Genomic DNA, 57128 nt, shown 5'->3' on the forward strand with positions numbered 1-57128 from the left:
GCCTTCTGTAATGGCAGATTTCATTTAAGCATACAAACTTCACACACAAAACAAAACAAGAAAACAGGAAAAATAAGCTTGTAGGGGAAAAAAAAGAGTGTGAGGGTCCATATTTGTGGCTTCAGTTTTTACCAGGAAATCTTCATGAGTGCCAGGTCTGCAACCATTCGGCCTCTGCTCTTTTCTGGCTCATGCATAGTCACCAGAAATAAAAAATCCTGCAACTGGAACTTAATAATTCCACTGCGAGGCATGAATCAGAAAGGAATCCAGAGTTCTCTCCTACAGCTCCATTAGCTCTGCAGTGCTAGTAAAAATTATTTGTTGCTAGCAATTTTTTTGAGCAGAAAAGAGCTTTGCAAGACTTCTCAGAAAGGGAGCTGCTCTAGGTATTTAAGACTTCATTTGCACACTTATTTTGCTGTTTGTTATTGCACTTTACGGTAGTTATTGATGGTGTGAAATATGTGAAGGTGTTACATGTAGAGCACAGCAAGTGGCATTTCGTGACTCTATTTAATGAGTATTTCTGTCTGTTCTCGTGGGAGCATGTGTCGGTAATGCACAATGCAAGTCAAAAAGACTCTGTGGTGCTCAACTCTTAAAGTGCATTACAAGAGCATTTTCCCTGATTTATATAACAACATGTAAATACCTTGATCTCAGAAAGTGGGCATTGTTTTTCCTGCAAATTAAACCAGAATCATTCTGGGTTGCAGGATATGAAGTGATGCCCAAAGTGATTGGGAGGTAAGATAATGAGCTGAGAACCTCAGTTATACACGGGGAGCAGAGCAGATGAGCTTCAATGCATTCTGTCAACACTATGACTGACAACTGCTGAGCAGATTTTAGGCTCCTGAAGCTAAAGTCCCATTAACACCAGCAGAACTTTTGCCTGAGTGTGGAATGCAGAGTAGGACTCTTTATTTGTTCACTAAGGGAGGAAGTAATGCCACAGTAAGAAAACTGTTCTTGTAAGTTATTTATTGCTGAGTTTGGGGTTGGTTAGGACTTGTGCCAGGTACTAAATCACTGCAGGTCATGGAAATTTTATTTTTAAGCATTGCTCTTTTGGATGCCCCAAAAATTGCTTTAGCTGTGAATTATTCTGAAAGACCATGACCAATAAAAATGTGCGAACCATAAATCAGAGCCAACACATCCCTGCTGGAGAACCTGAGTATAAAATAGGAAACCAGAATCAGGACTACTAGGAAATAGATTCCTTTTTCTTCTGCGAGTACAGGTAAGTGTAAATACCAAGCCTAAGTTTTCAAAGGGGCTGCCTCAATTATTCCGCAAAATCTATAGGTAACTGCACAAAAATCACGTTTATGTGCCCAAGCAACACCTCTGCATCCTCTATGTATTTTGCTTTCTTTTCCCCTCTATTCTGTCCTCTCAGTTTATTGTGCATCCACAGAAAACCTGGTTCCAGCTTATTTGTTCCACATTTAGCACTGCTGTAATGCACCAATTTTGCAGAGTTCCTTCCAAGCTGCACTAGAGAGGACAAGATTGAGATGCTCAAGAACTCTGTAGAACCTCTGCTTTCTCCGGGTAAAAGCCTCAACAGAAAAAAAAATAAGGAGACCCTGCCAGAAAAAAAGTCCAAACACAGAAGGCAGTGGATGTTATACCCTTTCCAAGTTATTACTTCACTCAAGTGCACCCCATTGATCTGAGAGGCCTTGAGCCCATGGAAACCTGTCCAGGCAGGGAAGCACGCTACTGCCGAGAGGTCTGGATCTGTCTGCCAAAAATTGACTTTTGTGTGAGTAAAGCATTTGCTAGGATTTTTACAGGGTGAGGGTTAGGAGAATCTCGCTCCTCCATTAAGCACCTGGATTTTAGGTGGTGGATGGAAATATTAAGTAATGCAAAAATAATTCTGTTCACATGATGTGTGTCTGTGGGTGGCACTGTTCACACCTCCACTTACAGCTTCCCTTGATGTCTCTCTTACGACATGCTGGATTGTCCTCCCGAAGCACCTACCTTTTTCCACTGACTCACATGTTGAACTGACTGATCCTAGGAACACCCCCAAGTGAAAGCTCCAAAGTAGACTGTTGAAGATAATAATAAAATGTCCCTTGTTGTATGACTGCTCTAGCCAGAAGCGATGAGAAAGAAAATACTCAGCTTGGCTTGTTCCATTTGGCACTTCTTTTTCCCTACATAAAAGCTACTGAGCTGAGGTGGATGCTCCTGGGAAGACTGTGGCTCTCTGTCTGTGAAGCTGTGTTGACAGTGTCTCCAAACAAGTCGTACTTTGGCATTTTCTTACCAACAGTCCCAGCCAGCACTGGTCCAGAGCGGATCCCAACTCTCAACAGTCAGCATGAGTCAAAAAGGAAATGTGATACATAATACCAGCTTCTCATTGTCACTACCTAGAGTAGTTAGCCATCCTTCTTGAACAAGCATGCCATGCACAACCTTGAACAGGCTGTTCCCCACCTCCCATTCTAGGGACTAAATAACAGCTTACTCTTCCGCAGGAACCTGTGCACTTGCTTGCAGAAACAAGGACGTAGCCTTGGGCTGATGACAGGAAGTGCATTGTTTGTAAGGAGAAGAGAGTGAGGCTGTATAGCAGTTTAGCTACTTCCTTATGACTGTCACAATGGTGATGGCGATTGGCAGAAGAGAAGAAGGGATTACAGCTCCGTTGTACCTATGGCAAACATCACCTTGGACACATCCGCAATGGACTGTTCTTCTCATTACCCAGCACCCTAAATTCGGCGTTCTGTGTATGTACAATTAATGCTATGCTTTTGTAGCTAGCTAATAGAGTCGTAAAATTCCATATTTTCCAGGAACAATTTAATACATGCACTTGTATAAGCAGCTCTTACAAGCAAGGAGCAAGTGCAAAATAAATCATTACACCAATTATTTTGTGTCAGTGCACGAGTTACTAAATGACTTTCTAGTTATCCCTAAACAGAAACACCAATAAAGATAGAGTTTGTTTCTGAGTACTCGTTTCTCTAAATTGTCAGAAAATGAACTAATTGGCTATTGTTAAATGCATGTTTTGGTGCATTACTGGATTCTGGACTGCAAAGTTCTTCCTGTTGCAAAATTAAAGTCTCCCAGTCTGAATTCAGCATAACATTTAACATGAATATTAACCTGAAGGGCAAGTAGTTTGACCTTCACTGAAACTTGAGGTCTTGCTTAAATATCTACCAATAGATAACATCTATTTCAAAGCAAGAATTCAGTCATTCCCACTGAATAGGCTCCTTAGTCATGGGGTTCATGATCTCTTGGGTGTCAAATCTCATACTCTTAGTGCATGGCTAGCAATGGGGACTGTGACACCTCCAACCACCAGGTATTCATCTCCTATTGTTTCATCCTGACAGCAGGAAATTCTACAGTCATGAAATGCCCAATGTCTGCAACTCAGGGAAGTCAATGGAAAAGCTCCCATAGATGTGGAATGGCCCAGCTTGATGAGGTGCTAAGTGCTTCCATTCCCATTGAAGGAGCAGATGTTCACCTATTGAAAGGATAGTGACCATTATCATGGATAAGCAAATATTTTTTTTATAATTTCAAAGATTGCCCAGTGACAAATTTTTAGTCTGGATTTGTTCACATGGACGCATGAAAGGGAAATTGAACAGATCTCTAAATTCTTACCTCAAAGCATTGGAAAGAGTGAGAGAGTGTCACTTTACAATAACTGATGGTTGAAGCTCTGAAGGAGCTCTGTCCACTCCAAATTTTCAGCCAGTTTCACTCCCTATAATCACCACAGGTTCTGTTTGGTTAGACAGAAGAAAGCTCATCATAAAAAGAAAACCAACCAACCAACCAAACCAAACCCCACAAAAAAGAAAACCCAAACACCAAAGAAACCAGTAATAGAAATACTTACTTTATAAACTTCATGGACATTGCCTGGTCAATCAAACTTAGAATACACTGAATTCAGTATGTTCACCATTTGGATGGGCTTGCAGGCAGAGCAGATATTTGTGAATGTAACAACATCATCGAGGAATACTGCACAGGAATCAAATTCTTCTGAGGAAGAAGTCAGCTCTTAGATGTACATTTCTTCATAAAGGTTTCTATTCTTATTTGATTAAGTCAGTAATAGACTTTGACAACACATTTCTGTAACTTGCCAAAATCCTATTAATTGGTTTAATAGCTGAAGAAAAGCTCCCTGTAAGCATAGGAAAGATTCCCATCTTTCTCTGTTTGGTAGCTGAATCACATGGACATGTGGTGTGGACACCTCACGTCCGAGTTTCTTTTGACTTCCAAACCTGAGTATGCTTAATGTCCTCAGCCACGTTGGGCAGAATTTGAGTGCTTTCTATTTTGCATCTTTTTACAAAGTAATTTCTTCAGACAGGATTCTTCTGGAGTGCAAGTGCCCAGAGGCACAGAGCAGACCTCATGATAAACAGCAGGATGGGACCAAAGAAACATATATCCTGTGTTGTGGAGGATGGACTGACAAGTTGGTGACCTGCTAACAAAATACCTCAGCTCCTTTCCCACTCAGTGATTTTTCCTGCCTGTGGAAAGCAGTGAGCTGGGGTAGGGTGGGGAGCCAAGGGAGATGGTGCATTGGGAGTTGGGAAGGGTGAGGATATAGATCTGCATCTAGGAATTTAACAGTGCTCTTGTGCCTCCCAGTTTAGCTGTAATCAGACAATCTCTCTGAACCCCTATTTTCAGTGAAGAATTAAACATGTAAATTTGTAGAAGTAACACCAAATTCATGGCGACCATCTTGTGCAGCCAGGTTTTGAAGCTCAGAGTCCTAATAAAAATAAACACATGCAAAGTGGGCAGCATATTATGTGTACTAAGTAAGGAAACCTCTGAGTGGAGTAGCTAACAAGCTTTTGGCTATCAAGTGTTGGATGGGACTTTGCTGAGTTGGTATATTCCAGACTGAAAACAAAGCAATACACGTGCCACAAATGCCCTCCTTTCCTGCTGTGAACTACTTCTACTTCCACCTCTTTGTAACAGGGTTCTCCTTTGAAAAGCTTTGTAACAGCGGTACTCAGGCATGAATTTATGATGCAACTCTCATAGCTGGAGTTCCCAGGCAAGGCTTCGTGTGCAGCCATCTGTTCCCCATCATCATAGCAGTAAGGGTCCCTGATGATGCCTGTATGCTCTGGGTGTTGTAATTCATCACACAGAGAAAAAGGATACCTTGGGACTGCTCTGGTAAATACACTGTTTCAAAAGGAGCTGCAAAGTTTAAGATCAGATACACTAGAAACACCATAAGCAGAGGAAAAGAAAGGAACTTGCAGTAGTGCATCCACCTTTTTCCCTTCCATAAGCTGATGTGTTTCAGCGGCATAGCATACAGCAAGTTCTCTGTCTTTTCTGTCTCCAAATTCTCGGAAAAGATCCTGAGTTCTTCCATTTACCTCTCCAGCTAGTCTGAAAGCTATGTCTCTGCCAGGTGCCACTGGTTCATCAGGATAAGGTTCCTTGTTGTGTCATGAGGTGCAATGTCAGGGAGTTCCATCTTTAGCTCCCCTAGTTACACCAAGGTGTGGAGCTTGGTGGAGCACAAGTACATCATGGATTGCATGGACTCTGTCCAGATCATCCATCCTTTAAAAAAAAGCATGGGCCAGTGACACTGCCAATGCACATGTTTGTCTCCTTTACACCTTCCCAACCCATGGATTAGTCTGTGATAGAAACAACACAATCTAACAACACTTAATATTTTTTAGACACATCTAGTAGTACTTGTCCCAACATATTGAGACACTCGGGAAGGAAAGCTGCAATAATAGGCTGAGTAAAGCCTCCTGCACAGGGTGAGATACAACCATGTCTTCTTCTCACCACAGTACCCCAGAGAGAGAGCTATACCTCATTCATCGGCCACACTATGCTCTCTCCTTGTTTCCATGCACTAGATGCAGCCAATAATCTTGCTTATGAATTTGGCTGTCGCATCTGGCCGTGGAATAGAAGACCACAACTAGCCATCTAGAAAGAGTTCTGTACACTGAAAGGGCTTGCTAGGAAACATATCCCACCCTTGCTGCAACCCACCCATCTCCGGTCCTTACCCTATGACACAACAAATGCAGGACTTGTTTCATGAACCAGAACTGAAAACACTTGGAAGGTTTTCCTGATGTTTTAATAAAAAGCTGTCATCTTCACGGAGAGATGGACAAAGTGTTTCAAAAGAAACTGTTAGGAACAAGGACAGAGCTAACATCATTGTAATAATGCATTAATGACAAGATTTTTGAATGTGTTCATTGGTAACCCATCTCTGTTCCCACTGAAGTCAGCACTAAAGCTCTCACTGGAAGCAACTATGACAACACAAAGAGAATCTGATCATACCAGAAAATGACATTTAGGAACTAGGTTGCTTGGGAATGGAGCGCATGAACAAGAAAAAAATCTCTAGAAGACCTAATATTCTGTATCACATTTCTTTTTCTATAAAGCACTTATTCACAAAAGCTTAAGTTCCTCAATTTTTGTTTGTTAGTTTTTGGTTTGTTGGTTTGTTTATTTATCTTCTCCTCTCCCTGCTTTCATTCCACACAGAGAGAAGCAAAATGATACCTCTGAGATTCAGCATGGACTGGTTTCTCCATGATTTAGATGAATTTTCTCCTTTTGCTTTGAGAAAGAAAGTTGATGATGCATTTTATCCTGCTGAAAATGAGGAAGGTAACTGGTAGATGGATGATGGCAAAATATTTATCTAAACAGTTCCCTGGGTTCCATATTCCTAATATGAACTTCTGAATATTCATATCTGCTTGCTTGATCCACAGCGGAAGGAAGGAAAGTTATGAATAAAGATAATAAAAGCCCTCTTTCAAAAGAAATGTCAGATAATGCCCACAATTTGTGTCTGCAGATGTCTGTGGATGCGGGAGACAAGGAAAGACTGATATCCTGGTGCGAGAGGAAAAGAATATATGAAAAGAAGACACACTGGATGATGTACAACTCTGTTTCTCATCCCCACTTTGGGAGGAGTTCCTGCTGCTACTATTGTCTTGAGGAAAGATCTCAGAGGGGCAATGTTTATATCAGAACTGTTCATGCCATATTAAGGCACTCAATGTAGGGACATCATCACACTTAATGTAAGGACACCGTCACACTTAATGTAAGGACGCCATCACTCTAAGTTCCTTTTGCAGTGAAGGGATAAAGACAGGCTCTCTAAGAACCTGATGTTTGCTCTGAATACTGAACCTCTGAAGAGGGTATTCTGCAGATGCCCCCCTCCCCACCAACTATAGAAGGGTTCTCAGTTGACCAAACTTTTAACTTCTCTGCTTTGGTTTCGGACAGATATGTGACTCTGCAGATGTCAGACTTCTGTTCCAATCTCAGCACCTTCCCTTGGGAAAGACTAATGATGAAGATCACAAAGCTCCAGCCTTGCAGTCCTAAAGTACATCTCACTGTGGGGATGCTGACTGAGCTCGTTTTCCTTTCCCAGGTATATTAACACAAGCATCAAGTCAACAATGTGGCCTTGATTTCCAACATCAGGTAAGAAAAAGTCTGAAAAAAAAAATAAATAATCAGTCTACCTGCATCTTTTTCACAGTAGGCTGGGGCAATTTGTGCCAGGTAAGAAGCCAGCCTATAGACTTATTTCTCTGAAATAAAGGTTTAGTTCCATGTTCAAACCAAGTATACTATCTTACTGCTTCATCAAACACCGCATGAGAAGGAAACACACAGCAGAATCTTGTCTTAAGCCCAAATCTTCTCTGTATAAACAGGATCAAAAATAAGTTACAAGTTCTCTGTAAAAGAACATAACAGGACAAAATAGAGACACTAAGACCAAAGAGAGGATTTTGAGAAGTATAAGTGGTGCCAATACAAAAAAAGTCTTGCTGAAGATGTTGGATGCCTTTCTGGTCTTTGGACCTGCAGAAACCTTTTTTATCTGTAATAAACTTGTCCCAGAGCATCAGTCAATCGAAAAATTATTTTCATTTTCCACAAAACAAAATATCTTAACAAAACTGATCTGTAGAAACTTGTCAAACTTTTCCATGGGGTGATTTTTATGGGAAAATAGAAAACAGTTTTGTTTTCAGATTTTCAAGAAAATCTGAAAGCAAAATTTTCAAGAAAATCTGAAGTATTTCAGTGAACCTTCATTTTACTTTGCCTGCACAAATGTTTTCGTTACACCTTCCACCAAAAGAATTAATTGAAATTTTTTATTCTGCTAAGAAAAGAAACGTAAGCTAATGAAGTCATTTGAAATACTTCAATAAAGCAGGCTGGAAGTAATTTTTTTTCAGTTCTTGTGACAATGTGCACTACATTGTCCTATTCTTGGTGAAAGCAACCTTACCAAAGTAAAAGCAACAGGTTTATACTGATGTGCCAAGGGAGAGCCATAAAGCCACACAGGGAAGATGAAACCTGCCTCCCTGAACCCAGGTATTGTCACACGCAAATTAGCAATGATCAAATTCATTCTAATTTCCCAAAGTAAATATTAAAGCAAAACATCAGAAAATCTGAGTTATCATGTTGAAACTGCTCTCCAATGCCAAATTTCTGCCCACAACATGTTTTTATGGAGACTGTTGTAAGTCCAGAAAAAAAGCTTTGTGGAAAATGCAGCCAGAAAAAGACCCTGCACATAATAATGCAAATATATTTTTTATTGCTACACCCTCAGTGACTTGTGAGACGATGTTTTCTTCATTACAAATATTCCCATGAACCGAGAAAAGCAATAATTGCAGTTCATGTGGCTTGGTAGAAATGGCAGTAACTTGGCTGCCTCAGCCGATTGAAATTCTGTGGCTGACCAAAGTGCAGTTATTTTCTAATTGCCGGTGGAAGAGTTCAAAAAGAAGCCAAAGACAGTCCCCAGAAAACCACTGAACTGCAGCACATCTGGGAATGTGTGTGAATACATACTGTATAGGAATTCTGTTATGTTCTAGATCCATGACCCTTAAAACTGAGATCCTCTCTTAGCCAGTGTACGTGTGTGTGTGTGTGTGTACGTACAAACACTAGTGGTGGTAGTAGACAGCCATCAGCAGTTCATATCTAAAATCTGAGGAGTTATCATTCAGACAAAAAATGAACTGTTTCTTCCTCTTCATCATCCTCCCAAACATCAATGTCCCATCTGACACCATCTATCAAAGATGTGTTGCCTTTTTTTTTGCTTCAGACACTTCTCTGGAAAGCTAACCGAAAACAATTCTTGCCTCCTCCTCTGGTTGTATAATCAACTGCAGCAATTATATAACTGCTGAAACCAACCTCCTTTCAGGACAAAATGTACACAAAATAATTGAAAGAAACAAAAGGAGACCCAGAACACATATTTTTCCTGAGCAGAAAACCCAACGCACCCCACCGTGCAAATGAAAGTTAAGCAAAAGCTCTACTGCAATCAGAAGAAAAGAAACTCACTGGATATCATGGTCTGGCTGCATTTAGACAAGAAAACCTCTCCCACCAAATCCAAACTCTGCAATCCTTGCATAAATCAATGACATCATCTTTAGTGACTCACTGCCTACAATATTTATATTCAGCCGGCTTTCTCCCTCGTGGGAAAGTGTCTGTACTGCTGAGATCCATAGCTCATTCTGGTCCTTTTACAGGAGGTAAAGAGGATGTTCTCCCACCTTGCCTTAATTTCACACACTTTGCACAATATCCCAGTAGGATTTCTTTTCTCAATTTCATGTCAAGATTGAACAGTTCTTTGTCTCCTGAGAAGCTTCATCTTGTGCTGTTTAGGGAATAGCATAGAGAAGAACACATGTGAGTGTGCTCATGTTCCTGTGTATGACATGAATCATCTTGGTAGACTGTTTTAACATGATACACTCAGATAACACGAAGGCTGAAAGATAAGCACTTACTAAACATGAGATGGCAGTGGTGCATGCAACATGCATTTTGCTTCAGTCTGTGAAAGAGTGATGATGCATTCTTTCATTACATGCTCATACACTCTTTCTCAAATACTCTCTTACACATTTTTGTTATGTTTTCCCATTATCTGAGCTGGTGACCCCAGGCTCCCTTTATAGTCAATGAGAAGAAATAGGCATTTCTGCAGTGCAATTCATCTCATCTGAAAATAGATATCTAAAATATGACAGCTGAATCACACTTGAGAAGTACCCTTCAGTCATTTACACCTGTATAAAGTACAGCCACTTGGCTTGATTTAGCTCACCGGCAACTGCCCTGCCTGAATGGCAAGATAAAGGACAACCCAACTCATCCATCTCTTTAAACTTCAAGGCTGTAATGTGTGTTATCTCTAAAATATTTCTGGTAGATGAAAAAAACCTCTAAACTGACAGAGAAAATTGTAAGCAATTTTCCTCATTTCTGTAAATCATTGAATGCACCTCATTATCTTTACGAAAGGCTCAATTTTCTGGATTTGTGTCCATTCTTGTTTTCCTCTCTGGGCCATTAAACTTGTGCAGCACAAACAATACTACATGTTTCTTTCCCCCCTTACACTCTTTTTCTTGATTAAAAATTTCCATTGTCACTTCACTGTTGGAGAATTCTGGCAACAGACTCTAAGTTGCCTGATTTAAAAGCAGTCACAGCTTCATATTGTGGCCTAATGGTTAAGTAAATTATTCTACATCAAATCTTCAATTTTTTAAGGTTTATTCATGAAACATCTTTTCTCTTCTGCCTCTGGCTCAACCTGCATTTCTGCTGTTAACTAGCTCGTAAACAGGCCTATTTGATATAAAATATGCCATATAAGGGACAATTATAACCAGATTTAATAATGACTTATGTTCCTGCAACTTTGTAAATCTCAAAGAACTTTTAGTCAAGGCATAACAATTCCAGATTTACACCAGAAGAACTGAATTCAACATCTGTCTCAGGATTTCATCCAGAGTAAGAATGGTTCAAACTGTGAAGGTTCTGTATGCGTGTGCGGGTGAGGGGTGGAAAGTGCAAGAAAATGGGTGTCTTTCTGAAATGGAAACACCGGGCAATTTTATAATTATATTACTAAAAGCTGGGAAAGCAAGTTGCGTCTCCCACACCCAACATAAAATTATAAACCCAAAAATATGATGTTCATCTGACAATTTAAATGCTACCTCAATTATTTTCAGTCTATGGTATTTATAGAGTATCTGTCACTGCATACAGGAACCAGCTGCATAACCACAGATATTTGGGTATGATCAAGTTAAAGCCATAGGACTAAGACTAGCAACCATTAATTTCTATTATGATTCCCACTTCCCACAACAATGTGATGCTCACAGTGATACATACACCTGTACAGAAAATAAATCCTGATCTTCAAATCACAGAATCACAGAACGGTCAGGGTTTGAAGGGTCCTCTGGAGATCATCTAGTCCAAAGCCCCGCCAGAGCAGGGTCACCTACAGCAAATTACACAGGATGGCGTCCAAGCGGGTTTTGAATGTCTCCAGAGTGGGAGACTCCACAACCTCTCTGGGCAGCCTGTTCCAGTGCTCTGCCACGCTCAAAGGAAAGAAGTTCCTCCTCATGTTAAGATGGAACTTCCTATGTTCAAGTTTGTGCCCATTACCTCTTGTCCTATCACTGGGCACCAATGAAAAAAGACTGTTCCCATCCCCCTGGCACTCTCCCTTTAAGTATTTAGAAGCATTAATAAGATCATTCCCCTCAATCTGCTTTTCTCCAGACTAAAAAGACCCAAGTCCCTCAGCCTTTCCTCATAAGAGAGATGTTCTAATCCCCTGATCGTCTTTGCAGCCCTTTGCTGGACCCTATCCAGGAGATCCCTGTCTTTCTTGAACTGGGAAGCCCAGAACTGGACACAATACTCCAGATGCGGCCTCACCAGGGCAGAGTAGAGGGGAAGGATGAGCTCCCCTGACCTGTTGGCCACACTCTTCTTGATGCACCCCAGGATGCCATTTGCCTTCTTGGCCACCAGGGCACATTGCTGGCTCATGGTCATCCTGTTGTCCACCAGGACTCCCAGGTCCCTTCCCACAGAGCTGCTCTCCAGGGAGGTCAGCCCCCAACCTGTACTGATGCATGGGGTTATTCCTCCCCAGGTGCAGTACCCTGCACTTGCCCTTGTTGAATTTCATAAGGTTTCTCTCTGCCCAACTCTCCAGCCTGTCCAGGTCACACTGTATGGCAGCACAGCCTTCCGGCGTGTCAGCCACTCCTCCCAGTTTTGTGTCATCAGCAAACTTGCTGATGGTACACTCTATCCCTTCATCCATGTCATTGATAAATATATTGAACAGGACTGGACCCAGGACTGACCCCTGAGGGACACCACTCATTACTGACCTCCAACCAGACTCTGCACCACTAACCACAACCCTCTGAGCTCTATCTGTCAACCAGTTCTCAATCTACCCCACTGTCCATTCATCTAACCCACACTTCCTAAGCTTGCCTATGAGGATGATGTGGAGACAGTGTCGAAAGCCTTGCCAAAGTCAAGGTAGGCAACATCCACTGCCCTCCCCTCATGCACCCATCCACTCACGCCATCATAGAAGGCTATCAGATTAGTCAGACATGACTTTCCCTTGGTGAATCCATGTTGAGTACTTCTGATAACCTTCTTTTCTTCCAGGTGCTTTGGGATGACACCCAGAACAAGCTGTTCCATCATCTTTCAGGGGATGGAGGTGAGGCTGACCAGCCTGTGGTTTCCCAGGTCATCCTTCTTGCCCTTTTTGAAAACTGGAGTGACATTGGCTTTTCTCCAGTCGTGAGGCACCTCACCTGTTCTCCAGCACTTTCAAAGATGATGGAGAGCAGCCCAGCAATGACTTCCTCCAGCACTTGAGGGTGCATCCCATTGGGCCCCATGGACTTGTGGATATCCAGTTTACTTAACTGATCTCTAACTTGTTCCTCATCAACCAAAGGAAAGTCTTGCTTCCTCCAGACTTTCTCTGTTACCCACAAACTCTGGGTCTCCCAAGGACTGGCCCGAGCAGTGAAGATAGAAGCAAAGAAGGCATTCAGCAACTCCACCTTCTCTGCATCATCTGTCACCACAGCACCTGTCTCATGCAACAGAGGGCCAACATTTTCCCTGGTTTTCCTTTTGTCTCCTATATACTTAAAGAAACCCTTCCTATTGGCCTTGACATCCCTTGCCAGGTTCAGTTCCAAGGCTGCCTTGGCTTTCCTTGTTTCCTCCCTACATACCCTGACAGCATTCTTATACTCTTCCCAAGTGGTCAGCCCCTTCTTCCACCTATTGTAAACTGCCTTCTTCTATCTGAGCTTTTTCAGAAGGTCCCTACTCATCCATGCAGGTCTCCTTCTTTCCTTGCCTGATTTCTTGCTCTTTGGGATGCACCGATCCTGAGCTTGGAGAAAGTGATGCTTAAATAGCAGCCATCTCTCTTGAGCCCCCTTACCCTCTAGAGCCCTCTCCCATGGGATTTGTCCAAGCAATTCCTTGAAGCAATCAAAGTTAGACCTCCTGAAGTTTAAGTTTTCAACCCTATTTGTCATTTTGTGTATACTGCACTTAATCCTGAACTCAGTCTTCTCATGGTCACTGCAGCCCAGTCTGCCCCCAACCTTAACATCCTCCACCAGTCCTTCTTTGTTTGTCACTTTGTACTAGGTCCAGTAGTACACCTCTCCTGGAGGGCTCCTCCACCACCTGAGTCAAAAACAAAAAGTTATCATCAATGCATTGGAGGAACCTCCTGGACTGTACATGCCCAGCTGTGTGGCCTTCCCAGTATATATCAGGGTAGTTGAAGTCCCCCATGAGAATCAAGGCCTGCGATTGTGAGGCGGTTCTTAGAAGGCCTCATCAACTTCCCCATCCTGATCAGGTGGCCTGTAACAGACACCCACAACAGTGTCTCTCATATTACCCTGCCCCTTAATCCTTACCCACAAGCTCTCAACTTGCTCTTCGTCTGGTCCCAGGGAGAGGTCGATACATTCCAGTTGCTCTCTCACATAATGAGCAACTCCACCACCTCGCCTCGCTGGCCTATCTTTCCTAAAGAGAACATAGCCCTCCATGACAGTGTTCCAGCTATCCCACCACGTCTCAGTAATTGCAATGAGATCATGGTCTTGTGACCGCACGCAGATCTCTAACTCCTCTTATTTATTCCTCATGCTGCATGCATTAGTGTATAGGCATTTCAGAAAAGCCAATGAGTGTATAGTTTTTGCCCTTGAGGGGTGGTGGGCCTTCCAATCCTCAAAAATACTAGCACTCTGCCCCCCAAGTGTGACAGGGTATGACACCCTGCTTCCCCCAGCCTGATGCCTGGGTGGCAACGTGTTCACACGGGAGCTCTGTCTGCAAAGCAGTATCAGAGCTGGTGCGTGCACAGTTGATTGGGGCCCTGGTTTTCTGCTGGGTAGATACCATGGCTACCTGACCGAGTTGGTAGAGTTGAAGTGCCCTTCCGTGCAACCTGTCACACCCTGCTGGCCTTGTCTGTTCACCCACTCAGGGGGTCTGCCCTTCCGCTGTGCTCCTGATTGCCGCCCTGGGTGCCACCCTCTGGCCGCCCGCTTGCCGGGTGTGTGGCGAGCCAGCTCGCTGTGCTCATTCACAGCTGCTTTAGATCTGCCATGTGTGCCGCTGGCTCTGCCCCTGCCGCGTCACAACCCTCCCCCAAGCTGCCGGTTCTGGCACAAGCAACGAGGTAGTCACTTTCTCCAGCTGTGAAAAGCCAAAAAAGGGCCCCTTGCCGGCCCTTTTCACCTCCGATCCCCAGTGCGGTCTTACCTGCACTGGAGCTGGTCTCCTCGGCAAGATATGTCTCTTCACACAGAGGTGTTATGTTCTCTACTAGCAGAGCAGTGGTGTCCATTTCTCCATCACTGTGTAGGGACAGCCTTGAGGACGGTCTTGAAGGCACCTGAACTGAGCTCCTCAGGAATGAGTGAACAGTCTGTGGAGTTATTCAGTTCCTGGAGGCAGATATACACATCCAGTCCATACTCCATTTGGTCCATTGGCTAGATCTCCATTGTCATGGGAGCTTAGACAGCTAACTTATGTGTGGGCACCAACATATAGACATCTGAAGTTAAGTGTCTACAGTGCCTACAGTCTGGATCTGAATGCAAGCTACATGTCACTGCTTAGTTTTGCACAGGTGTGCTAATGTCCAGTGAAGCTAATTTGTAAGAAGACCGATTAGATCTAGCTAGCTGGAGTGTCACTTTGGCATCAGAGGGAAAGGCCTGGGACATAGTCTAATGCAAAGGTGATGAGCAGAAGTAGAGTATATATATATGACCTTTGCATGTCCTTTCACCAAACCCAGGTGAAAAACCCTGTCATCTGCAGAACAAATCCTCAGAGGGCTTACCCTGAGATGGGAAATGATTCCCTCTTGCCCTCAGAGAGAGGTTACAGGCAGATCTGCCAAGATCTGACATCTTGGTATGACAGCATGGTCTGTCAGGAGGCACTGGGAGAGATGTCAGTGCTCTCTAAGCTGTAAAGAAGTAGCAAACTGTCTTTAGCATGGCACAAGCTTCTCAAATTAGTAACATCATCATACACACCATAAGTCATGAAGGTGTTTTTGTCTCCTGCCTGGGTTCTGAAAAATACAGAGGATAATGACTTCAGGTAACATACAGGGAAAATCACCCAATCTAGTCCCCTCTGAAAATGATCCTGACAGTGACAGGGCTGAACAGAGGAGAACCAGAAAGCAGGGCCCAGCATTCTCTAAACTTCTTGATTTTATAAAAGCAATTTCCAAGGAACAATAAAGAAACTGAATCCATCCCTGTCAAGAGGTCTTTGGAGTGGGGGGCTGAGGGGAACGCAGGGGCTTGCAGGGGTTCCTTTGTGCTTTCTCCATGAGGTATGGTTCCTCAAACAGAAATGCAAGTGGAAAAAAAAGCTACGTGAGAAAAGGAAATGTAGTCCTTTAGCCTTATCTCTTTAGGAGCCTTATCTCTTTATGTTTGTTTATTCTAAGCATTTTCAACTCAGTGCAGAGCTCTCTTCTCCTCCCCTGTTGATAACCAAGATCCATAGATGCTCCAGATAAGAAAACTAGGCAGAAGGCCACAAACAATTGTTCCTCAGAGTATGTGTGTAGCCTGCGTCCCTCTGCATCTTCTGCACTTGAGGAACTTCCAGAGGGTCCAGACAAGATCCTGGTCCTGGTGTCTGATGCCACAGAAACCTGCATAAGAAAGAGTCTCTGGCCCAGTAGGAGCAGGGAAAGGCTGAGAAGGAAAGACAGATGGCAGTAGTTTCGAGGAGTAGTTAACACCAAGGTTTCAAAAGTAGGTTCTGAACACCCGGTTTGAAACACCTCACAGGACCTGGTCACAAGTATTTTAAGCTGAATACCTAAGATCACTAGAAGTTTTGGAAAACCTTGACCTATACCACTGTGTTATGATAAACAATATTTCCTCTACACAGGGAACATTCAGGATTGAATGCTCATTTCTTAGTGCTCCAAACCAGGACACCTACATTAAATGTCACTCTTATCTACCTAGTAAAACCCCTGATAGAGACAGGTCCTGTTTTAATTGCTTTCTAGATCTGAGATACTAATGGCATAAAGCAGCCAGCATTAAATTCAAATATCTTCCCAGTGCAGATACTGAGGTTGATCTAATTTGCAATCCTTTTCTGATGGCTCTGTAAGCATCATCAAAGCAGCATAAGAACTGCATAGGAAGGGACAGAGGTATATTCAGGCTACCCACAGTGTGCTTAAGTATATGACTCCTTTCCACTTACAATCAAGAGCACTGGCTTTGAGCAGCTCAGGGTAGCAGGCAGGCTGAATGACTCATTGCTCTAAGATATCATACATGTTGCAAAGAAAAGATTCGCCATTCATTTCACCTACCTCTGGACTGCTAAAAGTCGCGCATGTAGTCAGAGCTCATCGCCTGGAGTCCTTTTACAGACCTTGAAAGAAAGGTATTTTCAGAAGGTGATTCATCCTACCCATCCTACCCCAGAGATGAATAGCCTGTATGAATGCCTGTCAGGCTCCGATAACTGCGCAGGGAGCCGAGGCATGGCTTATACTAGATGCATAAGTCTTTAGCTGGCAAGAGGCATCCCAGCCAGAGTTATGCAGGTTGCATATGAACCCATGTACCCTGTCCAGAAGAGTTCACATGTATGCCTTTCTTTATATCTGATAGAAAATGCTTATATCAGCCAGTCCTCTTTCTCTGCATCCTCTTATATTTTGGTTACACCTATCATTAATTTTTTTTTCCCTGTTGTCCTGACGTTAATGCAATAAGGCACTACCAGAGAAATACAGTTATACGGGGGAAAAAGAAAGGATAAAAACACACTGCGTGCAAACCCATTTCCGAGGCTGAGAGTGGAAAATCAGAGCACAGGCAGAACAGCCTGAGTGTTTCTGGCGTGCTTGCAGGCACAACACAAGTAAACATCTGAAAGACAAAACTACTATCGGCTCAGCGTAGAAAGCAAGCTGCCAGATCCAGACAAAAACGAGTGTGAGGCCCAACCTAAGCATGTGTGTGCATGCTGAAGAGAGCCAGAAAATCTCTACAAATGTCACCATCCACTCCGGTTTGATATACGGGCCCCAGAGGCCAAGAACTTGACTCTCGGATCTTTTTTTTGTGCAAACTGTGACATCTCAGACTCACATCAAGAGCTTTCTATATGTTTTGGCTCAATATCTGCTCCCAGTTATGTTGGTGGAAGGAACTTCAGATTCACACCAACCTAACAGAGTTTATTTTGCCATCTGTCTGTGTTTAGTCTTCATATTAATAATTAAGGCAAGCAATGCAGATTGGGATGGAAATTCCTTCCTGAGGAACAGAGCTGTGTGCCGTGCAAACCACCTAGCAGCTGCTGAAACTGTTGTTTCAAAAATTACTTGTGAGAAAGCTCACTACTCATTTTTCCACAAGTATCGGCATTTCTAGGATGTCCATTGCCATGTGCCTGTTATTTAAAATTTCTGCTGAACAAGACCATGCCCAAAAAGTAATGGGCTCGGTTGTTAATAACATGCTGTGAACTTTATGAGGGGTTTTTGAGCTATAAATGTACTTTCTGCGGTCTGTTAGCAAAATCATCCTTCCTGTTAATAAAACAGGGCCGCAGAGAGGCAAATTGCATGAGTTTTCCCTGATGGAGTTTTTCCCAGCCCATGTCCCAGCGCGGGGTTATTTGCACAGAGGACCCTTCACTGGCTCAGTAAACTCTTCCAGTCACCAGCCACTTCTCTCAAAAGCTTCATCGGCATTTAGTATGGCCTTGGCTTACTGTTCTCCTCCACCCAAGAGAGGGGTGGTGGGTCACCACCAAGCCAAGAGGGTCTCCGTCAGCCATTCGCCACCTTCTAACGCAGGTTGTAAAGGAGCAGGCCCAGATGATACGCAGGTCTGGTTTACGATACGCAACAAATGAAATCCCAGAGGGGAAAGGTGAACCTGGCAATAGGTAAAGGCATTATTACTCTCACAGACGAACGCATCTGTCACCGCTGATGCGGGATGTCTTTGCCTCTTCTGAGTTGTTTCCTGATTTCCACTGAGCACAAGCCACGCAACTTCTACGGGGATATGACTCAGCACTGAATTTTGGCACAGGGTGCTCAGAATTAATTATAATGGTGAATTGCAGAGCTGTGGGGGCCCCAGTCCTATTGATAATCCTCCTCACCATGTAATCAGATTTTAACCCCCTTTGGCCACATTACAAAAGTCCCCAACCTGAACCAGTACTTCTCTTCTAGAGAATAAAATACTTACTTGAGTTTTTTCCCAGGTCTCTTTACTGAAGTTCTCTATAGTAAGAGATTTCAGACAGGAATTGATAAATCCATACTAAAGGGAGGGAAAACATTAACATATTATACCTCATGGAATAAAAGGGGAAAACCAGAGCTCTTGAACTGCTAGTTAAAATGTAATGGCAAACCTTTAAAGAAAACAACAGTGCCCTCATTTTTGTGTACATTTGTTTTTTTAATAGCTCTGTTCATTTTGACCCCCGGTCCTGAATTCTTCACAACAGTAATTCAAGTTTCCATAAAGAAAACATAGTAAATTTTGAAGCCAGAGTGTAATTAAAGACAGTTACAAGAAAATCATCTCTGGGTAATCTGAATCCTTTTAGAACCAATATGGCTAAACTATTGACAGAATAAAGAGGGGAAATCAATGGATCTCATATCAGACTTGAGTGAAAGGCAACTGTTTTGTTTGGGAAAACCACACAGCAATTGGCATTTAAATCTAACTTATAAAGCTGGCTATTGAATTTTTTTAAAGTGTTCTCTCACCACATATTTTCATCTTAAACAGATACTGAAAGAAGCTTACCGTGGTTTGGCTGTCTGCTTGCAGCTTCTGCAAGGCAGGTGCTCTCGGCTCTTCGCAGCAACCAAGTTGCTCCTGCTTGTTGCTGTTCTGGCACACCAACCGTAAGTTTCTTTTCTTCGTTTCTTTTTTTTTTTATAGTACATCAGTTTTGGATGTCTAGAGCCCACGGTACACAGGCCTGAGAGACCCACAGAGAAATGTAAACCCCGGTGTTTACCTTTCCACGTATCCTTTCCCAGGAGAGCTGGGCATATTGCTCTGAAGAAAACAAAGAGAAAAGTATTTTTGTTGGTCCAAGTCTGAACTGAGTGTTTCAAGGTGAAAGCATGAAGTTGCTCAGGAGGGGGGTGGGGGGGGGTGAGGAGCAAATTATGTCTAATAGAGTAGCCTCAGCTTTGAAATCTGTAGATTCTGGAAGTAGGCTGCTCACTTTGAGTGCTGCTCTTAAGCCAGCTCAGATGCCGTCCATCTCTCTGCGTCCCAGGGTATGTCCAGCCAGCCAAGCGCAGTCCATTGCCTGCCCAGCCTTCCAGCTGACCAGGTACTGTCCACAAGTTGCATACCAACCGCACCTGGCAAGTCCTGCTGGTCTTTGTCACTGTAAGGCATCATACCACATAAGAAGTAGAAAGACAAAATACTGCATTTAAAAAGGCAATACTTGCACTGAATCTCTTCATCCTGGGATCGCTCCTAGGTTACTTACTTTCTTCCCATCTTCTGTTTCCTTTCAGCCCCTTGAAGTCAACAGACGAGCTCCAGATCTACCACAGTGGAGCAGATCAGACGCTGATCTTTCCTATCTCACTTCAGGGTAGAACAAGTCTGAAATCTTCTCCTGAGGAACGGTAAGTGTGGTGGGATGTTGCCGTAACAGCTTGTCTGTGGAAAATGTCATGTTGTCACGTGCAAGTATCCCCTGGCAGAGGGGTACTTTTGCAACAGCCTTTGGACATACTTGTGTGAATGTAAGAGCAGCAGCATTTCTCATATTCATTCATAGAAATTGTGGTTTTGTGAGTAATTGCACCTCCAGGAACATTATCAACAGTTCTTCAGGGCCCAAGTTACATGTGAGCATCAGTGACAACCAACAGCCCTGCAGGAAGACAGCAGCAAGGGCTGCAGGAATCTGACAGAGGTGTGGAACAACTCTTTCTTTGACAATTACACCATTCAAGGACTTAAAGTTAGTGGGCTTAGAAGCAGCCGTAATGGGCTAACTCCAGACTTCTTCTGAATCTAATTTAATTCCTAGAAGTGGAGCTGTGTCTGCTCAAGCTTGGCTCCAGACCATGTTTTCCAAAAGCAGTCAGGCACCAGTGCAATTGTCAGAGTCACCTATCTCCCACTGGTGCTAGTTACGTGCCTTTTGAAAATCCCACTAAGGGCGACTGCAAATCTGGCCCTGAATATACTCACTTCAGTTTATTCAGCTGTAATTACGGGTCAGCTCTGCTCACACTGGAGTCCTTCCACTGAACTGCTCACTTTCCTGGCACAGCAAAGACCTATATCACTGAGATGAGGGGGGGAGGCAAAAATTAATTGTGCGTATTGGAAACTGAAAAGTGAAGCTATTGAAGGGTAAGAATGTGATGAATCAGTTCTCTACAGTGAAGTGATGCTAATGCTAGCTCTAACTTAGAAACAGCACAGAGCAGTTTACTGTTGATCAATCCCCTTCTCCCTTTGCTGTTCCCCATGTAAGTATCTGGAGACAGTGGTACTGTGTTGGTCACTTAACAGGGACGCAGTGTCACACATCAAACCACAAGCAAGCCCAGACTAAGAGCCTGCATCTGAACAGTCCCAGCGCTGATGTTATACCTGGGCCTTATTAATGCAGAGAACCTCCTTAATGTGAACACTTTGGGACCATACAATCATCTGAATTAATGAAAGCACCCATTGCTGATGTGTATTCATAACCAGTGCAAAGACGTTCCTTTTTTTTTTTCTTCTTTTTCTGTAAATGAGCATTTTGGCATAAAACAAAGGAAAAAAACTCAAGCAGTTTAGCATGCATGCACTAAGTATAAACATACCCCTGCAAGACCCAGGAGCAGCTGATGCAGGAGTAGGTTAGTTTTTGACTAACTGAGCTGCTTGGATTAGCAAATTCTGCAATAACAGCATTATAGGCCCCAAGAAGCTGGAAACCTCATATATTGATTCTCCTGGGCCTTGGAAGGAACTTCAGAATCAGGTCAGAAACTCTTAGCTCAGACCTATCTCAAGATTGAACTTCTGAATCTTCAAATCCTCTGCTTATTATTTTTAATACATCTTTGTATTTTCTGTGCCTAAGAGTGTATTGTTTCTGGCAATGACAATACTTTGTCCATTTGTTTCCAGACACAGTCAGAGGCAAGTGGTCAGCGTCTCAGACATGTTTTACTGAGGTCTCAGTGTCTCCTATGATGTCATGGTTATTTATTTCCTAAAGAACTCAACTCCCTGGAAGAATAAACTCATTTAAATAACTAATGTTGATTGGAAACTGCCAAACAAATGCTTGTGAATTAAGGAACCTAGAAGTGAATAAAAGATACACACACTGACCGTCTGTTGATGAAGCAGGACAAAACACTTCCCTTTCCTTTTCATCCTTAGTTTTCTTGCTGATCAGAGAAATAGGAAGGCTGCAGAATAGCTAGGAATGAACTGCCACCGTGTGGCCAAGGGACAGTTTTAGCTACCTTTCTGGAAATCTCCTTCAAGAGCTGTTTCTCTAAGTGACAGGCCCCGTCACTTGTTAATGAAAGTTTTTTGCTCGATCACACATTTCACTTTGGCAGCACTTGCAGTGCCTCACTAGCAGTGGCCATGGGCTTCTTGGTGAGGTCTTGCTCCCTTCTCAGTCTCACTTTAATAAAAGGGTGGAATGCATCACTTCTAATTCCGTAAGTTCTTTTCATATTTTCTCTAATAGGTCACCTCATCTTCTGAAAGGGGTCAGGGTATCATAATCACTGAACCATTCAGGTGATGATGCCTGGTCTTGGCTTTAGAAAGATGGATAATTTTTTAATATGACAAGCCTGTTAGTAGAATACATTTTACCATGCACTAAATTACTGCTCATCAAGTAACAGACTCTACCCTCTGCTTCTCAGGTCGGACTAAAGCAGCTGGGCTCATATGTTCAGATTTGCCCTCAAATTCTTTCAGAACAGGTTTTTCTAGCCATTAAACTCAAGGTAAGTCAAGAGTCATTCCACTAACTTGATATAACTTGGTTCCACTTTACCATGGGCATAACTCAGAGCTACAAGCCTAAAAGGTACCAGAAGTCCCCTAAACTCAGCCTGCTGTGACTGGCCAGCTTCATGCTGCTTTCGTCTCCTTGTGGACCTTCTCCACCACGAAAACAGAACAGATGCTCTCCTGAATTTGTGCAAGCAGAACTACAAACTGGCACTACAGCTGTGAAAATTTTGGAGACGTCCACCCGGTGCTAATCTAATATTTTTCGTCCACCCCATTCAAACCAGAGCAGCAGATAACTACATATCTCTGCTATGCATTACCTTGGAGGACTTCCTGCATTACTTAATGCGGTGCTGACACCTTCTGCCTTCAGTGTAACTTTATGGCACTGGAAGATTCAAACCAGAGTGAACGTCTTGTCCAGCTGCCAACTTTCCATTAGCTGCCTATATTTTTTCTGTTTCTGCCAAAGATGCTTACAACTTCAGCTCACTTTTGTGCATCATGATTACACCAAGGGGCTCAACATAAAAGAACAAAATTATTCTGAATCTCCCAGGATGTGATTTCTTCAACAGACTTCATCTTTCTTCAGTTACTGGATTTCTGTAAACAGGGCCTTTAGTTTCTCACAAAGAGCTGTGGATATGACAGCACAGAAACTAATATCCAGAGCCCCATCAGAGCTAGCGCTCAGCAATGGTGCTTGATAAAGGAACTGGAAATACCCCAATACTTCAGCTGAGCCGGATTTTAAACAACAAAATAAGAGGTGCTCTCCTAGACATCCTCCCTATTAATCCAGTGCACTCTGGGAAAGAGCTTTTGGGGATCTGTGCTGTGGGGAACACTCAGTGTTGATCGATACAGCTCCTAGTTGATGCACTTCATTATGAGGGCCTGGGGGCATGACTGAGAGAGCTCACTAATAACCTCTGCAAGGGATCTAGGTCATACAGAGCTCTGCTGGTCATGAATAATTCTTCCGTATGATTTGCATTGTCAGAGTACCTATAGTAGGTGCTTAATTTCAACATTGCAATGCCTGAAAATAACTGCATGTTGCAGCAAGGTCATTTAGAGGTCCTACCCAAGGCAAATATAGTCCCTTTGGTGTTAGCACAGAGAGCTCTGCCTCCAAAGACCTTGGGGGAATAATTCAGAGCAGCCAAGGAGCACCTTTGTAGGGCAGTCAAATGCTTGTGGAAACTGCATGGAAAGCTGCCTAGAATGACTCGGTGTTAGGAAGGGGCATAGTTCTGTCTCGGGGCAATACAGCGGGTGCTGCCACCCAGACTAAACCCTTCTTTGAGGATGCAGTTAACACAGGGGATGGAAATGCTCCCCTTTCCTCTCTCCTACTCCCTTTCTGCTCAGCTGCCCTGTTCTGGCACAGGTTGCACAACAGCCTGCTTCTGGGCTTGAACCCTCAGCTCCCATCTCCACAGAAGTGCCCTAAGATGCCAGGGCCACCCTCCATAGCTCTGCTGGAGCTGAGCCATGTCCAGTGAGGAGCTCACAAGGGCTAATACGCGAGGAGAAGGAAGATGCATGTATTTATGAGAAAGGCGTTAGAAAATGTTCTCAGAGAAAAACTGCTTTATTTTACTTGCTGAGTTAAAATTTCCTAAGATGATAACAGGCTTGAAATGAGCTTTAAGCAAAGGGAAAAAAAAAATAAATCACAGAATGCAAATTGGAATTACAAATCTTTTTTTCTTCACTCTGCCTCATTCATAAAAGCAAACACATATTTCACACTGGAGTTTTTGTGCTGGACAGCAGGGGGACCCTTACCCTCTGTCACGGCAGACGACCAGAGAGATCTCCATTTTACAAGGACAGACAAGAAGTGACAGGGAAAGTCAAACATACTGAAGCAGTCTGGTTCTGCACATCACAGTGCATCCTTTAAACAAGAGCAAAAAGCTCAGCTACTCCAGTGAGTAAAACCTTGGCACTATGAACATGAAGCACAGCCCAGGGTAGAACACAGTTGGAATCCTTTTCTTCTTCTTTCATCAATATTTTAATTAGGCACATACCTAATTCTGTTATAGTAACTCAAAAAGACAGTGAGGTTTTCTGTCAGCATCCATCCGTGTTGCAGGTTCTAGTAACAAAAAAGTGACCATACACTCGGGAAAAATGTTTCTCGGCAACTTCAGTGTGAGATTCTGCTTAGAAAGGGGTTTCAGGGTGACACAGTTGCCAAAAATGTGCAACTTTTGGCCTTAAATGTTCGTATGTCAAAGTCAGAACTGTTTTAAAGACAGTTATGATGTTCCATTCAGGCCAGTCAGGACAGGACTGGGGAGGTACAAAGGCAGCAATGCTTATCTGTATAGAGAACACAGATTAATTGTGAGAAGCACCAACATCAGGGAAAAAAGACCTAGACCTTAATTTAAACTTTTCACAAAGATGTATCAATGATTTTGGTTAAACCGGTCATTTTCAAGAGGATACAGAGTAGAGGAAAAGTGGCAAAGCACCTCCAGAATTAAAGTGCTACAGAAACAATTCCCTTCATGAACACCACTAGAAAAATAAACAAAATGCTTTAATCAAACAGGAGATGCCAGCTCTGAATGGAGGAACATATGTTTTGTTGGCACTCTCCTATCTCATGACAGACAGCGTCCTAGATCAGTGACATCTGAGAGAGGTACTTCCACCTTGTGGCAGGAATGCCCATTGAATAACTCAGTCTCAAAGACTAGGAACACAAATCAGCAAGAATTGCCACCTGAGAAATAGTCTGTGTGGTGGGCACAAGGTTTATGGAGGTTATGATCTATTAGATGGGTTATATTGATGGCCAGTGCTTTAGGAAATTTATCCAAGCGTGTGGATGCGAAAACTACTGAACATAGAAACAAGAAATCACCAGTGAATCATCAGCTGGTCATACCAATGCTGCCATGATCCACCTGTCACAGTAAACCACTGACCGAACACCAGAAAAACAAACATCAGAGAAAGCAAAGGCTTGATCCCAAACGTCTTCACAAATTCTTCAGACAAAGCATGAGCTGGGGGATGTGACTCAAACTGACGTCTGTGATACAAAATTATATTGCCCTGTCTGAAGGGCCATAGGCTACTATTTCCATAGGGTGCTAGCTTCTTGTCACTTTCTATGCATGTTTACATTGCTGTACATCAGTAAAACAGGCAGAGTATGGGTCTTAGCCATTCCGAGCATCACACTGAAGCTATATCACCTCTAAGATGAGAGAGCCTGAAGAGGAACACTTCTAGGCTGTGTTCTTCCTCACCTGTAGTCTTTAATGATGAAGTAGCAGAATTCCAAATGCTGGGTACAATCTGATGCTGATGCAGTGGATATGTCTGCAAACTGCCTTCTGCCCTTGAGAACAACCTTTGCTTCAATTCATTCATGAAGTGTTTTACTCCAAGACATTAAGCTTTTCTAGTCTATACTGGGATGTCTAGATTCGGCAACCGGGTGTTAAAATAGATGAAAATTAACAGGTGGTGTAACCATATAAATAAATTTTATACATTTTTGCATGCAGTGAATCCCTTGCTGTTCTATCCCAGGACAGAACCATTCCCAATAGCAAGCAGAGTACAAGATATCTTGGTTTTTTTCAAAACACGCTGGAGCAGTTCCTCAAAACACCGATTTCTAATGATGATTCCTTCACTGTAGCTTTTTCTGCTTGTACCACAGCCTGCTTGTACCTCAGTGCTGCTGTATACTCTCAGATCACAGTGTCAATGATGGCACATGCAAATTTTCACGTGCAAAAAAAGGAGAAAATTCTGTTTCAATGCTCTGAAGTTGGAAACACTGGTGCAAAAAGCTCCAAAATATTAGCTGAATAGCTTGAATTACTTTGCAGTACTGGAGTCAGAAGAAAAATCACTGCACCAGGCAACCTCTGAATCATTGCTTTCAATAACAGCGCTAGAAAAAAAGGCTTGTCAAGTTGGAGTTTCCCTCAAGCTGAATGACAAAGCAGTATTGTTAGGCACAATGAACTCGATGAGTTAAACCCTCATATGAGTCCAACGCTGGAATCGCCATGGCTTAAAATATGTCCCACACAAAGAACCTTCAGTGACTGCACGTCCCTTCTAGAGTGTAAGAGATGGGTCAGAGGTAAAAAAAAAAAAGCAAGTCTTACATGTCTTCAGTTGAAGAGGGACTATTCTTTCAATATTCTTTCTTACGTGTTTTGGGCTTAAATTTTAAAGTGCTATATGCCCCTTCCACAGCTTTAGGCAAGTACATGGGATGCCTTTCCAACCTCTTCCTAGAGCCAGTGGTTCTCCGCTGGCTGTTTCTTTGAGACTGGTTTGCAGCCTTTGTTGACTGGGCAGTATCTTGTGAGAATCTCCGGGGAGCACGAAGGATCCAGTTTGAATGTAAACTGTGTTCGCTTGTGCTGGTAGCAACTGAAAGACAGAAGATAATCTGGTGTTAACAGTTTGCCAGTGATATTTTCACATGCACAGTGAGAGAACAAGGTGCCTGCTGTGTCCTTCCTGGAGGTAAAGCTGAGAAACCAGCCTGGTTTTGCTGCAGGATGTTGCTTGGGATGGGATTCATCTTATCTAGTATTTCATTGCCTGCACTGTAAATACGTATGTCAGAGCTGGTCCCCTTATACACACTTTTAGGGCACAGCTAATCCGACCTGTTTCCAATATCCACCTTAACCTAAGCCAAAGGAGAGGAATGTCTGTTTCTCTCCACTGATTATGCAGGATATACGATGAGCTCAGATGAGCACATCTTCTTTTAGTTGGGCAGTCCCATTCTTTCTGATGGAAACATACCATCATTTAGCTTAGTCTCTAAATTACTTCTTTTTTACTGGTTGGAGAGAAAACATCCAGCTGTTTATTAATAAGAAGAATGAAAAACAGATGAAGAAAAAATTATCTTTATATTTTTATAGCTCTCCTCCAATGACAGCTTGGGGTAGAGATGCAAGGGTGGAATTCAGCCCTGAGCAGAAGGCAAGAACTATTCCAGCACTACAAATGCTACATTTGCTCATGTAATGGCCACACATAAAATAGTTGCACCCTTTCAACAGGGAACAAACAATTATCACATACTGCATGTAATGGTCCTAGATTTGGGAAGCAAGTCTTGGAGGAAAATTGTGTCCATTAGATAAACAAAAATGTTCTTACAACGCCACTCCTCCCTCCACCCTCCGCACACCAAAAATAATCATTTTTTGGCTGGTTTATACTGCACCATCAAAATCAACATCCACATTTGGCAGATCCACATCAGGGACTCTCCGCCACCTCTCTGAATCCAGGTCCGCAATAACTGAGTCAAAGAAAGCTATTGCTTCTCTTACATCTGAACTGGACTGTGGTCCTTTTCTCTCCATGGATGCCTGTAGATCAGATAGGGGGAAAAAAGAATTAGCTAAGGGTTGGGCAGAATGACTTCTTAATGAACAAACTGTGTGAGGAAGCTGTAAAAATTGTGTTTCATTCATAATTCAAGCTGTCAGAAAAGAACACTGGTCCAGACTACTCCACAGGTTGCGGTCATCAAAGAAAGCAGGACAGCAGTCTAACAAACATCCATCTCTTTACATGCTCAACACCAAACATCTTCCACTTGGGCCCTGCTAGCCAGGTGTTATAAAATCCCACACAACCCCCGTATCACACCATTTAATTAGGTGGCTAAGTGACAGCTGGGCTTTTTGGTCAAATTTATTCCACCTAGCAGTAGGCACCTAATGAGACACACATTAGAAATGTAGTCATGCAGGGTTCCTTCTGTAATTAATGCAGGGCCCTGGTACCTTCAGAAGATGAGTCAGACCTTAGGTAGGCTGAATTCCCCTCTGCAGGCAGCTCTTTCTCTTAGCTGCAGAGGGATTACGGGGTAACTTGGTTACTAATTTAAGCATCTTATTAAAATGCCTAGGATAGGTGAAATGAATCCAGATGTAAATTGCTAAAGTCTTTTTGAAATGGAAAAGGACTGTGTGTGCTAAAATATGAGTCATTCAACACTGTGATAATTCCCACAGGAAAGCCACGGGGTTTAAAATTAGGAGCCTATCTTGATAAAAAAGCAAATGCCTGTCTATAAATGCTGAAGTAGTTGTAAAGCCTCAATTAGCAATTCTGTAGGTCCATGTGGGATGAATACTTCCTTGCCAGGCTCTGCCTAATGAAGGGCTGTATGTTTTCCCTGCCGATCCAAGCCAGGTGTATTGCCAGGCAGTAATACCACGTCAGAAAGTTGCTATCTTGGGTTTCAAACGTGCAAGCAAAGGATACATGCTGTATCACATCTCTGAAGGACCAGCTTGCTCCCTGTTCTGTGGAGGCAGGGAGATGAGCTAGCTTACTCCCCTCCTGACATTCTGGGTTGATTGGCATCCTCAGAAGTGCTAAAAGATAGCTGCTACCACACATCTACTGAAAATAGTGACTGCTATTATGACTAATTCCTTATTGGTTAAAAGGAATTTTAAAGAAATGCCTGTATGCTTCCAGCATCTGACACACCTCTCTATTCTTTTCTCTCACTAGACCCAAGTGGCAAATTTTGAATCCACAATCAGCCTCTAGTTCAGGTCCCAGGGAGGGATCTTTGGATTAAACCTCCCATGAGGACAGGGTTGTCTGGACAAAGTGCCTTCCCATTAATCGTGCAGCAGGTAGGAGAAAGAAGTGAACTTCCACTGACAGGTAATTTAACACAAACAGCTAGTTAGGGACAAAACCATTCAAGCCTGGTGATAAGACGAACCTTGCAATCTGTGAACATAAAATTTGTAGTTAGGGAGCAGAGTATTCTGGCTGTTCTAGAAGTCTTCTTTCCTCTCCCTAATTTTTGCAAAGCCAGGGCTGTGCGGCTGTGACCCTGCCATTTGGGTTGGCAAGAATGATTCCTATGGGTGGCATATCCTGCTGATGTTCCTGTCTTCTCCTGAGGGGACAACAGCTCGTGGAGATAGCATACCAGCCAGTACCAGGGCTGTTCATACATAAGAGTTAGCTGGCCACAGTCAGATGACAGCACTGTTAGCCTCAGCCTGGGGGGTTTTTTTTGCCATTTTCAGTGGCAAATCTCAGAAATTCACAACCCTACGTGAAGCCTAGTTGTACAGAAACTATCTCCCAGGCTCCTGGTCCATGGTCTTAGTACCTTTTTGCACTCATTTTTTCCAACCTGACTGACAGTTAGTCAGGTGCTGCTCCACTACATCACCGCTCAGCTCATCAGGGAACCGGCATGCTGTAAATCTCCCCTGCCTCAAGCCAATCTATGCCTGACAGTGCACAAAGTCAGTTCTCAGACTGTATCTATGGTGTTGAGATTCATCTCCTGGCACCACCAGGCCACTCTCTGATACCTCAGTCATTCTCTTTGGATGTTCCGCTGGCCCTAAAAAGTAATGTCTTTATAAAATCTATGTTCTCCAGCCCACTGAGCTGAGTATTGTTTCCTACTATAATTCCTAGCTTCTAAAAGTCACCATTCAAAGCATTAAACAGGTAACATAAAGCCCAATAAAACCAAATGAAAAATTCCCACTGACTGAATGGCTATTAGATCAAAATGTAAAATTAAAAAAATGTGATATCTAGCCCTAAACATGTGAGCTTTATCCTTTGGTTAAGCAATGCCTGCAACAGAGCTCAGCTTCAGCCATTGGCATTCTGCTGTGACAGAACAGCTAAATTTTTTGGTAAAGCCTACCTGGCCTAATCAGTAAGCCAGCCATACATCCCTTCTTCCCACCATCCCCAGTTTAAAGTTTAAAGGCTGCACTGGGTAACATGTGAGTTTGCTGTCAAAGTCATGCTTGTGGTTGTGTTACCTAAACAGATCACCCCACCTGCTGCAATCCTTTCCTTTGTCCTCTCTGAATCAAGTCTAAAGACATATTAATGACTCAACTGTCCAGTGACATGCAGTTAATAAGCTGCAACAGGGAGGACAAGTTAGGTACAGGTTAGGGACAGTTCTGGTGGAAAGCAGCTCTGCAGAGAGAGACCTGGGAGTCCTGGTGGACAAGTTGACCACGAGTCAGCAATGTGCCCTTGTGGCCAAGAAGGCCAATGGTATCCTAGGGTGCAAGAAAAAGACCGTGGCCAGCAGGTCAAGGAAGGTCATCCTCCCCCCATACCCTGCCCTGGTGAGGCCACATCTGAAGTACTGTGTCCAGTTCTGGACCCCCCAGTTCAAGGACAGGGAGAGTCCGGCAGAGGGCTATGAAGATGATCAAGGGAATGGAGCACCTGTCTTAGGAGGAAAGGCTGGGAGATCTGGGTCTGTTTAGCCTGGAGAAGACTGAGAGGGGATCTTATCCACGCTTATAAGTATCTAAAGGGTGGGTGTCAAGAGGATGGGGCCAGACTCTTTTCAGTGGTGCCCAGTGACAGGACAAGGAGCAAGAGGCACAAACTGGAACACAGGAAATGCCATCTCAACATGAGGAAAAGCTTCTTTACTTTGTGGGTAACAGAGCACTGGAACAGGCTGCCCAGAGAGGTTGTGGAAACTTCTTCCCTAGAGATATTCAAAACCTGCCTGGATGCGTTCCTGTGCAACCTGCTCTAGGCGAACCTGCTTTGGCAGGGGGATTGGACTAGATGATCTCCAAAGTTCCCTTCAAACCCCTACCACTCTATGATTCTTTGATTCTGTGAGGAAGCTTTGCAATGCTTTCTCTCTAGGATACATAGAAATAGTCTGCACCAAATTTGATATTTCAGTTTTATTTTTATGGTATCATTACAGTAAAGGGTGAGGAATTATACTGCCTCAAAATGACCTGCCAACTTATTAATTAACAAAGGAACCCTTAAGAATTCCTCATGCCCTAAAGCCTATCGGTAGAGCTTGCACTGATGCTAAGTGTAGCACTGACAATCTATCTGACCAGTCAGAAAAAAATCTTATTTGTTTCAATGAATTTCCAATTATTTTGTGTAAGTAATTTTATGCCAATAAAAAGGCTGCCAGTAAACCTGAGGATTACTGTTCTTGTCCATCATTAACAGCTATAAATATCCATAGTGGAGAATTCTGAGGCACTTAAGTAGCCTGTCAGATTGTTGAGAGAACAGCGCTCTCTTTCATAACATGTTTTTAGATAATTCCTATACTCTCATACCTCTTTCCTTCTTCTATTTTCTCTCTCTTTACTCAGAAAGAATCTTAAGGTATTTAGCAGCATTTCAAATGATGTAACAGTAAAAAGACAACCAGTGTAGATCAATAAAGCAGAAAACCAACATAGGTCATACAGCTAATTGCTTTATAGCTTAAGAGCAAGCACATGGCAAAGTTCTTAGGAATTACCTTAGAAGACTCTTTGGAAGGAAGTGGAAGAAAAGACTTCTTTCCAGTTTTGGATGATTTTGAGGACATTGGGGAACCTGCAGCCATATGCATGGATTTCAAGTTATTGATGTTGTCAAGATATTTTTTCCTCAAGGCTAGCAGATCCTGTAAGTACTTTAAGCAGTCCTGAGTCTTAGAGTACATCCAGTCTCTGTCTTCCTCTTTTGGCTGGAAGCAAGAGTCGATGCTGGTTGTACTTTTGCATTTTTTTAGTGGTTCACTAACGTTTTCCTGCTCACCTCCAAGGACATACATAGAAGTGCTGCGGATCAATCTCACTGCAGAACCTGTGGCATCAGAGTAAGGGATGTCATCTGTCACATTTCTTCGGTGCGAGTTGGGGTGAAATATAGAATGGATCTTTTTGAACATAGTGTGCCACTTCCTCCCCTTTAAAACCTTTTCTCTTTAAGCTCCTTAATTGATCTGGTAATCAGCAGCTGTTACTCTTGCCCTCAGCAGACAATTTTGCCACTTACTGTAATGAAGAGAAAGAAAAATCCCTATTGCTGCACAAATGGCTTTCAGTCTAACACATTGTGAAGAGCATGATGGTATTGCAGAAGTGTGTTCTCTATTCCATTTGTCTCAGTGAAACGGCTTTGTCCTTTCCCCGGTTTAAAATACAGCACAGGAGGCCAAATGTCATGCTTTGGCCTTTTACTTGACGGCCGCTCCCCATCAGCGTGGAGGCAAAAATTCCCTCTTCCACGTCTCCTCCGCGCTGCTCTGTCCCCGCGGTGTCACCGCCGCCGTCCCCTCCGCCACCTGCCGCCGCCGGCCGGGCGCTGACCGTGGTGCTGAACCGCTGCCGCTCTCCGGCCGGCATCCACGCGCCTGCGGAGGGCGCGGGCCGGCCTCTGCCGGGTGCTTTATTTTTTGGAAGAGTTTGTTGAGATCAGCCTCGACATGGACTAACGTCTGAGTACACCTGAATAGTTTCTGTCGGGTGGAGTTCAGCTGCTGAAAGAAGTCGCTCTGGGTTTCACCCGGCGGTAACCAGGAGATGGCTACAGCTACCCGATACCACAGCACTACTAGGAACAAAGTGGATTCAGATGACAGGCTCTGTTACACTCAATACAAAGATGCCCTGTGTAAGGGACGCTGTAAAATAAAACACCCTTCCAAAGTACTCATCTGGCAAAATATTGCAGACAGAAACCAATACATTTGTGTCTTTCCACATTAGTTCTCCTCCTAGATTAATGCAAGAACATCTAATAGGTTCATCAAAGGGTTTGATGACCAGGTTTTGGCTGAAAGCTACTGAGAACATTGACTAGTATGGGCATATTTGAGCATTGTTAGTATTTGTGACTGTGTGACAACATGATGTATGCTTTAGCGATAAGTAGATAGCAAATTTAGTCAGTTCTGACCACTAAGGCAATCAACAACTTTTTAAAAGTACACAGGAACGTCTAGATTTACCATGTTAAAAAGGTTTTTCATAATTCATCCTGCTAAGCATTGAGCACTTGAGAAGATAGTTCTTTTGAAATTCCATCGATACCACCCTACAGACCCTACTGAGCAAATTTCTGGTAATGCCACTGGAAGTGCCAACTGAAGGTTTAAGCATCCTAAGAGCTGTAGGATCTCAACAAGAAAGATAGGTTCTAGTATAAATATGAATCCATTCCCTCAGGAACTCTGATTTACTGGATACTAAACATATACCACAACCATCTTAAAACATGCATTTTTTTCCTTTTACTTACAGCTAAAGTTGAAATATCCTTATAACTAAAAATTGATGCAAACTAACTTTTTGCAACTTTTTCAGCCTTCTAATACTAGCATAGTCACGATTCCCACTGCAACTGAGAGCAGCCTCGGGGTTATTCTGAAATACATTCAGCTGCTTGAGATCTAGTACTTGCATAGAGGTATTCCATTATTGATTATCTCTAAAGTCCTACTCAATCCCACAGCTAGGTAACAGATTAAATTGACTTTATGATAGCATAGAACACTAGAACTATGAGAAAAGATGAGATCTCTCACCAGAACTACATGTCGGAGATAGAGAAAGTTTCTGGTCATCAATACTAGCATAGAATAATAATAATTCCACCTACAGATTGATTTCATTTTCAGGGCAAAAGGCTACAAGGGGTTTTTAATTTATTGTCCTGAATGATTGAGGTAAATATCTGTTATATTCATTCTAGACACTGTGTTTACTAAGTTATGAAAATGAGATAGTTCCAGAATAACCCTATTAAAAATTGCTTAGATTTGCTACATGGGATACTGGTCTTTGGTTATAGACATGATATAATACAAGTGAGCCTTAGAGAGGCACTCCACGTGACCTCATAGTCTCAAAACCTGTGCTCCAAAACAATCAGTGGGAGCTCAAGGAATTATTGGCAAAGGCTCAAGTCAGTAAGGTCAATGGGAACTCCACTGAGCAACTCCTTCCTTATAGGATCAGACATTGCCTTTCAATAACAGATTGATTTCTAAGCTCATCTGGACTTACAAAGAGCTACAGGGTAAAGAAAACAAACAAACAAACAAACAAAAACCAAACGAAGCCCCCAAGATTCTGTTCCTGAAACCACAGAAAAAAAAAAGATACATCTGTTAAGAGTAAATCTGATTATACACACTGTGATTAGAAAAACATTTCATATGGGCCATAGATTTTCTTATCCTGCTTCAACTAAGTCCTTCAAACATATGATGACATCTCATTGATGTAAAAAAAAAACCTTTCAGACTCTTAAAAGGGTTCTTAATTTCAAGCACGTTCATTCCTAATTTTTAAAAAAGCTTGCTGGGTCACATTCATTCTGTGCCAACATATGTGTGCTTCCCATTGTTCATGGTGGTGTTAAAATAAGGAAATATTAATAAACGCATGAGACAATAGAGTAGCTGCATTATATACTAGAATTTCATTTGGAGTAAAAAAGGGTCATTTACAATTATCTCAGACATTAATATTTTATTCTATGCATTGGTTATGGGCAGTGGGAATACACAGTCTTTCTCTCTTATTGTAAAAATGAATATTAATTTGTTTTCTTCAGAGTATCTACTGTAATTTAAATAGCTCCATGGATTTAGAAAGTTAAAGGACACAATAATAGATGTATAAAGGTCACAAATGTCTCTAGTGTGTTTTGCAAGAAGAGGAATGCCCTATGTCTTTTCAAGATATTTTCCTATAAGGCATTTGCATTAAAACATATTTCCTGCATAGTGCTGTATTTATTTATAGTCTAACTCTGGTCCTCTTGTACCTGTGAGTGTCCCATTTTAAGTAAATAGCAGGGCAATTATAATTCAGCCACCACAGATCACAGGGCTCTTCCCCAGTGTTACTGCTGGGGACTGAATATGCTACCGTTATCTAAGACAGTTGGTAATTAAAAACCAGGGTCTTATTCAACAATGATTTCCTTCTGAACAAAGATACTCATCAAATGGCAAATATGGTTGAAGAAGAATATTTCATCTGTTATTTCAAAGTACCGAATTCACAGGCAGCTATTAAATCATAAATAAAGACCTCCCAAAGAAAGAGCTTGTGAGAAGCGGATCAAATAGACCACACTAATCAAATAGACCACACTAAATATTTAATGGCATCTAAGATTACTAACTTTGACAAGGCAATGATCATACCTTGTTTGTTCATTTGGCTACTTTAATCTGACTTCGCTTACTCAATGTTGTTTATTGTAAGTGACCTTTTTTCTATTACTCTTTTCAGTGTTTCTGTTTTCTTTGCAGCTAGCAGAGTGATCTAAGTTCCACAGACCACCACCCAATCACTCCCAAAACTGCTTTTGTTGCCTAGCCCTGGCATTCTGGCAATTCCTGAGCCATCATGACTGGGTGGGAAAATCAAGTTAGAAAATCCAAGGTATGTGTTCTGTTTATATTAACTATACAGTTGACCAAAACCCCATAAAATAAAATTTATAGATAAATGCAATTAAAAGAAATTCACACATCTTTTTTCACAGTAACTTATTTGCCAAAATGCATTGTTATCTCCAGAATAGCACAATATCAAGCATACGAATCTATGTACTTGATAGTTACATTTCATCCAAGTGACTGATACAAAGGAATGTCAAATCATCCTTGAAACAAAGTAAAGCTCTGATGCAAGGAAGAAAACGTTTGACAAACTGTAGATGACAAGGTATTCTTTATTTATGATAAAGTTGTATCAAGCTATACCATAAAGTTTTATCAGGATGTTTTATCTCATTCAGGATAATATATTTCATTATATTAAAAAAATCAAAATGAAAACACTTTCTCTGCTTTTAAAGAAAAACATTCCACACATAATATATGTGAGTGGATAGTAAAGTCATTGAGCCTTGTGTTATTTTAGGTAATTCAGAAACTAAAGCGCAGTTGTCAATCTCTGTTGAATTCTGCTATGTCTATATAGCTACATAAAAAAGTAGATTGTTTGGAGACAGCTAATGGAAACAGTCCAAAACAGAGGAAAATAGAGCATAACATTCATCACAACAGGTATCTACTGTATCTACACTTTGGTCCCTAGTCACTTACTATATACCATTTTGTATGTTCCCCCGAAGTTCTACAAAGACACACAAAAAAATACACAATCTCCTGGAGATTTAAGAGAAATTTCAAAAAAATGCAGGAATGCTGAAGCCATGGCTCAATACTAAAGAAAAATAACAACCCAAGGTTTGATACCTGCTTATGGTGGTTATCATCGAATCACAGAATCATAGAATAGTTTGGGTTAGATAGGACCTTTAAAGGTCATCTAGTCCAACCTCCCCTGCAATGAGCGGGGACATCGTCAACTAGATCAGGTTGCTCAGAGCCTCATCCAACCTGACCTTGAATGTTTCCAGGGATGAGGCATCTACCACCTCTCTGGGCAACCTGTTCCAGCGTTTCACCACCCCATCGTAACAAATTTCTTCCTTATATCTAGTCTAAAACTACCTTCTTTTAGTTTAAAGCCATTAAAGCTTGTGCTATCGCAATAGGCCCCGCTAAAAAGTTTGTCCCCATCTTTCTTATAAACCTTCTTTAAGTACTGGAAGGCAGCAATAAGGTCTCCCCAGAGTCTTCACTTCTCCAGGATGAACACCAACTCTCTCAGTTTGTCTTCAGAGGAGAAGTGTTCCAACCCTCTGATCATCTTCACAGCTCTCCTCTGGACCCGCTCCAACAGGTCCATGTCTTTCCTGTACTGAGCACTCCAGAGCTGGATGCCAAACTCCAGGCTGTGCCGTACTCTACTCTACCAGAGCAGAGTATAGGGACAGAATCACCTCCCTCAACCTGCTGGCCACACTTCTTTTGATGCAGCCCAGGATACAGTTGGCCTTCTGGGCTGCAAGCACACATTGTCAGCTCATGACACCACTGTTATCATAACACTGTTTCAAAGACAATACAGACTTGAAAAGATTAGATGGTGTGGCATTCCCAAATAATAGATCAGGTGCTGAATGTCAGTGCTTGGCAAGAAACACCCACTATTAGAGGTGCAATACCACAGGACACCTACATTTCATTGATTAAGAGGGAAGATGGAAGAAGAATGGACCTGGCTATCAAGCAAAGAATAATCATCAGGAATGGCTGTTTCTTCTCATTCAGCCCATGAAGTCTGGAGGAGTTCTGCCTCCCCACAACTGCTATCAGCAACTGCTTGGTATTATTCCTCTTTCAGGAAGTTCTCAAAGTATGGGAAAGGAGAGCAATTCTGATACCATGCATTTGAAATAGATACAATTGCTTTTCTGAGGCACGAAACTGGGGAAATCAGTTTCTCAAGAATGAAGATAAAGATTTTCATTTGAGCTGATTTAGATGTAAATGCAGGGAAATCGAGATGTGTTGCCCATGTGTCAGATTTAACAGTGTTTTAAGGGTGCACGCGTGAGCCATACTGTCACCCAGGCAACACTGACCTGTAAAACCAGCTGAGTCAGAAAACCAAGTCTCCTGTCAGAGGATGAATAGATTTTTTTGTAAATCTGGAGCATCATCTTTCCATCTAATCAAAATTTGAATCTAAGTATCTCCATTTGACTTAGACCCTGCATATTCTCCATAAATCTTCACCACATGCAAAATTTGCATTCATTGAACAGGTTTTGTTGCAGCATAAGCACTGATTGCGACAAACCAAAGCAGTGACTGCATTCCTATCAGGCATGAGAAGATAAAGAAATGCTGTTCGTGTACAGAGAAATGCTTAGGATATGATTATGCAAACGAGATATTAGTCAATTTTTTATTTTTTTTTTTTTACTTGTTACCCTGGCATCACTGTTGGGAAAAGTTTTGTGTGCAGCCTATGACAAAGCAGTAAAATGCACTCTAGTGAAACGCCCCCTGCTTTAGAGCTATCTCTATAGCTGTTGCCTGGCAGCATTTTCAGAGGATGAGAGGTTACCACACTTATTCCCTGCTGTATCTAGCCTGCTCTTTCCCTTTGTTTCCTCAAATAACCCTGCTGTCATTAAAAACCCTATCCCCGGGACAAGCTTGACAAGGGAACTTTGTCTTGTCTTCTGTCACACAGGGTCAAGGGACAACCAGTTGGCCTTGCTTGTTTCATTGGAAGAATTCATGTCCTTTTAGTAGAAACATTGTTAGGACCTTTCAAAGCTTTGTTAGTCTTTGTTGAATTAGTTATTATCTTGCCTCTTGAGTCTTTTGTTCCAAAGATGGCTGAAGAATTATCATGATGTCTAGCTTGTTGCCTGTCACATCCATCACCCATTGACAAAGTCTTTGCCAGAAGAATGTGATAAATAGCTAAGATTCCTTCATGATAGCTTAACAAGGAATGGATGTTGTAAGCAGCAGTTCTTCAAATTGGTTTATGGAAGACAAACATTTGAATGACTTGTCCGTCTTAACCTTTTACTGGATCATCTGTTTCTCATTCCAATTAAATTCTAATACATTATTTATCCTTCCCACAAAGGAAGCCCAGAGGAGGATTTATGAGAGGGGACAGTCTGGATCTTTTGGTAAGTCACAGAGCTGCCAGACCCAATCAGTCATCTCCAGGCAAGGCCCACTCACAATACCTAGAGATGGTTTTGTAGGCACCCTTGGATCCCGAATTCCCATTTCTATCTCTATTCTACTCTGCTAATCCAAAGAAACAGGGCAAAGAGTAGTTAAACTGGAGCAGCAAAGAAGGAGTAGTTGGGCTGGGATATCTGAGAAAGACAAACTCAGTACAAGTGAGATACGAGCAGTAGGGAGGATGGAAAGAAAGAGAAGAAATACACCTTGAGCACTTCCCATTAGTTTTTTTGAGCATATTAACTATTTTTCTGCTCAGACCACAATGTTCCTGGGGAAAAATATATGGGTATACAGCCTAACACACAGTGGTCTTGCCCTGACCGTGACCCTGCTGCCACGACGTAATTAATACAAAGGAATTATTCTCTTTCCTACCTGTTTCTTGAACATATCTCCTAGTACATCTCCTTCAGCACCTCCAAAAGCAGTTCCCAGTTGGAGCAACTCTGGTCATGCTGAGGAATGCAAGGAGCCAGTCAGGACCCTTTCAGCCTACACCCTACAAGGACCGAGTCCTACAGCACCATCGCTACTAGGAGTGCACACAGCCAGCTGTCTGCTCCAACGACTGCTGTTATCACTCCATGCACTGTCAGAAAGGAAAAGGTTTTACCAATAACAAGTATCTCCCTGAAGGGGAGCAACCGAAACATGCAGGATGATTATTAACCAGGATTGGCAGGAGCAGTTTTTGTTGCCGCTCTCTGAGTGGTCAGTAAAGAAGCAGGAGAATTCAGACTCCACATTGTTCTTGCCCATTTGCCAGTTTTAACGGGAAATACTGTTGCTGGTAAGCATGAATTCTTTCTCCTTGGCTAGTTTGATCTTCTGCCTCTACTCACTTCCCACCTACCCTTCCACTGCCCTTGTAAAACAGCCCTGCCAGTCTGGTTTCAATAAGACAGTGGGGGAAGAAGAGGAAAAGTGGCTATCCAGCAATAAGACAGATTTAAAGGGTGAGGGAAGGAGAGGAAAAAGTGGCTACCCAGCCTCACCTACCACTTTCAACCCAAACTTCAAAAAGCCGTTCCCCTATACCCACTGCGAACAGTCCAACCTTCCACTCCTTAGATCTGTGGCTATTTGCAGGGACAAATAGAGTCCATTTACATCCTCCCAGGAATTTTCAATCAATTAACGTCACCCTCCATAATAGCTGACCTACTATGTGGGAAGGAAAAAAATAACATTCTAAAGCAGCGGCTGCACAGAAGTTGTAAAGAGACCCCCCACCAGCTTGTTGGGCGCAGTGTAGATGCCGCTGGAATACCTGGATTCGAAAGGGCTGCATGGAGCCCTTTGGCAACTTGCAAAAGTAGACACTTGAGGTGTCCCTGGAGCAGACACCGCTTGCAGTGAGTTTAGAAGCTTTAAGAAACTTTGACATGTCTCACCAATAATACTAAAGGAGGTAAGACAAAAATAACTAAACCATTATCCACTCATGTTCTTAAAGTAACCTGAAAAGTCTCAGGAAAGGTACCTGGGTAAGATTTCAGTCAGGTCAGAAAAAACACAAGAAACTGGGTTTTCAGCTTAGCAAGATGTTTGCAGTAATCTGCAAAGCCAAATGACACTTTCCAGGCTAAGATACTCATTAAATTCACAAAGCTTGCAAGTCTACTTAGGCTGTGCTCAAAGGAACATGGAGATTTACGTCTGCACCCTGAAATCGGGCAGAACATGTGCCTTTGACCCAAGGTGGGCACAATACAGAGGTGCTAAATATGATTTTCCCTGAGACCTCCAGGTCAGGCAAGAGGGAAGTGAAGCTAGGGCGACTGAAATGGAAGGAGATATTTATGTGAACTCTGGTGAACCGAAACAGCTGAGTCTTAAAGGCCTGTAATCGGGGCATCAGCACAAACTGAAAGGGACCATCAGAACGGAAAGGATTGAGGTAGCCAGCATTCCTCTTGCAATTTTTGCTAAAACCAATTATTAAGAAAAAGCATCTCCAGGAAACTGTGGTAGTGACAAAAGTGCACAGGCCAAAATAACAGATCAAATCATGGCCAGAGCTGGCCACGAGCAAAGGTCACTGCATTTCCGAGTCAAAACACAGTCAGCAAGGACTTCATGGAGGATCTTTTACACATCCACTGGAGCTAAGCAAATACAACAGGAACATCCAGAAGAATTTGCTACAGTGGAAATGAACTGCAATCTATCATTCATAATTCTTCCTATATAAAGAGAAATCCAATTGTCTGAAAGCATGAGGCAGCAGAAACTGAGTTGATATTTCAATTTAATTCACTTCAGTTCACCTTATTGACTTCAATAGTATGCAGAACGCTACCTTTTATCACTCAAGTGTCACCATTCTTCATTTTTTGCATAGTAAATATGGTTATGGCTATTGATGTACTTATGAAATATGCACTTAGATTCCTCCACAGTGTGTCTGGATTTGTGCCTGTGCACATCAAGAATTGATCTGTGGTAGTTGGGTGTTTGGTTTGGAGTTTGTTTTGGTTTTTTTTGGGGGGTGGGGAAGCGGGAAAAGAGGTAGGCTAATCTTGCAAAAGCGAGCTCCACGGGGTCACAGACCTCTTTCTTTACAGAGCTCACTGCTGTTGCAGAGACTGTAATATCATTACAGTTTCCAGGAAGGGCTCTATTTGTTCCACCTCTTTGGCACACCCTTGCAGAAGTGATTATGAGCCAGATTACAGTTCTAAACCATGTGAGAGAAAAAAGATTACCAAGAGCTCTCGACAGGATGATCGTAACCTGGAAAATGTCATTCTCCTCACTCTCCATGGCAGTCATGTTTTGTTTTTTTTTTTTTCTGAAAAATGAAACTTGAAAATATAGATTACTATGCAGAGGCTTCACTTTCTGCCTTGCCTGAGGCTGTGGGTCGGGCTCACAGCTCATGCCGTACACCCGACTACTGCCAGTACATCTGCAGAACGTCCTGCCTGGCTTTACGTAACAGAGAACACCTGCCCCAGTGAACTGTATTCCCTTCTTGCCTGAACTACGTCGTTCCTCCCAAACCTCAGAGATGTTGTGGTTTGCCTCACTGCTTTTTGTATTTTCTCCTCCTTTCATTTTCTTGCTCTTCTCCTCCGTCAGTTACAGTTTGGAAGAAGGAGAATGCTTGCAAGGATCTCAGCCATCCTCATTCTCAGGATCTGTTCCTTTTGCACCTTTAAGTTTTACCACTAGATGGAAGCCTTGACCTCCACAGTTACTCCGGTAGATTCCTGACCATTCCATTGCGTACCGGAGCTCCTTGGTGAGCTGTTTATCTACATTAAATCAGATATTTAAGTAACAATTCACTGGGTTTAGGCATTTCTGTACCTCACGGAGTCGTACATGGTAGGTATAAAACTGTAGAAACCTCCCAGCTGTGGTGGCATTCTCGTATAAAATTGTAGAGGCTGCTTGGGCTATGTAAATCTTTACTAACAGTATCGAGCCAGATTGGATCGGCAGTGGATAAACAAGGGGAAGACAATGGGATTGCTGCCTGCCACCAGTCTCAGCACAGTAGTCACCGGTGGTATGTACTTGGACTTGCAAAGCCTGTTGAAGGCTATTCCCTTCAGCAGCACCAAGCTCCTCAGCACGGTACTGAGGTCCCAGGACCCAGGTAACATAAAGAGTGGCTATATAGTCGGAGTTTCCTACCGCATTTCCGGTTGTAAGCACCATATGAATGAAGAGTGAGTTTTCAGTTGTTGCTATCAGAAATTACTCAACAAATACTTCCTGTGAATGGACATTTTTTACGTCTTATTTCCGAGCGGTGTACTGTGAAATTGTATGTTCAGCATTCAAGGTGTTTAGGACACATGGCTCTCACGGGATCGTTCTCTGACTGGGTTGGTAGGTCTTAGTAATGGGATACGAACTGCTGAATACTCACGATTATGAACTCAGAATTTGCTTTTGAAGAAAACTCACGCTGGCTGTTAGCCAACATCAGTGAGATCAATGGGAGATATTTCTGCTCCCAAGTGCCAAGTCAGATGCTGAGAACTCTACTGTTTTAGCGGACAGCAAATTCATTTCAATATTTAGACAAAGCAAACAAGAAACACAGTTTATAAAAATTTGCTGGGAAACTAAGAAGGCTATTCCTGAGAAGAACTTCTGAGGCTCATGTGTCTTTAGTCCTTACTTTTATAAGCTAAGAGCAAGCTCCAGGGGCTTTTTCCTTTGTTAATTCTGTAGTGTTACTAAACTGCAGAGCGGTTTAGATTAGATGGTGTGCTTGTCAACCAGTGGCACATGAGGCTACATCTGTGCAGGTACGTCAGATGCAAAGGTTAGTCCTCCGGCTCTGCGGGCAACAGACATAGCATGGATTATGCCTGCCTAAATAAATTCTCTTTTCCCCCCCAAGAATATCTGGCTTTGTCTTTAAGGCCAGAGAGAAAGATCTTGTCTGCTCTGTTGCCCAAATCATGATGGGCATGGATACAAGCTAAAACTGCTGAGAAGCATGTAGCCAGTGTGGACATTCACCAGCTAGTCATGATTCCATGGTGCCATTGACCCGTTTCACCCACGAGTGTAGGTATAGGTCTTGAAGTCTAGGCCCTGAGCTGGCATAAGCTAATTCAATGGGTTTACTCACATTCGGTGTAGTCAAAGTTTTGGTACACACTAGCACAGATCAGTACAGGTTAGGAAAAAAAAAAAATCTATAGGTTTGTTTTCATCATTGAATTTCACATTGTTATTTGCCATTGCAAATACTTTACATGGAACACATACAGCAAACCCAACCCTCTCACAGGCTTCACAGGCAGTTCTTTTCTCCTGGGCTCTGCTTGGGTTTAGGATTGTACTATTATTACTCTAGATATCTTTAATCCCTTCTGTTCATTTGAGTCAATATCTGTTTCATAGTCCTGCTTGGTTTTATTTGGTGTCTTTTTTGTGGACTGGGGCATGAAGGGGAAGATGTGCCATCGCTGTGAAACAATTGCGTTGTAACAAGAAATACTATTGCTTGGTACGAGACGAGTAATGCCTTATGTGTATGAGCCAGTCCACACCATACACATGTTATCTCAGGGGAACAAACTCCTTGAAGTCTAAATGTAGTATGCTTGAACTTCAAAAAGACACTGTAAAGAAATTACTTTTCCTGGAAAATTGTTTGTTTGGTGTTACCACAAGTAACACTGGAGATTATTATAATTGAAAGGAAGAGAAAATTTTGGGCTTGGGCATGGTTACTTTGTGTACACGTTCCCGTTCATTTCTTGTGGAGTGTAAAACATGGGCTAGGGCATGGTCCTGCACCAGCTGGAGTTTCTGGCTAAGCTCACCTCAACTTCAACATTACAGGATGACAGTCTGAACTAATAACATTCAGCTTGTATACATCTCTCATACAGTAATGAAGAAGGTAAGAACATATCGTTGAACACAAAAAAAAAAAAAAAAAGCAAAAGCACAACCTGTGAGGAATCATGAGTGGCTGTACTATCGGCAAATACTTTGAATTTGTTTCCGAAACCAAATGCATTGGTGGCCAGCGTCCCTTTAAGAAATGCCATTTAACGTGAAAGCCATTTGGAGAAAAGGAGCAAAAGTCTCATTGATAATCATATCAGCATGAAATGAAGGATGATGTCACTGTATTTCATCACTGCCTTCTGTGATAGGGTTTGGTTTTATTGAATGGAAAACTGTAAATAATAAATATATGATAAGCTTCTATAAATAGCACTTTTTTGTTATACTAATCATTGTCAATTTCTGTGATTTGCAGATACCTAAGGTTTTGCAAGCGGAAAATGCACATATACAGAGTGGACCCTGCTGTATGGGAAGAGGTGAGAATGCCAGTCTAATGGCTAAAATTTGAATTAATATTTTATTTGAGTTTTATTTTAATCTGTAATTATAACACAGTCACATGGACTTTAATTTTATGGGCCAAACTGCTTAAACCTTTTCTTCCATTCATGAGCCAGTTGCTGCCTAGACATCCACCAAATTCAGTAGATTCACAATCTGTTCCTTAATCTAATTACTAATAAAGGTCTCTAAAGAAGACTTTTTTGGATTGCTCAATTTTACAAAGTTTAATGTAGTTTTATTAGTCAGAGATACAAGTCAAAGGCTGCACTGGTTCCAATGTCTGATACAATTAGGTTAATGGCACGAAGCCACTGGAGTGTGGAGATGTAGGCAGACTGCTCTGTGCCCAGGAGTCAGAGCCATGGTCATATTTGCCCTTGCTGTCAAAGAGAAGAGAACGGCAGTGACAACAGTGGCTAGAAGGATCTTTCTAGAAATAAAAACTGTCAGGCTCTCCTTGCATTCTCACACCCGTAGGCAGCTGTCCTACAAAGTACTCCCACTTCCTAGAAATTTCAGTAGGTTTTTCTGGGCATGGATAGAGAACTTTTCACAAAAAAAAAAAATACCCAAACAACTTGGTCTAGTGAAAGATGTGAGCTGCTTGTGCTCCTCAGGCCTGAGTTTGTCCGTACATAGGCAGTAGCATGAGAACATAAGGGAAGATAAGAATGAGGTCTCCCTGCATGTGAAAACTCATATGGAATAACTTCAACATCCATGGAAAAGTGCCAAACATGTTAAACTTCCTGCAGCACCTTCCTAAGTATAGGAGTTGTCTCCCCATTTTCTTCCTGTTCCCTGCCTTCATTTTTGTGGAGTGTTTTTCCTAGTTTCTATCAGCCTGCTTCCAAGATATCTTTTAGGTCAGCTGTACGAAGCCAATACTGGAACGAGTGGCATACTGTCCTTGACCATTGTTCTGGCTGTATAATGGCTTACCCTACTCACCCTTCAAGTTTGGGATCAAGATCAAAGATGTCAAGTTCCATGTCACATCTATACGCTCCTCCCACAACTGTTTCTCTTCTACAAAGGTGTAGATACAGGCAATTTTCACCTTGAACAATACCCTCTGTCATGCGGACTTGCCTGCAGATTATATGGAAATTATTACTAAGTATTACTGAGAAAGAGCCTGTATAGTCTGTGTAGACATGAAGCCTACTTTCATTAGGGCAGTCAGATTTCAGTTATTTATAGACTGGTTCTAGCTTTTTATTTTCTGCACAGAAAAAAATAATAATTACTCTCAGTCACAATCTTGTTCTTTCAATGTGGAAAAGGAGGTGACTACGAGGGACTAGAAAACACAGAGCAGATTAGGTGGAACATTCTCATTAGCGAGATGAATGATCACCACGCGACCACCTGTGCAAGGGTCAGACTCTGATTACTCCCTGGCCCTGAGGGCCAGATTATCCAGCCTGCTAGGGATGCGCTACGCTGCATGAGCATAATAAAATCTCAACGAGAGCTTTAAAGATGCTAGAGATGCCTGGAGAGAACTCCTTAATACAAACCAGAACTGCTATGGAGGTGGAAGGAAGGTACTTGGCCATGACACCACTCAGGTCTCAAAGCAGTCTGTGTTCACAGGGCACTGCACCCAGTTTCACAACCCTTGTCCCAGAAGCACCATTCCAAGAATTCAGTCAGCGTGATTTGGGACATGAACTGGCACGTTTGCAAGGCTTGGGACCATCTCCATCAGCTGGGGAATCTCAGGACTATGCTCCGTTCCCAGGTACAGACATCCCTTCTGACATCTCCCCTCCACAGAGATGGATGGGGAGAGGTCAGACAAGGACCTCTGCCAGCACCACAGGAGTGGAGGTCACATTAAGGACATTTAATTGTGGAGTGGGAAAGGAAGCGCTCAATCGTTTTTTAGCACATAGGCCCAGGATCCCACTAAGTGACAAAAGCTAGAGTGGATTTCCAATGCTCTACAACCAGTCCCTTTCTTCTCTTGCCCACATGCAGCTTCAAAGCAGTGGAAAAAGAAGTCCATCATTTAAATAGAGATATTCTTACAAAAGAGCTCTTGAGCTGATGGAGATTTTTACTGTAACTTGAGTGCCTCCAGGAGTCCTGAGGCATACGACTTCTAGGGATTTTATTGTACAATGGAATTCGGATAAACACCAATAGCACCTTGTCACTCAACATTTGTCTTCTTTGCAGCTGCTTCCTATCTGGCAACCCTGCTGGAACTGATTGGTGATCCATGAAGATCAATAAAAGATCATGTAATAACAGTGTACATACAACTCAGCAACCCAACCAACTGCTTGTTTGGTTGTTGTCATCAAGATCTTAATTATGTGAATTTTCTGGTTCAGGGCACGAAATCCCCTTGCAGGTACATACATGGGGTATTGATTTCACTATCTCTAAGCAGTGAAATTAGGTGTTTAAGTAGGTGTTTGCCTACTTGCAAAAATTGTGCTGCCTAGTACTTTGAAGAGAATAAATTCCTCTGGAGGTGACTCAGAGGACCTATTTCTCTTCACTGGTTTTGAAGGGAGTCCATAGAGATAAATTTTCCAGCTTGGGTGTCTAAACTTCAGCAGTTTGACCCGTGAATCTTCTCCAAGAACCTCTGCTATATGGGAGTGAGGGAGATCTCCCACAGCACAGCTACAGTCCTCCAGCACCATGTCCCCAGTGCTGTGCAGGGCAGAAGACAAGCAGCTTGTGGCCAAGGACCTTTCTGCAATAGCAGTAGCAACACCCCATCCCTTGTCCCCCAGGTAGGACACTCAAAATCAGGGGAGCTCCACTCTGTGCAAGGGCTTTTACTAACCTGCAATGCAGAGGAGTGAGAGCTGGTCCTTGCACGTTTCTTAACTCCACGGAAAAAGAAAAGAAAGCCAAGTTGCAACTGAGGAGCAGCCCTAAAATTATTTCAAAAAACAATGTGATTAATATCACGGATAGGTTTCCTCTTATAACCACGTCTGTACAAACAGTGAGAAAAGCAAATAGCAATGTCTTTCTGTTACAGACTAAATAAATATTATGCTACTGAGGATGTTGTTGAAAGTTGAGCTTGCACTTGGCAAATAAAGAGATCAGATTAGCAGCACGATTCATAGCCTTTTTGATTTACTAACATATGCAAAACAACAAAGACAACACTCTTACAGCACTTCATATCTTCATAGCACTGTGTAAATTGTACCTAGCCATATAACTCAACAAACCCCTACGTCCACGCCCCAGCAAGACCAAACTTTAACCAGACACCTGCTCTGTGGGAAGGTTGTCTTCCCTATGTGTCCAGCCTTTTGCCTCCCCTACAAGGCGGCTACACATGGCTGTGGTCTTCTGTCACTCACACCAGAAGAGAAACCTATAGCAGATAAATCACTATATAGTTACTGGACTGTAAACCACCGCTATTTTTTGTTGGCTGGTGAAATGATCCAGAGCCCACACTCAGTTCCCTGAGCCATCTAATACCGTTTCCATTGCAAAATTAGTCACAAGCTATACCATAAGCTTCCACCATTATCACCCATTAAAATTCTTCCTTACTTACAGAATGTTTAAACATATGTTATTATATCATGGCTGATATAATCATGGCTGACAATGTGGGTGGGGAGGTGAATAAGACTTTTTTTGGTCCATTTACTTCTTCCAGTGCCCAAAAGCTTTGCCAAAAATGCAAGAAAGGAAGCAATCACTCAAACAATCCAATAAACATTTTCTTCATGTGGGTGATCTCACGATACAGCAACCACAGTAACTATAATAGTTACTAAAAGAAACTTTTCTACCCCAGATAAATGATCTTATCCCACAAGAAATGTTTGTCTAGCAGAAATAGGCAGTACACTAAGACGGTTACATTAACTGCAGTTTATTGGTTAGTATTATAAAGCTCCTTCAAGAATGAGGAATTTGGAGGCATCTGTCTATATAGGAGAATACTATCACAAGCCTGGACGTGGTTTCCTTGCCACCCACGTGTAGGCTTCTTGAACAACAAAGAGAGACACCATGCAATGTGAATCACCCTGAGGGTGCCTGGTTTTTTCCGTTGACTAAGGAAGGCAGATGACTAAGTCAACAAATCTCCTCACCTAACAGTGCTCAGGAGAGCGCTTAATGCAAAATTCATTCTGTCTGATACCTGTTTATTATGGTCACTGTTCCCTTGGAACACAAAATGGAGCTGCACCCAGGTCTTCACTCAATGAACTGCTCCCTGCTTTCATGCATGGACAATCGCTGCTCTTCTTCAAATCTTCTTTCAGACAAATAATTTCCTTTACACCTTTCCCCAAGTGGAGACTTTTTCTCTATCCTGTGCTTGTGCTCTGGGCTGGTGACTAATGCCCCTGGCTTTTTCTACCTAGACGTTAACATTACTGAGTTCTCCGGGCAAAAATCTGTTCCTCTCCTATGTTCAGCACAGACTTGTGTAGAGTGAGAGTAGAAGGAGAAGACGACATAGCCCTTGTTTATAGTAGTACAGATTTTCCTGTATTCCTGCACTGACATACTAAATATTCTCCAAAGTTCAGCTGACCGTCTGAGGACAATAGGCAGATGCTGGAACTCATAGTAAGAGGCTTTTTCGCTGTGGTTTCCTGAGAGCACCAGGAAAAAAAGTGGATTTTTGAGCAAGACAAAGAAATAGGGTAGGGACCCAGAACATGAGCTAAAGGAGGTCAAGCTGTGGCAGTTGAAAAAGACATACTTCTAAAAAAATAATCCCCTTAGGGAGATGAGCCAAAAAGAAAGGGCGGAAGATGGCAATTTATAAGAAAATTGGAGGAAAATAAAGGGATGATGTAACTTTGGGTAGGATAAGAGGATCCTCTTCTTTTCTGTTAATCACTTCATCCCTTTCTTACATGCTTGAGAGTTTCCTTACCCTCTGCAACCAACATTTGAACTGATGGCTCATATTCAGAGCAATAACAGAGATGTAGATTTTGCAGAGTGTTGAGTATCTGCATTGCCCATGGACAGTAAGCTCTAAAAATCTTGTCAGTTTTATGTGGGAATCTAAACACAGATGTAGAAACCTAAATTTAAATGGATAGGCTTGAAAATGATGGTCTAAAAGTAGGATGAGATTTTATTTGATAAATCCCAGGTGAATAAACTTGGCATCTGAATCATTATTCCATGCACAGAACTTCTGGAGAGCAGTTATGGGAGCAACTTCTGGGCAAGCAGAAGTAACTTGTAAAACTTCTTCTCACATTCTTTGAGGAAAGGCAAGTGCTTAAAATCATGTATTTCTTTTCTTCCTTTGACAGCCTTGGAATAAAATTTTTACAAGTTTTCAGACCTTTTTTTTTTCTCTTAAGTTTTTCTTATGGATTTTTTGTGGCTCTTATAGCTATAGCATTATCATGGAAAACAGCTGAAAAGGAATTATTTATGAGATCAGTCCTGCAAATACAGAATACTGCCCATAGTGCATATTCCAAAAATACCGTGTAGACCCATAATGTACTGTGCAGTAATAGGCCGTAGTAAATATTCCCAGAAATGCCAGCATGCACACACAATTATAAGGGTATAAAGGATGTATATATTCAAACTGAAATTTAACATTTTTACATAGTAGTGCCATTTACTGATGAGATAAAAATAATTAATAGTGTTTCCTTAGAGTTAAGATTAACAGTGCATTTTCAGACAATGAACATAACTGTTTCATTGGTTTCATGTATTTTTATTTTGCCCAGAATCCATATCTAAACCATTTCATGAAAGCCACACATCATTTCTGTGAGCATAAACAACATTCCTCACTCACAGATAAGAACATGCTGATCAGCTTTCTCGAATAGCTAGTTAAAGGAGAGATGATGCATTTATTCCCCTTTCTCTGTGGAGTGGCATTTTTTTACACACTGACATGCTGTGATGAGCACTTTAGGATGCATAGCTGACTGGCTCTAATACCACTTGATCCTTTATAAATTAAGAAGCGAGAGGCTGCAGCCTATCGTGTAACTCCATTACTGGGATTTGGATTAAGAGTGTCTTGCACATGTTATTGTCTTTCGTTTAGCTGCTACATGTTAGGTGCCTTGAGAATAGCTTTTGGAAACCTTTTTCTCAAGTCATCCTTTTACTGCCCATCTGGGCTTTTCGAAAGGATCTGTTTGCCAGTGAGCTGCATGGGCCCAAGTCTGGGGGAAAATCCAGCAATCAACAGGAAAAAAGAGTAAGTTTAGAAAGAAATGTTTCCATTTCATTTCCATCTGCATTGCAAAACTTGATCCTGGCTACTCGAGTAAATGCTTTTATTTGCATAATTATTTCTACGTTCACCCTACCAAGATTTCACCTGTTATACTATAGCAGTGACTGTTTTCCCACGAGATCTGTTATAGTAGGTATAACAGTGGGTACAATAGCAGTTAGGTCTTTTCCTTTCATCTTTGAGAGTTGGTGGGTTTTTAAAGTTTAAAGACAGCTTGCTTGCTTCTGCATTCTTCTGGGGTATGGGGCTTCCTACTGCAGCACATCCCTCCCACCCTGAGTCACACAGGCCACCTACACCCAGATGATCGGCGACGTGGAATTTTATGGGAAGGAGTAAAACTAACAGGGAGGAGGGATGTGAGACCTTAGACCTTCCCTCCTCCCCTCTGCCACAACAGAGATGCCAGACTGATGTGATTATTCCAGCTGTGGCCCCAGGGGAACAAGGCAGAGGGCCAGTGGGACTAGGCAGGGCTGTGCAGGGCCAGGCCAAATCCTGTAGTATGACGGAGAGAAGATACATTTCAGTCTCATTGTCACAAACAGGACCTTCTTCTTCCTGAACGGCAGAATGTTTCTTCGCACTTACGAGTAGCTGGGTTTTGGGTTGTGCATCAAGTAGCTTGGACCTAAGAGCTGCAATTTGCAACTTTATTAGTTGGACATTGTCTCTTGATGTGTCTTCCATGTTGGCTGATACTGACACCTTTATTCTTCCAGGCAATCCTTTTCCTCTGTATTGGGTTTGCTTGTCACACAAACCCAATCCATCCCCATCAAATCCACCCAGCATACTCAAAGAGAATATAACCACCCAGCTGTGCGCAGGACGATACCTATAAATCACAAGAGACCAGCACCAGGAAGGAGCACTGCCAGCCACTAGTGTGGAGGCCTTGGCAGATTCACCAAGAAGCTTTTGCTACATCACAAAACTCTGACTGAGGCATACCAGAGCTGAGGACAACAGCCATTAGATGCTCTGTCACCTACACAGTGCATCTTTCCAGGGGGAATGAAATCAGTGTAACTGCTGCCAAGACAGCTTTCCTGTTTCATTAAGATCTTTTCCCCACCACTAGCTATGGGATGCTACCAGAATGCTACTAGAATGTGTAGCTTTCACAAAATCAGACACATATTCTCATAATCAAACCTTTACCACACCCAGACAGAGGTGGGCTAAGCATACCTATGCTCCGATCCACTTTGTACACTCTTATGGTCCCTGCCCTTCTTAAATATCAAAGTTGCATCTTGAGACAAATCAGGGAAGTTGCCTTGTCCTTATGTGTTTCTTAAACATCTGCTTGTGGCCACTGAATGAGACAGGTACTGGGCTAGATGGGTCTTGGATATGACCTAGTACAACCATTCCTATAGACTCTAATAAAAGAAGATTGCAGAGCAGCCAGGGATTCCAGGAGGCACTGCTGTTCGAAGGAAAGGCACTCACACGCTCCAGTGATGGGCAGCCATCCAAAACGCTAAGGTAGATGGATGGCAATAAACTCCGGAGATAAGCAGATGGCTCCCAAGCTACAGAATGAGTTCATGCAACAAATACTAATGGTCTTAAGCTATTTTATGAACTTCTCGCAAAATGCCAGAGCTAGCTATTACTTGTCTGAGTGTCTTAAACATCAAAGCTATTTTCTTAAAGTTCATTTATACAAGCCAAAAGAAGTTATGTAATTTTCAGTTAAAACTTGCAGACCACAGAAATAGCATCCAAATTTTTTTCCTAGTGATACTTTCTGGCTAATGGCTTTTTGGGCCAAGTTTCTGCCCTTCCTACTTTTATATAGCCCAGTTATAGTTCTGCAACTCTTTCTGTGCAGCTTGAGAACAGCAGCTGAAGTTAAATTAAATCAAATCCGGGCTGCCATGGTCCTGTCCTCTGCCCTGAAGGAGCCATGCACCGCCAGCCATGCTCTTCTGTCCCTCTCTGCTGTCTTGCTGCTGGCTTTTTTGAGAGCTGAAGGTGAGTTTTTCCAGGAAACTAATGTGGCTGAAGAGGAACCACTTCTTCCTTCTGCTGCCCTTGTTTTCAGTCAGATCAGCTCCTTCCAGTTCTCCAGGTAGTGCGGAGATGAGGAGGTGGGCATGCATGGTCAAGGACAGGAGAGAAGCACAGAATTTGCAGCCTTAGTATTAGCTGCTGAGGAGCTCTGCTGCTCGCAAAAGTGTGAGACACCCTGGTTCTGCAGGTCATCGATGATGCAGTTTGCAGGTTTAGTTGAGACCTTTAATTTGATCCATAAGCTCTCAGAAAAGGTCACCCTGGTACAAATGGATCAACCAGAAAACTGGGATGGTTTACATTCTTTTAGCGATTTGCCTGCTGTGAGAGGACATTAAAGAACTGCCTGCCCCATATGTTGGGGCAGAGTGTTTCTCCTCCTTTTAAGTTCCAGTGATGCTCTTTCTATGGTTCCTGTACAAGACTCTGCTTTCATTCCTTGCCAAGTTTTTAATAGAAGCACACATTTATATCAAGTACAATTTCTCTCTCGCACCTGCCTCTCCCCACGCTGATCGTCAGCGTGAAGAAAAACACTCTTGACTCACAATTCACTGGCAATCATTGCCTCCTAATATTCTCAGCATGAGTAGAGACATCATGTATACAAGGTTGCTCCTGACATGAGAGAAGGGATATTTTAACATTTCTTCTCTCACCGTATCAGTAGAAGGAGTAGATATAGCCCCAGTGTAATGCGGGAGGGGAAAGGAAGCCTGTACAAAGCTACAGTACGCAGGAGCTCCTACAGATATCAGAAGCGGAAACAGAATCAAATTGCTTCTAGCAAAAATTAAATAATTAAAAAAGTTTCACTTCTGTGATCTACTTCACTATGTTTACCAGGTCTTAGATTGTGCATAAAACAGGCATTCCTGCTGTTCGCTTGGTAAATCAGGTGCTAAAACTCACAGCTACTGGATGAAGAATTTTAGTAAAAACATTTAAACCTAATAGGACCACCTGATTGTCAATCTTATGATTAAAAATTTATATCACAGGTCATTCAAAACTGGATTTTTAAAAATGCGGTAGAACAATTAAGAAATAAAATCTCTCTTTGAGATCCAACAGTGTTTTAAATGTAGCTGCTTTCCAGAGTAAAATGCTTTACTGTCACGACCAGCTGCAAAGGAAAAAAAAAAATGAAGTCCAACTTCCCCTTCAGAAGAGTGTACACGTAAAAGCTGCTATAATGTTTACTGCTGCTGCCATAGGGGTTTGATCCTTCCTCTTCGAACACCAGTGGGTACAGGATTGCTCCTTGAAAATAAATGTTTCCTCTGCCTTGTAAAGCACACTATTTCATGAAAAGCTTCATTTAATAGGAGTTCCCACGGTTACTGTCGTAGAAGTGCTTTTGTGAATATGATGATCATTCACCGAGTGTATGTGAAGGGCTCAGGACGCTCACCAGAAGCCAGAACTGTCTCACTGACCTCTTAAGAGTGACACCAAATCCGTTGTCTGATTTCACAGAATCACAGAATCACAGAATTATCAGAGTTGGAAGGGACCTCTAGAGATCATCTAGCCCAACTCCCCTGCTAAAGCAGGATTGCCCAGAGCACATTACTCAGGACTGCATCCAGGCGGGTCTTGAAAATCTCCAGGGAAGGGGACTCCACAACCTCCCTGGGCAGCCTGTTCCAGTGCTCTGTCATCCTCACCATAAAGAAGTGTTTCCGTGTATTTGAACGGAACTTCCTGTGTTCTAACTTGTGCCCATTGCCCCTCGTCCTGTCACTTGGAACCAATGAAAAGAGCCTGGCTCCATCCTCCTTCAACCCACCCTTTAGATACTTGTATGCCATAATAAGGTCTCCCCTCAGCCTTCTCTTCTCCAGGCTACAGAGTCCCAGCTCTCTCAGCCTTTCCTCAGAAGGGAGATGCTCCAAGCCCTTAATCATCTTAGTTGCCCTTCGCTGGACTCACTCCAGCAGTTCCCTGTCCCTCTTGAACTGGGGAGCCCAAAACTGGACACAGTATTCCAGTTGTGGCCTCACCAGTGCCGAGTAGAGGGGGAGAATGACCTCCCTCGACCTACTGGCCACACTCTTCCCTATGCAGCCCAGGATTCCATTGGCCTTTTTGGCGACAAGGGCACATTGCTGGGCCATGGATAATTTACTGTCTACCACAACCCCCAGATCCTTCTCCTCCAAGCTACTTCCCAGCAGGTCAGCCCCTAACCTGTACTGGTGCCTAGCATTCTTCCTCCCCAGGTGCAGGACCTTGCACTTGGTTTTGTTGAACCTCATTAGGTTCTTCTCTGCCCAGCTCTCCAGCCTGTCCAGGTCACGCTGGATGGCAGCACAGCCCTCTGGGGTGTCAGCCACCCCACCCAGTTTGGTATCATCAGCAAACTTGCTAGTAAACTTTTCACACACGTGGCATCACATGACACTTGCTAGCACTCCTAAAGTGGCAACTGAAACATTTCCACTGTGCTTTAATGGATGTGTGCCAATACACTCTTAACTCTCCCATCCTGGGAGAAACCAAGCAAACACTTGAGCATCATCTAACACCCACTCTGGCCTAACCATTGCCTCCCCAACTCAACAAGTCCACAGAAGACAACTACATTCTCCATCCATCAGCCAGCACAGATCAGAGTAGCCTCTAGCAAAGTGGGCTAGAAGTTACCCGGAAATATGCAAATTTGTAGGTCTACATCCAGCCATTGAGATCTTGAACGCACCTCTCCAGTCCCAATGGAGTCCCAGATGGCCTTGTTTGGGTTGTGCTGGTGCACTCTCTCTCTTGCAGGGCACCAAAGGAGAGATGTAGTGTAACAACGGCAGCTGGTGACCAGAAAAAGGGGAATTTGCCTGCATGATCTCCACAACCCTTCACATAACTGTGGCGTGTAGCCCTTACACACCAGGCTTTCCACATTTAGGGCTGTCTAAACTGGTGCTAAGCTCTTCTAGGTTCCCTCACACCAGTGAGGTCTGGGTCACCTCTTATACATTATCTGGGATGTCAGTACCAATCAGTCCACTCACAGAGCCTGAGGACTGATTCGTTATTGGTTGGAGCAGAGCCACCGCCCTGAACTCCAAGCCTGGTTGCTGAACCCGGCACCTACATGCAGCAAACGCATTGATTACATCCACTGAAAAGATATGGCCGAACGGGATCCTTTGCAGTGTGAGGGCAACAGGAATTCCTTCAAGTCCATGATACAGAGTCACCTTGACTTTACGTCCTCTGAGAAGAGCTTTCCATCGCTCATCTTAGTCAAGCCTCCAGCCAGATGGTTGCATAGAGATGGGGTGCAGCTCTGCTCCCCCCTTTTAATCCCATTGAGTTCTGGGCTTCAGGATGATATAGAAAAGGACTCCAAATACTCAAGTTTTTACAGCAGTTGTTACTGAGTGCTAGAAGTTTTCAATAAAAAATTTAATATACTAGAATTCAAGTAAAAAAAAAGAGCAATTTGCTTATAAAATACATATTTGCTGCACTGCACCATGAACTTTGGTAGGAGTGTGCATGCTAGGGTTTTCAAATGCAACTTCAAAGAGTGGGACCTGGGAACCAAACTCCCTGAAACTCCACTGAAAACCTTTGCCTCAGTGCTTTGAAGAAACAGCTTTTTATTGCATAGTTGTATTTTACCTCAAAATCGTAGAATTTTAGGAGGTTGGGTGTCTGGCTTGAGACCTACCACAAATGAAACTGACCTGATCATAACCCTTAAAAAAACCCAACAACCGAACAGTCTATGTGAGAAACTGCCACAAATATTTTGGCAGCATTTACCAGTCTGAAAAGGCAGCCTTTTTGGGCTGACCTAGCACGAAGACTGAAGCACATGCCAAGCCGTAACTCCCTTCCTCCCTTTTTTTTTAATCCACAACGTAGTGTCTTAAGTCCAGTAGTGAATCTTAACGAAGACTTGACCTGCAGAGTGTTAATTTCCTCCGGGACCACTAAAGAAGAAAACCTTTTCTATAAACACCAGATCCTGTAAACTGAGAAGTTCATCACTGCA

At 42.7% G+C, this 57128-nt stretch overlaps 1 protein-coding gene across 1 annotated transcript; it reads right to left on the reverse strand.

Moving 5' to 3' along the window:
* Positions 1-26763: 26763 nt before the first annotated feature.
* LOC309679785 (uncharacterized protein C13orf42) lies at positions 26764-32322 on the reverse strand (the record flags this gene model as incomplete). The annotated part of the gene is made up of 3 exons (XM_082493178.1): positions 26764-27005; positions 27820-27967; positions 31909-32322. The coding sequence occupies 3 exons, from the start codon at positions 32320-32322 to the stop codon at positions 26764-26766; spliced, it is 804 nt and encodes a 267-aa protein (XP_082349304.1).
* Positions 32323-57128: the final 24806 nt, after the last annotated feature.

Source organism: Vanellus vanellus, assembly GCF_965231255.1.
Source record: "Vanellus vanellus genome assembly, chromosome: 1".
NCBI lineage: Eukaryota > Metazoa > Chordata > Aves > Charadriiformes > Charadriidae > Vanellus > Vanellus vanellus.